Source organism: Panthera pardus, unplaced genomic scaffold (genome assembly GCF_024362965.1).
Source record: "Panthera pardus isolate Hobbes unplaced genomic scaffold, ASM2436296v1 HiC_scaffold_8, whole genome shotgun sequence".
NCBI classification, from domain to species: Eukaryota; Metazoa; Chordata; class Mammalia; order Carnivora; family Felidae; genus Panthera; species Panthera pardus.
In genome coordinates this window covers 39,554,227-39,626,315 of record NW_026527013.1, presented here as the reverse complement: position 1 = coordinate 39,626,315, position 72,089 = coordinate 39,554,227, and the positions used below count along the sequence as shown (strand labels likewise).

At 41.6% G+C, this 72,089-nt stretch overlaps 1 pseudogene; it reads left to right on the top strand.

The window, feature by feature from the left end:
- Positions 1-46,763: 46,763 nt before the first annotated feature.
- LOC109254514 (transcription factor BTF3-like) lies at positions 46,764-51,036 on the top strand (annotated as a pseudogene).
- Positions 51,037-72,089: the final 21,053 nt, after the last annotated feature.

The window sequence follows — 72,089 nt, the reverse complement described above, 5'->3', positions numbered from 1 at the left end:
AACATAGCAAAGAAGGCAAAATTTTTGACTAATTCAAGCACCCAAATTCCAAAGTAACTACTAAACACATTTGGCTGTATTTCCTTCTAGAACAGGATCACTTTGGTTTTAATTTTTTTTAACTTTTATTCATTTTTTTGAGAGACAGGGAGAGACAGAGTGTGAACAGGGGAGGGGTAGAGAGAGAGGGAGACACAGAATGCAGCAGGCTTCAGGCTGCAAGCTGTCAGCACAGAGCCCGACCAAGGGCTCAAGCCCAGGAACTATGAGATCATGACCTGAGCTGAAGTCAGATGCTTAACCGACTGAGACACCCACGTGCCCCAGAACAGAATCACTGTTTAACTAGAGTTCCCTGAGTAGTTGACACTTTTTAGTTCTTACTGATCTGGTAAAGTTGTTAAGGTTTTTTTGGAAGGAAGAAATTTTAGGCTTCTAAAAAAGCTATGATGGAGTAATGGGAAATACTCTTGGTAGGAAATCAGGTGACTTTGAGTCTGTTCTGCTGTCATCCCAACATCAGACCTCTACCAAGACATTTCACCTCACAGATTTCAGTTTATCCTTGCTTCTCCCACTTCACGTCTGTCTTTCTTTCTGAGTGATCCGTGATGCAGACTTTAGGTTCGTGTACCAGATAGAAAGAGCAGCCTCATATAAACTGTTTAGACAGCTCTTCCGATTGTAAAAGGCCAAATGTCTATAATAAATCCCTGATACTATGTGTCTTCTAAAGGTTCTGCTTCTCTGAGTGAGCTCTAAATGATATGGTCGGCAAGGTGTCCACCATATCCATGAAGTCCTCCCCCCTACAAACTTAGCACTGAAAGAGTCTTTTGTCATATGATCCCCATGTAAGTCTTATGATCATTCTCTGCTCCCTCTCTCCAAGAATGCAGACTCCCTGAGGGCGGGGTTGTTGAGGGAGCCCATAGCATTTATTAGTTTGCTAGAGCTGCCATAACAAAATAGCACAAACTAGGTTGTATAAAGCAACAGAAATCTATGCTGTTATAGTATTGGAGGCCGGAAGTCTGAAGTTAGGTGTTAGAGGACCTTCTTTGCCTCTTGTGGTTTCTGATAGCCTCTGATGTTCCTTAATTTGTGGCAGCATAAATGCAGACTCTGCCTCTGTCTTCACATGGCATTCTCCCTGTGTCTCTGTGTCTTCACATGGCATTTTCTCTGTGTCCCTCCCTCCTGTTATAAGGACACCAGCCATACTGGATTAAGAACCCATTTTACTTGAGTATGACCTCACCTTAACTAATTACATCTTCAGTGACCCTATATCCAAATAAGGTTATGTTCCTAGGTTCTGGGGGTTAGGACTTCACTATATCTTTTGGGGAGGACACAATTTAACCAAAGAAGTAGCTGCGATGGTTAGTATTTTGTGTTAACTCGGCAGCCCCATAGTGCTCAGATACTGGATCAAGTGTGTTATTTGGGATATTTCTGTGCATGTTGTTTTGGATGAGATTAACATTTAAATTGGTGACCTTTAAGCAAAACAGTTTTCCCTCCATAACATGCATGGGCCTCATCCAATCATTTGAAGGCCTGAATAGAACAAAGACTGTCCTCCCCCAGGGAAGAAGGAATTCTACCAGCAGACTCTCTTTGGACATGAACTACACTTCTTCCCTGCCACAATCATGTGAGCCAATTCCTTAAAACCAATTTGTCTCTCTCTCTGTCTATATATATATGTATGTATATATCCTGTTGGTTCTGTTTCTCTGAAGAATCCTAACAAATACAGTGGTTAAGAACATGAACCCTGAAATCCTACTTTTGAGGGTCAGCTGTCTCTTCTCCCACTTACTGACTTTATAACTTTGGGCACATGAACTTTATAGAGCCTCAGTTTCCTCATCTTTAGATTGGAGATGATATTAAGACCCACTTCACAGGGAGCTGTGGGGTTTAAGTGGAGTTACTCAGAATCATGCCTGGCCCATAATAAGCACTATGTGAAGCATTAGCTGCCCAGTCAGGGTTCTGTCTCTGGCATCTGAAGCCAGAAGTGCCTGTAATAGGAGATGAATAGACGTTTGTTATTGCATAGACCCCTCTAAGGCTCTTCATTAAGTTTTGGGCCAAATATGTTTAGTTCTAAAAACCTTAATCATCTCTAACTCCTGAGGCCTATGACATAGATAGTTCCCAATATTAGCAACTGATCCTGGAATGATACGTAATTTCAGGCACACTTAATAGGGTTACATGAACAATCCAAGCACCCATCTAATACCACAATTATAAATATGCCATGTACCCTGAATCTCTCTTCTCTCTCCCCCCTGTCCCCTTTCTGTGGACATGTGCCAGATTCTCCCCTTGTCTCTATTCTCCCCTCTCTCCTGCAGTGGTTAACAGAATATCTAAAATGGCAGCCTTACCCAGCACAGGTGGTTTCAGAATGGATTTAGATAGATCTTGTATCTAAAAACAAAAGGAGGCAAGATAGACTCCTTTTCCCCACAATACAGTTAACTGTGGTCACTGCAAGAGCTCAGAAGCACCATATTGGCCAGGGCTGAGTACCTATAATTCTACTCCATTAATATTCAGCAGTGAAAACTAAACCAATAAACTATTACCAAACCTTCTAATATCAATCTGAAGGTGAAAAGTTAGCCCTCCTAGCTGTATTTCCACAGAATGTGCCCTATGTGGTGATTCAGAGCTAATGAGAGCTTAAGAAGAAAACTGGAATTAGGAAGCAGTCAAACAATAAGGTGGCCCCCGTTCACATAAGTTATCTCCATGGGTGGCTTGCTTAGGAAGCCACATATGAGTTTCTAATTAAAGGGATATTAGAAGAATACGTCCATAAATTTCAGAGCCAGGCTTAATTTTCTTGTTTGAAAACTGCCAGGGAGGAGAGTGGATTGCAAATATATGAAATACGAGAAAATTAAGACTTAATGAATTCTAAGTTTATTCACTGAAGTATTTAACTATCCAAGCCATCAAGTGGGGATAATAAATTTGAGTGTGTCATAAGACTGGCCCACTTTAATTCACATTTGTAAAATGAGCTATAAATAAAGGGCTTGATTCAGTGCTTAATTTTTAGAGATACATTAACTCATAATGCCTGTGCCTACAAGATGCCAAGCCCTGGAGGGAAGGGGAGAAGCCTGAAATGATCAGGAGGGCGGTAACAGCCCTTGTGCTTGCACCAAAGGGCAGAGGACTGGCTTCTGGAGATTCAGCATCTGCCATCAGTACAGGTACCTCCTTTTTCGACACAGAGGTCAAGGTCAAACCTGAGTCAGGCACCTAGTGGGAAAGAGATGGCCCATTTGCCGGGGTAATTAAGGAGAGTTTAATAAAGAAAACCCAATTTAGAAAGATGAGGGCCAGGCTCAAGGAAATCAACAAAGCATGGTGAGGCACCTGGGGCTCTTTCCCCAACCCACCCCCACCCTCACACCTGGGGGTCCAAAGGAAGCTAAAAGACCCCTTCTGTTTCAGGGTCTCTCAATAACCCGCCCTTAGGGAATCAGCATTCTTGGGGGTACGAGGTGTAATCAGCAAACTCAGAAACAATGTATTTTCAGATATTCATAAGTCCAAAGATGGAAAATAAAGTAGAAAAGGAGGTAACCAGTGGGAAAGAGGTAGAAGAGACCTCCAGAGGAAGGTGGAAAAGGAACGCTTCCCGGAAGTGGTGACATTTGGTTATTTTCTAGCTATGATGGGCAATAATTGGGGAGCTTTAAGCAAGGAAGTAGAGCTATCTCATTTCAAGTGTCACTCTAGCTACTGCCAAGGGGACACACAAAAATAGAAGCAGCAAGACCTATTAAGGAGCGACTGTAGCTGCCCTGTGAGAGGTGCAGGTGGCTTGCCCCAGGGCGGGAGGATTGGGGGGAAAAAGGGTGGTGATGAGTCCAAGATCTATCCCATCTGCCTGCTTACTCTTCCACAGTTAGTGGACGAGGTGCCTCCTGGGCCTTGAGAAAGTCACTACCTGAGAATAAAAGTTGTTTTAAAAATTGGGGGTGGGGAGCATGGTATCCTAAATATTCTGCATACTGCATTTGTTTTTTTTGAAATCGGAAGAAAATAAAAATTTGTAAAACATCCACTGAAGGAAAGATTTGGTGGGCAGTTGGCTTACTACATAGAGAAGAAGAAAAATCTATATAGAGGGCTTTATAAGATAATAGGCTCACTGTGGAGTGGGGGATGGCTTTCCCAAAAAGTAATGGAATTTGTGGTTGTGTAATTAGAAAGGTGGTACCTAGAATATGGAGATTGATTCTTTGAGCTCTTTGAGGGAATGACTGTATCATATACATTTGTCTCCCATTCATAGGTACATACTGCCTGGTACCTAAAAGGCTTGGAATGTATGATATTGTGATATACTAAGAAGTATATATTTGGGGCACCTGGGTGGCTCAGCAGGTTGAGCATCCGACTTCAGCTCAGGTCATGATCTCACAGCTTGTGAGTTCGAGCCCCGTGTCAGGCTTTGTGCTGACAGCTCGGAGCCTGGAGCCTGCTTCAGATTCTGTGCCTTCCTCTCTCTCTGCCCTAACCCACTCGCATTCTGTCTCTGTCTCTCTCAAAAATAAATAAACATTAAAAAAAAAAGTGTATGTTTGGTCTTTGTCCCTGGTTTTTGATACAGTGCCCCTAAATCCTTTGGAATTTCCTAGGTGATTAGAGTGGTTTTTGTTCTAGTGAGGTGATTCTTGGTGGTTCCTGGATGGGGGCTAGTTACCAGAAAGTCCAAGCTATGATTAGAAGCTTGAAGTTTTCAGCCCCATTTTCCATCCTCAGGAAAGGAGAGAGGGGTTGAAATTGAATTACTAATCTGTCATGCTTATATGATGAAGCCTCCATAAAAATCCCTGAACTAGGAGCTTCAGGGAGCCCCAGCTCCATGGGGACAGAAGCACCTGTGACTAGTACCCTTCCGGACCTCACCTGATGTAACTCTTCATCTTGTAATTCATTTGTACTCTTTATAATAAACCAGTAAGCATAAGTAAAGTTTTTCCCTGACTTCCGTGAGCCATTATAGCAAATTTTTGATCCTAAGGAGGTGGTTGTAGGAATCCCTGATTCATGTAGCCAAATCGGACTGTAGTGTGGGTAACCTGAGGACCCACTACTTGTGACTGGTGTGTGAAGTGGGAGCAGTCTTGTGGAACTGAACGCTTAACCTATGGGGTCTGTGCTCCCTCCAGGTGATTAGTGTCAGGATTGAATTAAATCATAGGACACCCAGGTAGTATATGCAGAGAATTGGAAAGTTGTTTAGTATGGGAAGCCCACACATTTGGTGTCAGAAGTGGTATGAGTAGAGAAACAGTTTTCCGAGAGAAGAGAGAGAAGGAAAGGACTTTTTTTTTTTTTTCCCAAAACTTAGTTTCTTTTTTTTTTTTTTTTAATTTTTTTTTTCAACGTTTTTTATTTATTTTTGGGACAGAGAGAGACAGAGCATGAACGGGGGAGGGGCAGAGAGAGAGGGAGACACAGAATCGGAAACAGGCTCCAGGCTCCGAGCCATCAGCCCAGAGCCTGACGCGGGGCTCGAACTCACGGACCGCGAGATCGTGACCTGGCTGAAGTCGGACGCTTAACCGACTGCGCCACCCAGGCGCCCCCCAAAACTTAGTTTCTTAAATGCCTGTTCTTAATAATGAGGTTGAACATCTAATGCCTTAAGAGGCAATCTCTAACTGGGACAGTACATGACTTGGGAAATACTCAAGAGTCTTGTCACAAAAATTAGAGAATGTTTTTATGAATAGAACAGGATCCAAACAACCATTTCTGAACAAAAGACCCTGAGTCTTGTGACACTCAAAAGCATTTTGTCCACTTTGGGAAAAAGTGACCAGACTGACTGACCCAGAGGTTGGGTAAAATCTCCCTCAAACTAGTCTATGTTCTCCAAAAAAATATTCTAATCTTCATTCATTATTCTAGGTGAACTATCTCTGGGAAAGATGTGTTCTAGGTAAAGAGTACAAGAATTCCCGTTGCTGCAAAGATATATCCCCCCCCCCTTATAAGTTAATTTACATAGTTTTATTTATCAATCTCTTGAAGATGTAATAAGGAGGTGTGACCCCCCCCCCCCCCCGCCTCTTGCAAAGATGACCTATCACATGCATACTGACCACATGGAGTTTCTTTTCTTTTTAATGTTTATTTATCCATTTTGAGAGGGAGAAAGAGAGCATAGGCAGGGGAGGGGCAGAGAGAGGGAGAGAGACAACCCCAAGCAGGCTTCTCATAGTCAGCACAGAGCCCAATGTGGGGGTCAATCTCACGAACGTTGAGAGCAAAAAGTTGGATGCTTGACTGACTGAGCCACTTGACTGACTTCATTCCCCCACATGAAGTTTCTTGACCTGCGAAAACAAGAATGAAAATTTGAAGTATCAGAGTCCAGGGCCCCCCCACCTGTTAGGTACTTGTCTAGGTATCCCTTTGGCTTCTCACAGTCTGTTAGCTTACCTCCTGCAAAGTTTACACCTGCCGCTTGGTAGTGTGTTAATAGCATATATTAATAATAGCATTTTATACACAGCCTTCTTTCCATTTCTTAGCAGATTCTTTACCCATCAAAATTCAAAGCGCTGTGTACTAGTCTTTCTCTATTATCTGCAACGTTTTAGTTTATTTTTAATTGTGATGCCCAAGTTAGATTCTTTAATAGGAATTCTGATACAACTCCTGAACCAAATTACTGCTGGAACTATTGCTGAACCAGCTACTTAGATTGGTTGAGCCACTTTCACTTTGAAGAGACAGAAACCCAACTGAAAAGCAGCATAAGCTAAGTGATTCACATAACTGGAAATTCTAGGGGTGGTTACAGCTTCAGACCTGGCTGGAGCCAGAGGCTGAAATGATACCCTCGGAGCTCTTGCTTTCTCCCCACGACCTGAATGGGTTCTCTTCCTACAACCAGGGTTACAGATTTGTTCTGACCATTTAGCTAATGGAACTACATTTCCCCAAATTTACTTTCCTGCATAGTTCTGGGTTGATAGGAGCCACAGAGACATTTTGTATGAGATTTGCAAGTGGAGCCAGATGGCAGCCATATTTGTTTTTATGCTGGGAAGGCCAGTGCAGGCCGGGAGGTGCTGGCAGGGCTTGCTCATGTTGTCACTTATCTGTTCCCTCTCGTGTGGGGTTGGGCTCACAGCATCACCAACTTCTACCAGATCCTCCTTCACCCTGAGTCCTGGGCCAAGTGCATGTCCAGATGCATACTAAAGGAGGCCACCTTCCCCTCCAGCTTAATTCAATCATCTGAGTGGGTGGCTTGGAGATGGGAAGAGAGGAATGTGGGTCCTTGTCTCTCCACATGAACTCTTGCCCCTCCTACAGACTTCAGTTTATCCTTGCTTCCCCCACTTCGTGTCCATGTTTCCTTCTCAACAGGCTGTCCTGCAGAATTTGGGTTCCCACACAAGACACAGAAAGAGCAGCCTCACAGAGCGTTGAACAACTCTTACAACTGCAAGATGCTAAATCGCTTTAATAAATCCCCAGTGATATATATCTTCTACTGGTTCTGCTTTTCTGAGCAGACCTGGACAGCTATGGCGGGAAAGGTATCTGCCAGATGCATAAAATTCACAGTGTACAAGCTCGGTGCGAAGTGAATCTTTTACAGTATCTCCAACCAGATACTGAGGCAGCCTGATGCATGGATCCGTTCCTGCACCTACCATTGTGATTGGGGCACGTAGGAGGATGGGCAAAGCCAGAGACTCGTTCCCACCTGGCTAAAGAGAAGTAAGGCAGGAAGCCCCACTCAAAACATATAAAAAAAGATTATTGTTGGAGAAAAAGGAAGTGGGTCCCCAGAAGGAGGAGTGATAGGCAAAAGCAAACATTCACAATAACCTTCCTGCTTTCTTGTTTCAGGTGATAACTGTGTTTACTTGAACAAGGTGAAATGGGATATAATCAAGTTATGGGAAGCGGTTCCTATGCCCAGGCACTGAGCTTAGCGCTTCTCATATATTATCTCCTTTGAAGCCCTCCAATGACTGTAGGAGGAAACCGAAGTTCAGGGAGGTACAATAACTTCTCAGAGGTCCCACAGCTGGGGAACCTCCAGTTCAGCTAGAACTTGAACTCAGGGCTGTCTGCTTGCTCACTCAGCTTTTTTCCCCCCATTCTGCCCATGCATCTAAAAGTTGTTTTGAGTTTAATAATAAACATATTCTCACTGTTAGATTTGCCTAACCTTGGTGATCAGCTAGCTAAAAAACTTTTCTCCCTCACTGCAGAAGTCATTTATGCTGCCAGTGGAAAGTAGATGGATAGCTACAGTGTAACTCATTAGTGCTGGCAAGACAACTCCTACTTTAGAAACCTTAAGGGGGCTGGTGGTGGCAGGGGAGAGCTGGGGGGTTGGAGAAGAGTTTCCATTTGAACAATCTAGAAAGGTTAGGACATTTTTAGAGTGTGGCAAAGAGAGTTGCTGCTCTCTGAGAGCCTCTGTAACATTACTGTATTATCAGGTGTTTATAATGTGCAACTTTTTGTGACTGGAGAAAACTTCACATATAGTTAGCTCATTAATAGATTTTGAAATGAACTGGAGCACAGAGGTTTCAGTTCTAACTCTGTATATATTCTATAGCATAGAATTGAGTAAGGGTTTAGGGGAAAGTAGACAATTTGTATGTTTCATGAGGCGTGGAGAGTGGCCTTTGCTTCTTTGCACCAGTGATAGTTTCAGAAGAGTAAATCCCTTCCAAGGAACCGTAAGATCCTTTTCATAATGGAGGGGCAGAGGTGTTTATAACCTAAAGTTCTTTTCTACAGAACAAGGAATGTTAGTTGAGCACCTGAAAGGTGTTCAGGATTATTTAATGCATCAAATAGGTGTCTGACTATGATATGTCTCAGCTGGGGTTTGCAATTCTGTAAACCTGAAGCAATTGAACTGGAAAGTTCCAGACCAAAGATGCTAGGAGGTTATGAGGCTTTCCTCTCCCCTGCACATTTAGCTGGAGCAACCAAGTAAGCCCAGGCTGAAGCTGAGCTGCAACTCTTTGAGTGATAGAAACTCTCTGTGATCCTCTCACAGGTGTCTCTCTGATCAAGAACAAATTCTGCACGACTGTGGTCTTTTTCTGCCATGGTCATATGCTTTTCTAGGAATAGGAGCTCTGAGTTCTATTGCAAGGACTCTTACCAGGGTTTTGGAGCCCCTGACATCTTTTTCACATTTACTGGAGGGCAGGTTTCATTCAGAACATGCCGCGATTTGAGTTTAGGCAAATCAGATCTACACTATACTTGGCAAAAAAGAGAGAGAAAGAGCGCTTGGGAAATCCCATTTGACCGAATATTCTTTAACGCATGAGGGTAGAACAGAACAGCAGGTGGGAAACACAGCCCCAGCTCTTGCTCACCCACCTGTTCACTCACTGCACGATGTGGCCATGTTGGTTTAGGTCACCCCAGGAGCAGGCCTGAGGCAGGATCTGAATGCAAGGAGTTTATGTGCGGGATGATCCCAGGAAGCACTGACAGGGGAGTAGAGAAGTGGGTCAGAGAAAGGAAGGAAGCCAGTGAAGGGTGTGTTAGCATGCAACCATGTGAGTTAGTGGAGCTGAATCCCCCAATGATGTGGGGTGTCAGTGGAGAGCACCCTTGAAGAGTTTTATGTTTCTAACACTCATGGTTGAGGGCTACCCACTTGGTCTTTCTCTCTCTTTCTCTCTGTCTCCCGAGAGGGAGACTTCTGGCCTGCCATGGGCAAACAAGAGAGCTCTGGCTGCCAGAGAGAGCTCTTAGGCAAGAAAATGCAAATGGTGACACCAGGTGGCACGGTCTTCTGCACTGGTCAGGTGTGGGGTACACGGGTTGGCAATGGCAGTGACTGCTGCCACCTCTGTTTTGGGGGTAGGAGGGAAGCGTCCATCCTGAGCAGTCACCTCTTATGTGGCTCTCTGTCCAATCACTCACTCCTTTACTGCTGTGGACAGCGGCCAACTTGGCCCACGCCTTGTTTAAGAAACTCTGAGTTCTCTCCCAGGCTCACTGAGGACAGACAATTAATTATTCACTAACAGCTTAGTTCTGCTGATAACTGTCTCCTTGGCAACCTAAGGCCCAGTGTAACAGAAATGAAATACATTTAAAAATATATATATATATATGCATATATGTATATATATGTAAAATATGTAAAGGCTTTTCTATTTCATAGAAATGCCTTGAAGTTCAGTATGGTGTTTGAACAGTGATTAAACAGAATGGATTTTCCAGCACTGTCTGAGAAAGTCCTTATCACATCAGCCCGTTGTTGCTCTAGATCCATCTTGGTGATGTGTGTTTCTAGGAGACAGGCACGGATGCTTCATTCCAACTGAGGTGCCTGCTTCCCTTTATAGCAAATGACGCATTGCTACATGATGGCACCCAAAGAGTACTGCATTGCCAGGGACAAGCCTTGTCTGTTTTCAACCACTGTACTCATTTGCTGTGTGACCTTGGGCATGTCGCCTACCCTCTCTGGGCCTCACTGGCCTCATCTGCAAAAGCCATAACCTGGATGGTTGTTCTTACAGGTGTCTCTCTAATCTAAAACAAATTCTGCTTGACTGTGTCATCTTTTCTGCTTTGAGGTATACCTTTCTCTGGGAATATCAACATTGAGTTGCATTGCAAGGACTCTGGCTGTCTCACACTCTCACAAGGGTTTTGGAGGCTTTCACATCCTTTTGTGTTTACTGGAGGGGAATCATTCCTCCGCCTTCCCCTTAAGATCTCAACATGACAGCTAAGAAGTAAAGCCTCTGCCCACACTTCCTTTTGCTTCAGTGCAAAGAGCAAAGTTCCTCCTATCTCTGCCGCTCTTTCACTGTGCGGGCTGTGTGATTTGGACAAGTCATTTAACCTCACTGAACCTGTTTCCTAATCCGAGAGATAGAATAAAAAATTGTACTGACTTCTTTTTTTTTTTTTTTTATATTTATTTGTTTTTGAGAGAGAGAGAGAGAGAGAGAACGCGAGCGAGTGTGAGCAGGGGAGGGGCAGAGACACAAAACTCAAAGCAGGCTCCAGGCTCCACACTGTCAGTCCAGAGCCCAATGTGGGGCTTGAACTCATGAACTGTGAGATCATAACCTGAGTTGAAGTCACACGCTGAACCAACTGAGCCACCCAGGTGCCCCAATTGTACTGACTTCTTAGAGTTATTGGAAAGAGTTAAAGGAGGTAATCTCTGTAAAGCTACTCAGAAATGTTACTTTCAAAAGTAAGAAAAGGATTTCAGCTTCTCAGGGTTCTGTCTTCCCTGCCTCTCTTCTGCCTCTGTCACTGCCTCCCTGCACCTGCTCTCGGGAATTGCTCTCCTAGAATTCTGGGAGTTCTTCTTTTTATCTCCTCTAGTGATTCTTAAATCTCTGTGGTTCAGTTTTGTTGAGGACATGATTACAGTTCTGTTTGTTTGGGTTTTTTGTTTGTTTCTCATTACCAAAGGAAGACGTACTCACTGTAGAAAAGAAAAAGTGGGGAAAGATAGAAAGAAAGAAAGAAAGAAAGAAAGAAAGAAAGAAAGAGAAAGAAAGAAGAGAGAAAGCATAAAGAAATAAGGAGGTGGAGGGGACATAATCCCCCAGCCTGAAGACAACCATAGTTAACAGGCATATTTATGTGTTTACCATTTTTTTTTTTTTTTTGAGGGCAGGTAAGTACATGGCTAAGGCCACAGAGCATGAAGGTTTTTGTCCTGCCTCTTACAGTTATCATAGAACTGTTTTACTCAGGCATTAAAACTTCTTGATGATGGTCTATTATGGGTGTGTGTTGTAATTTACTTAACCTGTCACCTGTTGTGGGATATTTAAGGTATTTCTCTATTCTCACCATTAAAAATAACACACGTGAGTCAGTCATAAATCCCCCAGCTTACCCTCTTTTTATTTTTCTTTTTTTCTCTCTTGTTTTTAAGTTTAACCATTTATTTAGAGAGAGAGCAAGAGTGGGAGGGGCAGAGAGAGAATCCTGAGCAAGCTCTGTACTGTCAGCATAGAGCCCAATACGGGACTCAATCCCACAACCCTGGGATCATAACCTGAGCCAAAATCAAGTCAGACACTCACCTGATTGAGCCTCCCAGGCACCCCCAGCTCACCCTCTTTTTAAGCCCTATATCGCAGTCGTGCCACGGGCACTTTTATTAAGAAATCTTCCCTGGGGCACCTGGGTGTCTCAGTCAGTTGAATGTCTGACCCTTGATTTTGTCTCAGATCACAATCCCAGGGAGATGGGATCTAGTCCCTGGTCAGGTTCCATACTGAGTGTGGAGACTGCTTAAGATTCTCTCTCTCTCTCTCTCTCTCTCTCTCTCTCTCTCTCTCTCTCTCTCCTCCCCTGCTTGCACGCTTTCTCTCTCCAAAAAAGAAAAAGAAAAGAAGAAATCTCCCCAAAGTTCAGCATGGCTATAGATGCAAGCTACCCCCTCTCTCAGTGCCCTGAAGCAGGTTTACTTGGTTCCAGGTAAAGTCTCTTGCCCTTGTAGTGGATGGTCATAGCTTTTTCTGCTTACCAGTCCAGCAAGTACACTGCCCTTTTTTTGGAAGGACCCATATTCTACCTGAGCTAGAATTGAGCATGTGAGTCAGGCCTGGCCCATCCTAGTGTCCCACCCAACCAGCAGTGATGATTGGTTCAAGGAGTAGTGATAGAAACTAGTAAGGACCAATCAGAGTCCTACCTGGAAATAAACAATAGATGCTGTGAGATAAAGGACTACAGGCGGGGGCTGTGTCAGTGTTGAGCAGCGTGAAGGAAACCTTTTGAAATGGCAGCCTGAGAGAATAAGATGGCAGAGACAGCCAGTAAGGAAAAAGAAGGAGCTTGGGGACAGGGGGCACCAGTTCTGACCCTGAGGTCCTGTCTTAGATTTTGAGGACTGCTCCCAGATCCTTCCCAGCTGCCTAAGCCAGTGCCCTCTCTTTTTGCCTACACCGACCAGTGTGAGTTAGGATTGGGCTCCTTACCTAGATCCATCCCTCAAAATGGCTTCCCTAAATGTTGTTCAAGACTGTGATGTTTTCCAGGAGTGTTCAAGCTCAGGCATCTGTGGGACTTGGCAACAGCTGCCGGTTGCCCTTTCTGGGCTTCCCCAGGAAAAAAGGAAAAGGAACCTATGAAAATAAACCAGGAACCCCAGAAATCCTTCTGAATAACCCAAATGCCCCTGTTGACAATGCCTCATGATGACATGACCCTTCATTCAAGGTGAAGGTAAACGCCCCAGCCAAAGACAAGATCGGCCCAGGAAACATGAGCTTGATGTCTGCTTATCCCCATTTTTAAAGTGTGAGTTTCTCAACCTTTGCTTTTAGACTGCTGTTAACCTTTCTCGTCATTGGGTAAGAAGAAAATAAAGGGCTATTTTTGGTGGCATGATGCATAGGAAAATTCTCTGTAACTGTTTTCTAAACCTCTCCATTCAAAACGAGGCAATGCGGCTCTGAAAGGTTACTAAGAGTGTGAGAAACCAGCTTTGCGAGGACTGTGCTGACATCAAGAAATGTCTCACATGGGTGAAAAACTTCTGGGAAGTCATTTTTGTTTTTGTTTTACCAAGTGGCTTCATGAAACAAAGGCTCACTTAAACAGAAATCCCCTCAGCAGGATGTGTCTTATGTCTAGGAAGGGTAGGGGACCTCCTCAGACGTACTCTGCGTCAGAATCCCTGCGGGGGGTTGGAATGAAATTCAGCTTTTCTGGCCTCACCCACCCACCCACAGACTAGGCTCTCTGGGTGATTTCATAACAAGTTGTCCAGTCTGCACACCAGCCCCCTAGTGTGATTTGAAGCCCTCCAGGGGGCAGACTTCTTCTAATAAGACCCCGTTTACTGGCCAACTGCAGGAAGTCCCAAGTTAATTTTTATACTGCCTCCAAAAGCCCAACCTGTAGAGGTCTCAAGTGAACTCTTAGTATTTTTCTTTTAATGCAAATGTTTTAGAGCTGGAAAAGTATCTTTTGATTAGTTGTGAAGCCGTGAGATTAAACCCAAACTACTGTTGAGCCCCACCCATGGTGCTTTTCATACATTATGTCACTTAGTGCTGGTCTTACAAGGTTGTTATGATGATATTGTCCCCAATTGGCAGAGGAGGAGACTAATATTCATTGAGGATCAATGACTTGCCTAAAGTCTCAGAACTTAGTGGGTGACCTATCTCTGGTCTGAGTACAGGGACACCTGACTCCAAAGCCTTTTTCTTTCCAGATAGACAGCTGTTTCCTATAGTAGGAAGTACAGAATGGGTAACCTTTGCTGTGCAGGAATAGGAGGAAGAAGTTTCAGAGTAAAGGATGCTGCCTGGGTGGGCAGGCCTGGGAGGGTGTCGAAGGGAGGTGGCCCGGACAACTGGGCATGCCTTGAATTACACTGAGCAAGGGGCAGATGGAGAACAGTTAGGGCCAGGATCCCTGCCTTCACTTCTTGGCCCAGGGCCACAGACACCACTGTGAATTGGCCAAAGCCACACGTCTGGCTATTGTATCCAGATCCATAACAGTGCTGGTACCAGTGGGTGCCCAGTGATTGCCTGCTGTTGTTGGCAACAGAATAGCAATGTTTTACCATTTTATTGCCCTTCCTCCACTGGCACTCACACTAGACTCCCTTTTTCTTTTCTCTTAATCAAAGAGAGGTCCTGTTCATTAAACCCTCTGCCTGAGGCATCCTGATAGCTGGAATATTGCTCTCTTGGCTCCCAATGGCAATGACCCAAGAATGTCATATTTCTGGTTGAGTAGCTAGAAAGACCTATTTCTAATTTAGTATGATACCCTCTGTTGGGTTCCCTCAGAGGGTCTCTACCAGTCCATCTAGGGGCTCGATCCTTTCCACTGGTTCATCTGCCATTTCTGTTTCCTGCTGCCTGTTGAGCTGTCAACTTGACAGGTAGGATGAATCAGGACAGCCCCCTAATTCTGTGAGAGGGAAATACTCCTATTCAGTGCTTCCAGTTGCAGCATGTAAGAATCATTTTGGGGGGAGCTTCTGGATAAACAAACACAAAAAGTCTAGGTCTCTCACCTAAGGATTCCTATTCCCTCACTCTGGTGTGGAGTCCAGATAACTGTAGCTTTTGAGAAGCCCCCCAGGTGATTCTAATGTACAGTGAGAGTTGAGAATCACTACCCTAATTTACGAAATCCAATCTGCAGTCGTTGGTATAGGACCCAAAATGCTGGACTCAGTGACCTCAAACTCCCAAGTTTGGGTTCTGTGCTACTGCTCGGTAGCCATGCTACCAACGATCTCCTCAGCACCACTCTGAATGGAGATTGCTGCATGCAGGGGATGGGTGAACACTAAAGCTTGCCACCAAAGGTACCCCCCAAATCATTTTTATTGGCAATTTTTCTATATAACAGGCCCAGGTCCATAGAGTACAGATCCATAATGTAATCCTACCAAGTCGTATACTCATAAGTGAGTCAACTAGTCAAAACAGAAGGTACTCAATAGAAGTCTCCCTTCAACGCCTGCATCTCACCTTGTGCTGTTTGTTAATCAAGGGGTCAAAGTGGAAATTGGTTGGAGGATACTCAGGACCTGGTTCTCCAAAACGCTAATTTCCCTACCATGCCTGTAACCATCCTGCAGCAGTACCCCGGAATGACATAGATGCCCCGGGTGCTATGCAAGGTGTGGAGGATAGTTGTAGGAATGGCCCACACCTTTTTCCTGCCATCCTGTATTCATGCCCTCCTATAGACACCCCCCCCCCCCCAATGGCTCTGGGCTTGGCCCTGTGACCTGCTTTGGCCAAGGGGACTGTAACTAATCTGACACAAGTAGCACTTGTGCATTAGGTCTTGCTCTCTCTTTCTGTTCTTTGAAACACTGAAACCACCATGTGACGAAACCCAAGACAAGCTACCGAAGGATGAAAGGCCATGTAGTGGCTCTCCTCCCTCAGCAGAGAGTCCCTAGGTCACCTAACCTGCCAGTCACCAGTTGTGAGTAAGGCTATCCTAGACCAACCAACCCCAACCCACCTACCTGCCATCCTCTGAAGTCAGCCAGGACAGCCTAGACCAGAAGAGCCACCCAACTAATCCATAGAACTGCGAGAAATAATGTTTTGTCACTTTAAGCTACTAAGTTTGGGGATGGCTTATTATGCAGCAAAAACTGATACACTAGGCAAAGTCATAAATTCAGACTGCTCACTTCTTTGACCCTTAGCCCCAGTGTAGTTTCCTGGTGAACTAGTGCTGGCCAGCGAGGGGTGAATGAAAGTGCCAGTGGCTAGTTCTTAGAGTTGATACCCCTTAAATTTGTGTAGGTGCTTCCGTACCCTTTACACTTTTTGTTGTCTGGTGAGATGGCAACAATGGGGTGACCTTATTGGGATCAGAGATGGAAGCCATGTATTAAGACATGTAAGTCCTGCCAACCTGCCCTGCCTCCCTCAGGACTGATTGGTGAGAGAAAAGAAAACATATCCCATTTAGGCCAATGTGCTTTGGGCTCTTTTTGTTACAGCACCTTAGCCTACCCTAACTAATATACCCTGTTACTAGCTATGTAACTTTTAATTTTTATTTATTTATTTTGAGAGTAGAGAGAGAGAGAGAGAGAATGCATGCGTACATGCGAGGGGCAGAGAGGGGCGGGGGGAGAATTTCCAACAGAGGCAGGGGAGAGATCTCACAAAATCTGAGATCATGACCTGAGCGGAAATCAAGAGTCAGATGCTTAACCAACTGAGCCACTCAGGTGCTTCTAGCTATGCACCTTTGAAGCAACTTATAAACACTTCTCTGCTTCCTGTACCTCAAAGAACAGAGTTAATTATAATTCCTTCATAGTGTTGTTTCAGAGATGAAATGAGAGCACACTTATAAAGCACTTAATACTGCCTCACACAGTGGCCTCTTTCAGTGAATGGCAGCTCTCATGACATCCAGCACTGGTTTTGTTTGTCAAATGTTTGTAGATACCTGGCTAAACAGTGTGTCAGTTTTACCTCTAGACAATGGCTGGAAGATTGCTGTGGTTGATGGATGAGATTTTCTTTTACTAATTCTCTTATTCTATTGGGTATCCTTTGTCATGCATGGACCATGCCTAATTCTAGCTCTGGTAAATCCACAGGTCTGATTATCTATTGCTGTGTAACTAATTACCTCAAAATTTAGTGGCTTCAAGTGCCAGTTATTTTATTATTACCTCATGTTTCTGGGGGCGTTGCCTGGGCCCTTGAACTGGCTCACTCATGCAGTAGTAGGCAGCTGGTAGCTGGGCCTTGTATCATCCAGAGGGCTCCCTCTCTCATATGTCTGGGCTTGGATTCTTGCCAGTTGCTAAGAGTGGGACTGTGGATCGCAGTCCTACACATCTCCCTGTGGCTTGGACTTCCTCATAACCTGGAGGCTGTGTTCCGAAAGCCAGTGTACCTGAGAACCAGGCAGAATCTCTACTGCCTTTAGTGACTTAGCATCAAAAGTCACATGAGCATTTCATTTGTCATAGAAACCTTCCAGATTCAAAGGAGGAAACAGACACCATCTCTTAATAGGATGTCAAAGAGTTTGCAGACAATACTTTAAAACTGCCATATCTACCCAAGAAATTGAAGGCAGGCCACAAAGCGTAGAGAAGATAGAGAGACAGAGTATACAAAAACACCTAGTCACTAGTAGCCTAGATTCTGGGGTCCAGCTGCCTGGGTACAGATCCTAGCTTTCCCCATATCTGGCTGGGTGACTTGGGCAGGTTATCTCACTTGCATGCTTTTCAGTGAATTATTCTTAAAAATCTGGGTAATAATGGTATCATCCTCACAGTATTGGGTAGTGAGGGTTGAGTATAGCATACGTGCCTGACACATAGTATGAGGTCTGTGAATGTTAGCTGCTGCGATGAGATTTCCTTTTGGCAACCAGAAATGCATTTTCTAGTGGACTTCTGGCTCTTCCCCAATCAACTGAGAAGAAAACTCCACTCTTTGGACCTCACTGTAGTTACCCTCCCATGGCTTGGCACTCCAGGATTCTAGAAAGTATGGCTGCATTATCGTTTTAAGTCATGGTTACTGTAAGGATAGAAGAAATTACACAGACTTGTGAAATCTCAGGGCCATCTCTGAAACCATCTTCCTATTTCCCAAGAGCACCTTTTCTCTTCATTCACTTGACCTTCTGGCCTCAACCGACTTTTCCCAAATAGCTGTAGACGGTGGCATGGAGTATGATGACAAAACTCACCGTGAGCCAGAAATACAACTCACTCATAAATGTTTTACCAGGAGAAGGGGAGCAAGTGGAAGCCTCTTGAAATCATTCTGGAGGCAAACACTCATTCCCAGATGCAGTGCACAGCAGCTAAAAGCTGGCTGCCTTTCCCAAGGAAAGCCACAAGTTACTACATCTTGTTTTATTAATTTTTAATTAGACCACCAACCCCTGAATGTATTCTCCCAGTAAATAAATCTGCAACTGTACAAATAAAGCTAATATTTCTTTGACCACTCCTTGTAACAAATACTCAGACCCACACCACTCCTGAGGTAACCACCCTCATTTTTATCTGTATCTTTTCTGTGCCTTCATTTACATATGTGTAGAATCATTTGAAATACGTAGATTATTGTGTGTGTATATTAGTTATTTATTGCTATGCAACAAATTGTCCCAAACTTAGTAGTTAAAACAACAAATATTGTCTCCCAGTTTCTAGGTCAGGAATATGGGGAGGTGCTCAGCTGCGTACCTTAGTCTTGGGGTCCCCTATCAAGTGACAGTTAAGCTTGGCTCATCTGAAAACTGCATTTGGGGGGAGGGCCTACATCCAAGCCCAGCGACATGGCTGTTAGCAGGCCCATTCCCGTGTCATCAGGACTCCTCCCACCGAACTGCCTCATGATATAGGAGCTGAATTCCCCAAGGCCAGAAATCCAAGGGAGAATAAGAGAGAACACCCCAGATAGAAATCAGTCTTTTATAACTTAATCTCAAAAGTGGCATCCTGTTATTTCTCCCATATTCTGTTAAACAAGTCAATAAATCCAAGGGGAGGAGCTTTCTCCTAAAGGGGAGGAGATCACTGGGACCCATTTTAGAGGCTGCCTACCACTGTATGTTCACATAAAACATATTATACTGCAACTAATTTTCTACAACTTCCTCTTCTTAGTTAACAGTATGCCATGGAGATCTATCAATGTTAGCACATATAATCTCAGTGCTATTTCAATACAGCATAGTGTTCCATGACATAGATCAATGTTTCTCAGTTCTGGCCCATTTTTGTTTTTTGTTTTTTTTTTTTTTAACAATACTGATGTCCAGATTACAGATCCCATACCTGTCAATAGGGATTCTGTTGCTTCTGGGTTGAGGGTCAGCACAGGTCTTCTTAAAAGCTCCCCAAGTATTTTTCGGGTACAGAGTTGAGAATGACTGCTCTGGATGTACTACAATTCATTTATCCCCCTTTGTTAACCCATATTGATGGTCATTCAGGTTGTTACCTCTTTTTCTGCCATTACAAGCAATACTGCTAAGGAGTATCTCTGTTTCATGCCTCTGCACACCAAGTGGAATTTTAAGGAGGATATGTATTTTGTCTCCTGGATATGGCCAAATGACCCCCGGGGTTCCACTCCCACCAAAGTGTTCCTGTTTCCCCAAGCCTCACTAGCGCTTAATATTACCAAACCTTTGAATTTCAGCCAATTTAATTGTTGAAAAATGGCACTCATCATTTATACTTCACTACATCTTTAGAGCCATCTGTTTGCATTCATGGTGACAGTAGGGATCTTTTTTCTAAAGAACTGATTTTAGCTTCCTTACAAAGATAGGAGAAGGTCTGTGATGACCCTTGACTTTTTAGCCTACTCTCAAACGCTTTGACGTTTGAGATTGGAGCTCACTTATGATCTTCTTTCTGTGGCCATCTCTCTTTAGGTGTTGTAACTCCTTTACTGTTCCTACCAGAGACAGGAAGGAACATTTTTCTTCCCCTGGAAGCCAATGTGAATCAAATCACTCATCCTACACATGATTTTTGAGTGCTTGTTATGAGGCAAATACTGTGCTAGCTATCCCCTGACCTCAGGGAGCTCATATTCTTATAGGAAGAGACATTCAATAAGCAATTAATAGAACTCACAAGTCAATATCAAGCATGTTAGAGAGTGATAATTTCAATAAAAAAGACAAAGTAATTTAGAGTAACAGGGTTTGGAGAGTTTGAGAGCTGGAGGTAAGGGGGCAGAACATAGTATTGAATAGAGTCATGTTAGGAGTTTTCACTGAGAAGGTATTATGGGTTGGATTGTGTCCTCCCCAAAAAGATATGTTCAATTTCCAACCCCTGGTACCTCAGAATGAAACCTTATTTGAAAATAGTCTTTATAGAGGTAATCAAGTTAAAATGAGGTCATTAGGATGGACCTTTGTCCAGTATGACTGAAATCCTTCTAAAAGGGGGAAATTTGGACCCAGAGACTGATACACACTTGGCGGGGGGGGTGGGAAATGATAGGAAGAGACATGGGGAGAGGGTGGCTATCTATAAGCCAAGGGGCACCTGAGACTACCAGAACCTAGGAGAAAGACTTGGGATGTATTCTTCCATAGCACCTTCAGAGGAAACAGGGTGCTGCTAACCCCTTGGTTTTGAACTTTTGACCTGCAGAACTGTGAAATAATATATTTCTAGTGTTCAAAGCCACCCAGTTTTTTGTGCTTCGTTACAGCAGATCTAAGAAACTAACATAGAAAATGAGCTGAACAAAACCTTGAGGGAAATAAACCATGTGGACACACTTGCCTCTAACATTTTTGGGGCCCCAGCCAAGAGTTCAAATGGAAGCCTACGTACCATACGTCCAAAAATTTAGAAGTTATAAATGAAGCTAATACTCTGTTAAATAAGCAAGGTTCTATCTTCCTACCTTGAAATTTACTTTCATCATGACCAAAAGACTTTCCAGACTACTTGGAATTCTGCACCAAAACATGGCAGTACATGTAGAGCAAGCCCAGGCCCACAGCCCTCTCCCCTTCTCTTCCTGTCCAAATCTCACTGCACACAGGTGCCCATTGTGGTTAGAGGTACACACAGTGGCCAGCATGAACCTAAGGAAGAGGCTATATGGGCTCTGAATGTGGACTCCAGGGTCCAGGATACATGGTGTATGATCTCCAGGGGTTGCCGGCTCCATGTAGGTACCATTCCTTGTACTGCAGAATCCTGACTCCCTGGCAAGGAATACAGCCAGAGGAGGCCAGAGCAGGGTGCTTCAAACCAATGCTCCCCAGTGCATCTGGGAACCTGTGCCAGTCCAAAAACCATCTGTTTCCCATCTGTAAGGAGGTATGGAAGAAATTGAGAGTAAACCCTGAGAAATTGGCATAGCAGTTTCACTTGTTATAATATCCAAGTGTTTATGGGCATTGAAATTTGAGTTTCATGTAATTGTCATGTATCAAAAATATTATTCTTTTTTAAAATTTTTGTTCCCTAACCATTTAAAAATGTAAAAGTCATTCTTAGCTTGCAGACAGTGGAACAACCAAGGCCAGCTAGATTTGACCTAGAGGCCATGGTTCACCTAACTCTGATAGAGAAGATAGTGGGGAGGGGTGCTGGAGCTTTGTCCTTGAAGGTAGGGGGACGTGAAGCCCAGTGTAGGTGGCACAGACTGTTCATCTATGATAGCAGGAACAAGGAATGGAAACAGATAGGACTTCAGCCACTGAAATATTTTGGTTTACATCCCCTTTGAACCTTTAAAGCTGCTTGCTTTCAGTAAAGCACATACATTCTCCAAGCTGCAATGATTTCCATAAAACAGGTGCATATTTACTTCATAGACAGAAAATGTATACTCAGTATGTTTATTGTTCTTCTGTCTCTTAGCTCCAGTGATTAAATGATCACATTAAATGATGCAGTATTTGGTGTTGCTTCTTAATTTTTGAAAGAGAAATGCATCTTTTACCACCATGGGTTTTACTCTTTTTTTTGGACCTTATTCTCCCCCTGCTCCCACAACAAATCTGAGAATCGTCTTCTTGGGGGGAAAAATGCATGAATATATTCTCCAAACCATTTCAGTCAATTCACTGATGCTCCCACAGCCAAGGTTGGCCTCAAACCCCTAGTTAAGAAATCCTGATTTACAAGCTGACCAAGGTTCTGAGAGTTGTGTTTTTCTTTCATCATTGCCCTTGAGTTTTTTTGGAAGAAAAGAGCTACATGCATGCAAAATGATTATTATAATTACACACACTGTTATGCTGATTCCAAACAGCCTACCATGGGGTTCTATTCAGAAGACTAGAGAAAAGGGCGGAGAAGCTTCTAGGAAGAAGGGAGAGGGTGGGTATCACTCAACTCCATGCCTTTCAAAACCATTCTACTTGGGATCCACCCCATTCCTAGTCCTCTCTGTGACCTGGCTAATCTATCCTCCCATGAAAAGGAGAAATAGATAATGCTTTGTAGAAATACATTAGTTCTTTGATTATATATGCTTTGGGGGTCACACCATGAATAGTAACTTGCCATAGTAATAGATTTTATCCTTTCTACCATCAAGAAAGCTTTGTTTCCATTTGCCCAGCAATATCAGTATCTAATGCCCCAAGTGTAATTCTCCTAAACCTACTGCACAGCACTTACAAAATGTGCAGAATAAATACCAAGACCTAAGCCAGAAGAGAAAATATAAGAGGTGTTGCCTCAGACATTGAAAGTGAAAGAAAAGTCATATTCTAAAAACTTCTCATTTTCTTTCACGTATTTACATTAGCAGGCAAGACACTTTGTCAATTCTAATCCTTTCATAAAATTTAAGTTGGAATATTTCTTAATGGAATGTCACCACAGGAGGCCAGCTAAGGTCTTGGCTGGAAGACTTTCCTGGAATATTTTGTTTCCCTTGGAATTTACAGTACTGTCTGGTTGAATCTAATTTGACATTCTAACAATTGGAGCATTGTATTAGGCACAGTGAAGCAGAAAATTTACCCTATCCTACTCCCCATTCATCCTTCCTTTGCCCTTGTGAAAATTGCCCGCTGTTTTATCCCACTGAATCAAAGTGTTTGGGAGAAGACAAATGTCACATTTAATTCAGTCAACATTTCCATAAGAAGTAGGTTTTTAATACCTAGAATAAATCTTTCATTTATTCAACAAATAGTTTTATTTAGTGGTTGCTCTAAGGTTTGAAATATGCATTGTTGACTCATTACAGTGTGCCTTCAAATAACATTATACCACGTCACACACAGTGTGAGAAACTGACAAAAATATATTTGTTTCCCCCCATTCTTTTTGCTATTGTTGTCAGATATTTTAGTTACATACATGGTATAACATCCATTATATGTTGTTGTTATTTTTACTGTAAATGGTCAATTATGTTGTAAAGAAGTTAGAAATTATTTAGAAGTTAGACATTTATTTAATGGTACTTACCATTTAAAGTGTTCTTCATTTCTTGGTGTAGATTTTGATTTTCATTTGTTACTGTTTTTCTTCTCCTAAAGAACTTCCATTTTCGTGAGGTTCTGCTGGTGATGAATTTGGTTAGTGTTTGTTAGTCTGACGATGAGTTTATTTCTCCAGTTGTGAGGGATATTTTCACTGGACGTAGAATTCTAGGTAGACAGACTTTTTCCTTTCACACTTAAAAATGCCATCTCACTGTTTTTTGGTTCATGTTGTAGTTTTTTGATTTGTTTTGTTTTATATGAGAAGTCAATCACAATTTCTGAGTCTTCTGTATGTAACGTGTCTTTTTGCTTTGACTGCTTCTACCATTTTATTTTCATCATTGATTTCCAGCCAATTTCTCATAACATGTCTTAGTGTAGATTTCTTTTTCATTTATCCCACATCAGGTTGGTTGAGCCTCCTGAATTTCTGGGTTTATATTTTTCATCTAACTTGTAAAGATTTTGACTAAAATTTCTTTTTAAAATGTTTATTTATTTTGAGAGAGAGTAATCACGAGCAAGTGAGGGGCAGAGAGAGAGGGAGAGAGAGATTTCCAAGCAGGCTTTGCATTGTCAGCTGAGAACCTGATGTGAGGCTCAAACTCAGGAACTGTGACATCATGGCCTGAGCAGAAATCAAGAGTCAGGCGCTTAACCGACTGAGACACCTACGTGCCCCTTGGCTAACATTTCTTAAAAAAAATTTTTCTTTCTGTCCATTTCTCACTCTCCTCAACTTCAAGAACTTGAGAATATTTGTTAGACTTGATGTTATCCCATAGGTCATTAAAGCTCTGTTCTGTTACTTTTATTTCAGCTTTTCTTTCTCTGTCTGCTTCAGTTTCATTAGTTTGAATCCCTGATATTTTCTTCTGTAGTATCTCACCTTCTGTTAATGCCATTCAGTGAATTTCATGGTGAATACTGTGTTTTCCAGTTTTTAGATTTCATTTTGGTTCCTTTTTATCGTTTCCATTTCCCTATTTCCCTATTGAGACTCACAGTCTATTCTTTCATAATGTTTACATTTTCTTTTGATATCCTTGGCCACATTTATAATAGTAGTTTAGAAAGCTTTGTTTCCTAATTCTGTCACTTCTGTCTTTTCTGGTCTGTTTCAATTATTGACTGATGTTCTTCCTTCACATTTTCCTGTTTCTTCATGTATCTAATAATATGTTATTATGTGCTAGACATTGTGGATGATGCATTGTCAAATGTCTGGATTTTGTTGCCTTCCTTTAAATAACGTTGGGTTTTGTCTGGAAGGTAGTTAACTTCCTTATGGATCAGCCTGATCCTTTGAAGCTTTAAAAAATACTTGTTATGTTTGGTCTAGTATATTCTTAACTCTGGGTTGATAGCAACCCTTCCCCTAATGCATAGTCTTTCTTGTGTCAACTGAGTGCCCAGAATTATCAAAGTGGTCTCTCAATTACACATACAATCATCTCTGTCAATTTCCTTTGCCTCCCTTTGTGGATTCTTGTCCTGTGCACATGCCACTTGGTATTCAGTCAAAGATTCTGGGAGATTCCTATGCAGATTTCCACCCCTCTGGAGTTAAGTCCATGATATCTGCCTTAACTCCAGTCTCATCACATCTGCTCAATGAAATTGCCATTCTCTGCTTCAGTTTTCCCTCCCTTTGCCATGATGTGGAAAGAGCGTCAAAGCAAAAACAAAACAAAACAAAACCCAGGGCAACCAAAGGGTTCAACTCATGCATTTGAAGGCAAGTTTCCAACCACACTGTGTCATGCACATTAGACACATTATTTAAACATATTTTTTAATAAGCAGGCATAAAAGTGCTTGAACAAAACATTTTTGCAAGCTGCATGAGTTGTAGATCTCTGCCCTTTTAACTCCAGCTATTGTGGAAGATTCACATGAGCAGTTGGGATGCTAACCTAGATGCACCATCAAGAAATCAAATCTCCAGTATCATCTTACGAGAACATGCTCCAGTCTCCATTAGACTTTGCACTCTATTCATATAAGGACAGAGAACTATCTCTACAAGACTCTGGCTAAGACCTATATCTTGAATACCACTGATTTATCCAATGAGAACCCATTTATAGCATCTAATGTATTCATTTAAAACCCGTTATTTTGTCAGTGAAAACACATTTCTGATATTTGTTTTGTTAATGAGCAAAGACTGTTCTACTTATGGACTGTAAGTCCTTCTGGAATCTGGTCTTTATGATTCAAAGCAAGTGCCTCTGGTGTATACACTTCTCATTTGGGCAGCATTCTTCACCTAGCATGTAGCTTAAGCTAACACAGGCAAGATACTGCACTGTCTGTGTGAAAGTATTTAAACTTCCCATAAGTTTATCCACAATGAAGAAGTGGTATCAGGAGAATCTAAAATCTCTGCCCTTCTAGGATCATGAACTGTGGACAAAGGCAGAACAGAAGAATCTGGGAAATCTTCTCTCACAAGATAATCTGACTTTCAGGGCTATTTCTCCCTTCAAAATCAGATTTTTCATATTAGACTGGCATTACCTCAGTCTTTCTCCATCTGTCCTGAGCTGATGAGCGTAAATGTCTCAGGGCTACATGCTGGGGGAGTGGGGAGAGGCTTCCCCATTCTATGTGTCAGAGCAGGTTACAAGTCCAGCCCGGATGCAAGGGGTTTGGAAGTGAATTTGATTGGAAAAGACTTCATGGCCACATTTCAGCTACCACAAGATTAGTGCACTGAAGGCAAAGAACAGCACACTACAGAAGTGTCTGAGGGATTAGCAGAAGCTCATTGACTGAAGGCTTAACTCTACCCCCAAAAAGTGATGCATCTCAAGATGCATGTCAGGGATAAGGAGGTATTTACTAGAAGGGGGGTAGTGTTTAGACAGTAGGACCATCGCTTGCAAAGGCTTGGGCAGGCAGTACATTTCATAAACCTGAAGAATGCAAAGGAAGCCTTCCTGTGCCAAGGACACCAGTTGGAAATCTCATGGGATTGTGGAAGGATACTTCTTTGTCAGTAAGCATGGTGAAGTGAACACTGAACTGAGCCTTCAAGCCACAGGGGTCCCTCTCAGCTCAGTGACTCAGTAGTTGCATCCTCTAATGGGAAAATGGTAGAATAAAAGGGCCATGGAATCATCTAGTGCTGCGTTTCCCAGAAGGTTTTCTGAACACTGTCAATTAAGTGGTCCAATCGTTTGAAATGTTTGGGAAACACCAGTTCAGTGAGTTTATTACTGAACTCCTTGGAGATATGAATAAGCTAACATGTATTCAAGTCAGTGGTGTGCTGATAAATGCTTACCAACAAGCTGAGAAAAAACATAACCCTGATTTTGAGCATTTGTCAATGTCTGGAGTTTATACTCCCAGCATAACTATTTGAGGCTACCAGTGTGACCTCACTGAATACATAGCTGGTTTAGAGAAGTTTTGAAAACTTCACCATCAGCTCCAGCACACTCCTTGTGGGACTCTCAGAGATGGAGGGAATGAAGCTTTGCCCAAAACCTCATGGCCATGGCTGCATTCCTATAGGACATTTAAGGGATGAATACTCTTTAGATGCACTTTAGGAAATTCTAGTTTGGTTATTCTATAAATGGGGAAACTGACCAGCTAAATATCTTGACCAACAACTCAGATCCAAGCACAGATTAAGCTCTTCTGAGCTTCTATCCTGCAGCAAAACTCTTAATGTCCCTCTTTCATTCAGGTATCCTAGATTCACGACTGCCGTTTACTTGCCATGAACCATGTCATGGTCTCTGCTAAATGATTCCAGCTCATTGTGAGATGTGTAACATGATGTTACACATCATTGTCCCCATTTTACAGACGAGAGCACTGAAGTGCCGAGATATCAAATAACTCCACAAAATGAGGCAAAGGCATTGTTTGCTACCAGATACCTTGCTCTCAGTAAGACACCCTGGTACCGTATTGTTCCCTACCATGGCCAGATGTGATAGCACAAGAATAAGCCTTGTCATCTTCCTTTATCAGCAAGAAGAATGTCAGCTTGTGTGTGTCCCCTTTCTTGCTCTCATTCTTAAGCCAGAATATCTCCACAGACCAGCTTTGGACAATGGACATACCAACAGCCTGATCACTCCACCAGCATTTACTGGTGGGTGATATAATGGAGTGAATGTTTGTATGTTGAATCCCTAACCCCTAGTGGGATGGTGTTTGGATAGGAGCCTTTGGGAAGTAATTAGGTATAGATAAGGTCATGGGGTGGGGCCCTCATGATGGGATTAGTGCCCTTATGAGAAAAGTCACCAGAGAGCTCACTGCTTTCTCAGTGCACATATAAAGAGGAGGTCATATGAGCATTTGGTGAAATGGTGGCTGCCTACAAGTTAAGAGAAGAGGCATCAGAACGAAACCTACCTTTCCAGCACCTTGCTCTTGGACTTCCCTGTCTCTGTAAGTGTGAAAAATACAAGTCTGTTGCTTATGTCACCCAGTCTATGGTATTCTGTCTTAGCAGCATGAGCAAATTTAGCATCAAATTGTGAAATATTGAGCTCCAGGGCTGGAGCAAGAAGTGGGGGAGATAATTAGTTCAATGGTCATAGAATTCATGACCTTGCTTCTAGAAGTCCACATGGTAGTTATAGTTATAATAGCTTTCTACTTAAACTCTTTTACATCTATGATGCCATTTGATCCTCAAAGGACTCTATGAATGTTTTCTGTTTCAGAGAGGTCTGACTTTGTCCGGGGGTCACATAGCTCCAAGGTCAGGAGCACTGAATCATCATCTGCCCCTGTGTCTTTCCCAGTACATCAAGTTGATTTATGCTTAACTATTAGAGTATAGCTAAGCTATTAGTTCTCCCTGAATCAAAACGTGAGAGGCATTAGAGAGGCCTTCAAGATTTCAAAAAAATATGGTATACATATCTTCAAATACGAGTTCAAACACAAGGAGGAACATTCACTTACACGTCACTGTTGCAAGAACTCAGAACGAGGGCCAACTTGGTAATTAACACAATGAACCCTTACGTTGTGCTTCCTAGATGTTGGACACTTTTGGAAAGTTTGACATGTATTAACTCATTTAACCCTCACAATAATAACCCTAGGACATAGCTATTATGATGATGATGCCATTTTCCATATGAGCAAATGATAGTGTAGGGAGAAAAAGCTTAGTTCTGACTCCAGTTGTCTGTAACTGTAGATGACTGGGGAGGGATGTGTGTGTATAGAAGGTGGAGGTGAGAAGGGGGTGATTCCCAGTTACAAGGCATCGTGTTCTGCTTTCTGCTTCCTGCTTTCCCTCAGCATCATCACCATAGTGCCTCTTAGCTGCTCATTTGTACAAGCAACCCAATTTCTTCTTGAAACCCTCTCCATTCCTCGCTCTTTGAACTTAAGGCATTGAGAAATTCTGTTAAAATGCAAATCTTACCCTGGAGGGGAAACACATTCAACTACTATTTTCCATTTACACTTTTTCTGTGAATTCATTTTCTTGATTGGCTTTTGATTCATTGAAAAAGCCCACCCAGACTGCAGAACCAAGAGATTTTTTTATTTCTGTGTTTGTTTTCGGGGAATGGGAAGGTCAGGACAGGAGACTGTCCTGAGAAAGCATAACAGTGACTGACAGAGTTGACTCTGTCACCACCTAACATCACCACCATGCTAGGCACTGGACTCCTCCCTGTGACATTCTCAGCAGCCTTGCACTATAAGCTAAATATCATTACACCCATGTTGCCAATGGGAAAACTGAGGCTTGGGGACATTAAGTGATCACTTAAGGAATAAACTAGTTAATGCTGAGGAAGGATAGCCTAGCTATAGCATTGTAACTCTGAGGGCTCTGGCAAACTGGAAAACTCCAGAAAAGTGCTAAATATCTAGGGTGTGTCTGAGTGTGAAGCAAGAGGGGAGGCAGCTAGTTATTGTGAGAAGGGGACATTCAAAGGAGTATCAATAAAGAAGGGGCTCTGGCCACTCTCTCCCTTGTGCTCCACCTCCATACTCCATTTTGTGGTGGCCTCATGAGACCACAGGCCTTCCCCCCACCTCCTTCCCAAAGTCTCTGCAGCTTCCTTGGAGACAACTGCTTCAGCGGAGCCCCCACGGCTCATTGGGGGTCAGTTCCTGCCAGGAGGCCAGAACCACTTTCTGGTCCTGCCTCCCACGGCTTTCCTGGTCTAGGCCTATTTCTGTTTCCTGTGTCATTATGTCACCTTCGGCAGTGAAGGTACCTGAGCATGTAGACAGGCGTGAGGACTGCAGGCTATATAGGGAGGTGACGTTCTCTCAGAACCCCAGCAGGTTTGGGTCCTGGCTCTCCACCCTCTGAGGAGACCGTCCCTCCAGACTCTTCGCTACAATGAGCCCTGGGAGCCCTCTCTTGATCACCTGCCTTCTCAAAGCCAAGGAAGGATGGAAGTTCTGTCACTTCCTGCTTAGCGACTCCGAGCAGATTGCTCAGTGTCCTTGATTTCCACATGCATAAAATGTGGATGGTGAGAATATTTGCCTCATGGCCAGGAGGCTGTAAGGATTAAATGCATTAATCCTGGCCCAGGCCTGGCACATGGTAAATGCCCATCAACATCCTCTGCTCCTGGTGGCGATGTTATCATCTATAACTGAGGAGTTATATCAGTCACAGCAATTTTGGGCTATGTGCCATATTTTAACATATTTTTTGCTTTTCTTCACAGACACACAGACACACATGGACACGCACACAGACACACACACACACACACACACACACACACACACACACATACACACACACCACTTCGTGGCTATGAGCGTAGCAGCACAGGCAGACCCAGCATTTGGAACTCCATTCATCTCTTGGCTATGCCCAACTCACTGGCTGGCCTTGAGCAAGCTACCCCCTCTCCAGCCCTGCTGAGGTCCTGCAACTTAGGAAACTGCAGTGAGGTGTCACTCGTCACAGGCTGAAGGGCTTGGGCGAATCCAGATGGCAGACAGGTTCTTGGGGGTGCCACTGTGCTTTGAAAACATGGTAGTGTCACACTGAAGTCCAGATTTGTGGCTCCCTCAACACTTGTGGTGACAGCACCCCCAATTCCTTGGAGCCAGGAAGGATTTTGGAAGTTGTTCATTACTGCCTGGCCCCAGGAGGCACTTGACTTTGCAAACCTTTGAACCTACGAATTCTCAAGTCCGTTCCAGCTGGAAAATTCAGCAGTTGAAACCTCAGGTTTGTCTTGCAGGGCTGAGAAGGATCCCTGCTGCAGAGGGTTAAGTGGCTACTTTCAAAAGGACAAAGCAAGAGATGGCGATAAGATAAGGAGCTGTGTTTTCACCAGACACTCCTTGGAAAGAACAGGCTTTTGTTGTGATCCAGAGGATAAGAGCCTGAGCCTCGAATTCATCAGGCCATCCCTCCTCCCCTTAGCCAGGGCTCAGGGCCGCCAGGGATGTGTCTGCAGCTGCTGCCACCTGCTGGAGCCTGGAGCCTCTGCAGTCTGCCTGCAGGTGTTTGCACAGACATTTCCTCCAAGCCTGGAAACACAGCTCTTGTCCTGATGGATGCAGTGGCCTTCACCTTTGCAGTTGACTGGTATTTCTGGAGCACCCGCTGTGGGTCAAACACTATGCTTAGAACTTCCTTGCATTGTCTCATCTAATCCATTTCACTACAATGGAGGCCCACACAAGAGGAACTTTTGTCTCTTTTTCACAACCGTATCCCTAAGTGCCTACAAAATGAGTGGCCCACAGGAAGTACTTGGTAAATACCGATTGCATGAGAACAGCCATAAAGATAGATTGTGTTATTACTCTGGTTTTATAGAAGAGGAAGTTGTCACTTGGTGACACAAAAGCTCCAGGTATTGTGGATAAAGTGGTGAGGGAAGCTGGAAAGATTCTTGCCATAGGCAGAGTTCGTCTGTCACCTGGGGTGATTTTGTTTTTAAGTTTATGTATTTATTTTTGAGAGGGAGAGAGAGTGAGCAAGGGAGGGGCAGAGAGAGAAGGAGAGAGAATCCCAAGCAGGCTTCCCACTATCAGCATAGAGCGTAATGTGGGGCTCGAACCCACCAACAGTGAGATCAGGACCTGAGCTGAAGTCAGGAGTCGGAGGCTTAACTGACTGAGCCACCCAGCCTCCCCTGTTGCCTGGGGTGATTTTGAAGGCACAAAGTCAGGCAGCGCTAGGCTCAGGCAGCAAGGGTTCTTGGGGTGCCACTGTGCTTTGAAAAAGTCAGGGCTGCAAGCCATCAGGGAAGCAAGCCAAATCAAAATGTTGCCGTGGGCCCTGGTGACCTTGAGGCACAACCAGGGCTCTGGCCAGGGCAAGAGACCCCTGACAGATGTTTTGTGCTTTTTTTTTTTTAAGCAATTTTAGGTTTACAGAATAACTGATTAGAAAGTACAGAGTTCCCATCTATCCTCTCACACCCCAACCCCTTCCCCCAGTTATTATTAACTCTTCTGCCCCATTATCAACATTTTGCATTAGTGTGGTACATCTGTTATGGTTGAGGGGGTCAATATTGATACATAGCATTAGCTGAAGTCCACAGTAGTTTATGTTAGGGTTCCCTCTTGGTGTCTTACATTCTAAGTGCTCTGACAAATGTATAATGACATGTTTCCATGTTTGCAGTGTCATCCAGAAAGGTTTCACTGCCCTAAGAATCCTCGGTGCTCCGGGGCGCCTGGGTGGCGCAGTCCGTTGAGTGTCTGACTTCAGCCAGGTCACGATCTCGCGGTCCGTGAGTTCGAGCCCCGCGTCGGGCTCTGGGCTGATGGCTCGGAGCCTGGAGCCTGTTTCCGATTCTGTGTCTCCCTCTCTCTCTGCCCCTCCCCCGTTCATGCTCTGTCTCTCTCTGTCCCAAAAATAAATAAAAAACGTTGGAAAAAAAAATTAAAAAAAAAAAAAAGAATCCTCACTGCTCCACCCGTTCCTGCCTTCCTCTGACTCCCTGATCATCTTTACTGTCTCCATAATTTTGCCTTGTCCAGAATGTTATGTAGTTAGGGACTTATAGTATGTAGCTTTTTCAAATTGACTCTTTCACCAAGGATTATGCATTTAAGATTCCTCTGTGTCTTTTCAAGGCTCGATGGCTCTTCTTATCACTGCATAAAATTCCATTGAATGGATGTACCACAGTTTGTCTCTCCATTCACCTATTGATGGGCATTATTGATGCTTCCAAGTTTTGGCAGTTGTGACTAAAGCTGCTATAAACATTAGTGTACGTGTTTTGTATGAACGTAAGTTTTCAACAAATTGGTAAATACCAAGGAGTGCAGTTGCTGACTCATATGGCAAGTTTTGTAAGAAATCTTTCAAAGTGGCTGTCCCCGTTTTGTACTTTTGAGCATTGCTGTTCGTGACAGGCATGCTGGCCTGCATTTTCCCCTTCTTGGTGTTGGCAAGACTTCGAGAAGACAGGCCTACATCTCCTCCCTTCCTGTCTGCATCCACCTCCCTTGCTGAGCCAAACCCACTTCCTCTGCTGAAAGGTAAAGAGAACAGAGGACCTTCTTTTTCATCCTACAAAGAGGGACACATTTCAGACAAGGTGTGATAGTGTAGCTGCTCTGGTCGCTTGAAATCCCCAAGCCATTCCCTTGGGCAGGAGGCAGATAGACTGGGCATACCTCTCTGGAAGGTCAACCTGTGGCTTTGGGTTCAAAATTCTTGGCATGAGCACAGCCATGTGAGCTGAAGAAGACAGTTGCCGTTTTGATGTGTGGAGCTTTGAGGCCTCTGTTCATGAAACTCTCATGAAACTAGTGCCTTGAACAACCAACTCCTGCTCACTTTCCGCTCTTTCTAAAATGTAGGCAAGTCAGATAGCTGTTTGGTTCACATCATCTCAAAACTTAAAGTAATTGGAATGTTTTGGAAATAATAGAACTGTATGCAAGCTAGGAGTTTATTTCACTTTTCCTGTCTCTTATTAAGAAAGTCATGGAAAGTTAGATGCAGCCTTTCAGAGTTACTTTAAAAACAAATTTGAGGGGCACCTGGGTGGCACAGTCGGTTAAGCGTCCAACTTCGGCTCAGGTCATGATCTCACGGTTCATGGGTTCAAGCCCCACATTGGGCTCTGTGCTGACAGATTCTGTGTCTGCTTCAGATTCTGTGTCTCCCTTTTTCTCTGCCCCTCCCTGGCTGTGCTCTGTCTCTCTCTGTCTCTCAAAAATGAATAAACGTTAAAAAAAAAAATTGAAACTAAGTTAGGCTAACATCAAACTGTAAGTGTAGGAAAGAGAGGGAGTTTTTTTAAATCATGTTTTTGACATTATTTCCCAGAATTCAAAATTCCATGTTTGGTTACTTCTATGCAATTGCATCTCCCTTCCTGGCCAGACCAACCCAACCAACAACAACAACCAAACTCTTAATCTTCCATCAGTAACTTGGAGCAAGTCATTTAATCATGGATTCATTTTTTAAGGCTCATGCTCTTTGGTGACTGCCTAGGAAAACTCAAGGAATCTCATTTGAACTGCCTTAATCTGTAAGGAGGAAAAAAAAGCTTTAGTTCTGCTGGTAGGAGAGGGTTTATTTATGTGTCTCAATTTACCAGCCTAAGCACTGCAAATATAAACTCTCTGAAGGAAAATTTTGTCCTAATTACTTAACTGAATCCAGAAGCATCTGCTTTGATTTACGGTAAGTCCAGTTGGGTCTTAATCAGGCATTTTACAGCATGCTGAGGTAACTTAACAACTAGTACCTTTTTTGCTCCAACCAAGTATTTTTCAAAGGGTAGGGATAGGGTGAGGTCCAGAATAAACAATGTTAACAAATTCTCCAGATGATTCTTATAAAGACTGAAGTTTGAGAATCATTGCTCAAGGCAATACTTACTTCTTTTTAATTTTATTTTCCCTTTCAGCTTTACCTACGAATAACACATTCTGGAGAAGTTTTGTATTCCTGATATGTTTGATTGTCTCACTGGAAACATTTTTACTTTGTAAGTTTCTTAAAATTTTACTTTCTAAATGAAATTATAGTAAAATTGGCTTTTTGTGTGGGTCTACACATCTGTGAGTTTTAACACATGTATTGATTCACGTAACTACCACACCACACTCAGGACACAAAACAGTTCCGTCACCCGAGAAAACTCCCTCATGATATCCTTTTGTAGGCACACCCTTCCCCCAACCCGTGTCCCTGGCAACAACTGATCTGCTCTCCATCACCAGCATTTTATCTTTTCCAGAAAGTTATATAAATGGAATCTTACAGTATATAGTATATAATCTTTTGAGACTGGCTTCTTTCACTCGGCATAATGTCTTTGAGATTCATCCAAGCTGTTGCTTATATCCATAGTCCATTTCCTTTTATTGCTGAGCAGAATTCCATTGTATGAATGTAACCCACTTTGTTTGTTTCCCCATTGGAGAGCATTTGGCTGTTTCCAGTTTTGGGCAATCATGAGTCAAGCTGCTATAAACATAAGTGTATAGGCTTTTGCATAAATATAAGTTTTCATGTATCTAGGGTAATACCTAGGAGGATCCAGGAGTCAACTAGTAGGCACATTTTTCACTTTATGAGAAACTACCTCCCTGTTTGCTCCAAGGGCTGTACCATATTGTAGTCCCCCACCAGCAATGTGTAAGAGTTCTAGTTGCAATTTGTCTTCGCCGGTACTTGACATTGTCAGTTATCTTTTTTTTTTTCAACCCTTTCTAATAGGTGGTTAGTAGCATTTCATCGTGTTTTTTTATTTTTTATTTAAAAAATTTTTTAATGTTTATTTTTTTTGAAGAGAGAAAGCGCTATGAGCGGGAGAGGGCCAGAAAGAGGGAGACACAGGCTCATGATGTTTTCAATTTGCATTTCCCTAATGGCTAAGGATGTTGAACATCTTGTTATGTGCTTTTTTTGTCATGCGTATTTCCTCTGTCTGTTCAAATCTTTTGCTCATTTAAAAACTGGATTGTTTGTTCTCTTACTGTTGAGTTTTGTGAGTTCTTAATATATTCTGGATACAAGTCTTTGGTATGTGGTATGTAAATATTTTCTCCTACTTTGTAGCTTGCCTTTTCATTATTTTAACAGTGTCTTTCCTGGAACAAATTATTAATTCTGATGAAGCCCAATGTATTCTTTTTCTGTTATGAATCATAAAGGTTTTCGCCTATGTTTTCTTCTAAAAGTTTGATAATTTTCTGTCTTAAGTTTAAATATATGATTTTGTGTGGCACCTGAGTGCCTCAGTTGGTTGACTGTCTGACCCTTGATTTCGGCTCACATCATGATCTCATGGTTATGGGATCAAGCCCTCCATCAGGCTACATACATGCTGAGTGTGGACCCTGCTTAAGATTCTCTCTCTCTCTCTCTCTCTCTCTCTCTCTCTCTCTCTCTCTCTCTCTTTCCCCCTCTGCCCTTTTCCCCTGTTCACATGCTTTCTCTTTCTTAAAAAAGAATCATAGATATGTAATTTCATTTGAGTTAATTTTGGTATAAGACATGAGATTTATATTGGAAATCATTTTTTCACATATGAAGTCCAAATGTTTCAACACCATTTATTAAGAAAACAATCTTCTATTGAATTGCCTCTGCACTTTTAGCACAGACTCAATTGATAAATTTAGTGCAGGGAAACTTTCTAGAGTAATGGATATGGAAATATTTTTTATTGGGTGTGTATTATGTGTGTTTATGACTTGGTCATTCTCTTCAGTTTGCACACTTCAGGTCTATGCATTTCATTGTATTTGAATTAAACTTCAATTAAAATGGCATCATTTGGCTGGCCATAGCATCAGGTCTATTTTCAGAGTCTCCTCTGTCCCATTGATCTACATTTTTTTTTGCCAATACTATCCTATCTTGATCCCAATTACTGAAGCTTTATAGAAAAGTTAAAATTGAAAAGTGTGATTTCTCCAACTCTGTTCTTCTTTTTCAAAATCATTTTGGCTATTTTTGTTCCTTTGCATTTTTATATCCGTTTGGGATCAACTTATATCTCTACAAAAAATCCTGTTGGGAATTTGATTGAGATTATGTTAAATGTATAAATAAATTTGGGGAGATTTGACATCTTTACTTGTTATTTGCCAGCCTATGAACATGGTATGTCTTTGCATTTATTGAGGTCCTCTTTGATTTCTTTCATCAACATTTTGTAGTTTTCAGCACACAGATCCTTTGCATGTTTTATTGGATTTATATTTAAGTATTTCCACTTTTGAGCTCTTTTATTCTATATTTCAATTTTTTTAATGTTTCTTTATTTTTGAGAGAGAGAGAGAGAGAGAGAGAGAGAGAGAGAGAGAGAATGAACAGGGGAGGGGCAGAGAGAGAGGGAGACACAGAATCTGAAGCAGGCTCCAAGCTCTGAGCTGTCAGCACAGAGCCCAATGTGGGGCTCGAACCCATGAACCATGAGATCATGACCTGAGCCGAAGTCAGATGCTTAACCTACTAAGCCACCTAGGCACCCCTGAGCTACTTTAAATAGCATTTAGAAATATTTGATTTCCAATTCCTTTTTGCTGTTACATAGAAATATAATCCTTTTTTAACATTTATGTAGTAAATTCATCTTGTCTTTATTTCTTCTTTTCCAAATTGGATGACTTTTATTTGTTTATTTTCCTGTTTTTGTTTTTTGTTTTTTATTTACTTGCACTGGATAGTTTACTTGCACCATTCCAGTATGGTGTCAAATAGGAAGGGAAGTAGAGGAAGTCCGCCTTGTTCCCATTCTTCGGAGGAAAGTATTCAATCTTTTATCATTAAGTGTAATGTTTCCTGTAGATTTTTCTTTTTTTTTTTTAACGTTTATTTATTTTCGGGACAGAGAGAGACAGAGCATAAACGGGGGAGGGGCAGAGAGAGAGAGGGAGACACAGAATTGGAAGAAGGCTCCAGGCTCTGAGCCATCAGCCCAGAGCCTGACGCGGGGCTCGAACTCACGGACCGCGAGATCATGACCTGAGCTGAAGTCAGATACTTAACCGACTGAGCCACCCAGGTGCCCCTCCTCTAGATTTTTCAATGATGTCCCTTATTGGGCTGACAAAAGTCCCTTCTTTTTGTAGTTTGCTGAGAGTTTTTAATTATGAATGAACATTGAATTTTGTGAAATGCTTGTACTGTATTAATTGGTATGATCATGTACTTTTTCTTTTTTTGACAATGAATAATACATTGATTTTCAAATATTGAACTAACCTGGCATAACTCAAGATAAAGCCCATTATGGTCTGAGAGCATACTTTGGACATATGTATTCTGTTTTTATGATTGTATCTCTTTGTATAGTAATTTTAATGATTGCTGTAGAGTTTACAATATATATAACTTTTCACTTTTAAGTATCTTAGCATTTCAGGTTGAATATAGAAACCTTACCAGTAGATATGGTTTTTTTGTTATGATATGTTTTTTGTTATTTACATACAGTGAACACTCCATCAGACAGTGTTATAATTTTTGCTTTCAACTATCAACCATACTTTAAGAAACTCATGGGAGAAAAGTCCCGTTATGTTTACACAGAAATTTACTATTTCCATTTCTCTTTCCTCATTCTTGATGTTCCAGGTTTCCTTCAGATATAATTTGCCTCTGTCTGAAGAAACTACTTGGAAATTCCTTTAGAACAGGTCTGCTAGAAATGAATTCTCTTAGTTTTTTTTTTTTTTTTCACCTGAGAATGTCCTTATTTCACCTTGTTCCCAAGGCTGTTTCCAGTAGAATAGAATTCTGACTTGACATTTGTTTTCCTTCTGCACTTTAAGTATATTGTTATACTTCATTCCAGACTCTGGTTTCTCATGAGTATTCTGCAACCACTTCTACTCTTGTTCTCCTATAGGATAACTATCGGTAGTGTGTCCATTGTTCTCTGTTTGCTTTCAACATTTTTTCTTTTTCTTTAGTTTTCAGGAGTTTTATTATTATGTGTGTGTGGAGGGGGGATTTGTTTAGATTTATGTTATTTGAGGTTTTCTGAGCTTCTTGACTGCAGATTTCTGCCTTTTGCTACATTCAGGAAGTTTTCAGGTTGTTATTCTTCAGATATGTTTTCTTCATTCTTTCCCACTTCTCAGACATAATGATGGGCATGTTAGACCTTCTGGGATTGTCCACAGGTTCCTTAGGATCTGTTTATTTTTCTATCTTTTTTCTCTCTCTTGTTCAACTTATATACTGTCTCCTAATCTATCTTCATGTTCGCTGACTTCTCTGTCATTTCCATTCTGCTGATGAACTCAGCCAGTGAGTTTGTTTCGGTTATTGTATTTCCCAGTCCTAAAAATTTTTATTTGGTTGGTTCTTTGTATCTTCTTTTCTCTTTCTGAGACTTTCTATTTTTCCATTTATTTCAGGAGTGCCCAGGATTCCTGTTGGAATGTTGGAACATTTCTTTAACAGCTGCTTTAAAGCCTTTTTTCAAATATTTCTAACCTCTGTGTTATCTCAGCATTGGCATCTTTTCCCATGTGAGTTGAAATTTCCCTGATTCTCTGCATTCAGAGTAATTTTGGTTTGTATCCTGGACATTTTAAATATTATGAGACTCTGAATCTTACTTAAATCCTATGAAGAGTGTTGATGTTTTTGTTTTAGCAGTTAATCAACCCAGTTGGGTTCGGTCCTCAATTTCCAACCAGTTTTTTGTGGGTTGTGGTTTCAAGGTCAGTTCGGTTTTCAAATCCTTTTGCAGTGCTATTTAGATCTGTTCCAGATGTTCACCACCCAAGGCTCAGCCTGGGACTTGGGTATAGTCTGTTCCATAGCTCAGTTCCAAAGTCTCTGTATGTTGGTTAGGTCACAATCAGGAATGCATAGCTCAGAGGTTAGCCTAGGAGTCCATGAGCAACTTTCTCCTCTCTCTTGGCTGTCTCTGACACTTTTCAGCTCCCTGAACACCTCTTTTTGCTGATTTGAACAGAAAACTGGGGTTTTATTTACCCCACTCTGGCATGCACAACCCCTAGCTGTGCTCACATCTGGAGCCAAGTTTTAGGGTAAGAAAGCCACAGGAGTTTGCCTTATCTCTGGGGACCACAGGGCCTCCTGTTGGAGAGGAAGTTCCCTTCCTCAGAGTTTTAGGCTCCTGGAGGCCTCCAGTGCTGCCTCTGACAGCAGCACCATTAGTATGCCAAGACTGCTTGTGGGATGAGGTACAGGAGAATAGAAAAAAGACAAGAAGGAATGAGAAAAAGAAAATAAGTCATTTCCTCCCCCCTTTCTAAGTATCAGGAAACCTCTTTCCCTGTCTTCAAGCCAGAACTAAAGGGCTTTTCCTAGAGCTCTCTCTGTTCACTCCCAGGTTTTAGACTGTGCTGAGTTCAGGCCAGTAGACACTAGAAAGAGAAAAAGAGTAAACTCCGGTTTGATGGTTCTTCAAATTCTGGTCTTCTTTTCCAGCCCACTTGCTACTGCTTCCTTTTCAGAGTCCTCAAATGGCTGATTGATGCAATCTCTCCAGGTTGTATAGCTGCATTCAGTGAAAAAGTGTATTAACTATATTTTCCTATTCTTTATGTTCTGGTATCTAGGGTCTTGCTAATTGGGGAGGGACTACCCCTCTCAGGACTAGCTAATTCTTTTTTTTTTTTTTTCAATATATGAAATTTATTGTCAAATTGGTTTCCATACAACACCCAGTGCTCATCCCAAAAGGTGTCCTCCTCAATACCCATCACCCACCCTCCTCTCCCTCCCACCCCCCATCAACCCTCAGTTTGTTCTCAGTTTTTAACAGTCTCTTATGCTTTGGCTCTCTCCCACTCTAACCTCTTTTTTTTTCCTTCCCCTCCCCCATGGGTTTCTGTTAAGTTTCTCAGGATCCACATAAGAGTGAAACCATATGGTATCTGTCTTTCTCTGTATGGCTTATTTCACTTAGCATCACACTCTCCAGTTCCATCCACGTTGCTACAAAGGGCCATATTTCTTTCTTTTTTTTTTCTTTTTTTTTTTTTCTTTTTTATTTTATTTTTTTATTTTTTAATATATGAAATTTACTGTCAAATTGGTTTCCATACAACACCCAGTGCTCATCCCAAAAGGTGCCCTCCTCAATACCCATCACCCACCCTGCCCTCCCTCCCACCCTGCCCTCCCTCCCACCCCCCATCAACCCTCAGTTTGTTCTCAGTTTTTAACAGTCTCTAATGCTTTGGCTCTCTCCCACTCTAACCTCTTTTTTCCCCTCCCCCATGGGTTTCTGTTAAGTTTCTCAGGATCCACATAAGAGTGAAACCATATGGTATCTGTCTTTCTCTGTATGGCTTATTTCACTTAGCATCACACTCTCCAGTTCCATCCATGTTGCTACAAAAGGCCATATTTCATTTTTTCTCATTGCCACGTAGTATTCCATTGTGTATATAAACCACAATTTCTTTATCCATTCATCAGTTGATGGACATTTAGGCTCTTTCCATAATTTGGCTATTGTTGAGAGTGCCACCACAAACATTGGGGTACAGGTGCCCCTATGCATCAGCACTCCTGTATCCCTTGGATAAATTCCTAGCAGTGCTATTGCTGGGTCATAGGGTAGGTCTATTTTTAATTTTCTGAGGAACCTCCACACTGCTTTCCAGAGCAGCTGCACCAATTTGCATTCCCACCAACAGTGCAAGAGGGTTCCTGTTTCTCCACATCCTCTCCAGCATCTATAGTCTCCTGATTTCTTCATTTTGGCCACTCTGACTGGCGTGAAGTGGTATCTGAGTGTGGTTTTGATTTGTATTTCCCTGATAAGGAGCGACGTTTGAACATCTTTTCATGGCCATCCGGATGTCTTCTTTAGAGAAGTGTCTATTCATGTTTTCTGCCCATTTCTTCACTGGGTTATTTGTTTTTCGGGTGTGGAGTTTGATGAGCTCTTTATAGATTTTGGATACTAGCCCTTTGTCCGATGTGTCATTTGCAAATATCTTTTCCCATTCCGTTGGTTGCCTTTTAGTTTTGTTGGTTGTTTCCTTTGCTGTGCAGAAGCTTTTTATCTTCATAAGGTCCCAGTAATTCACTTTTGCTTTTAATTCCCTTGCCTTTGGGGATGTGCCGAGTAAGAGATTGCTACGGCTGAGGTCAGAGAGGTCTTTTCCTGCTTTCTCCTCTAAGGTTTTGATGGTTTCCTGTCTCACACTCAGGTCCTTTATCCATTTTGAGTTTATTTTTGTGAATGGTGTGAGAAAGTGGTCTAGTTTCAACCTTCTGCATGTTGCTGTCCAGTTCTCCCAGCACCATTTGTTAAAGAGACTGTCTTTTTTCCATTGGATGTTCTTTCCTGCTTTGTCAAAGATGAGTTGGCCATACGTTTGTGGGTCTAGTTCTGGGGTTTCTATTCTATTCCATTGGTCTATGTGTCTGTTTTTATGCCAATACCATGCTGTCTTGATGATGACAACTTTGTAGTAGAGGCTAAAGTCTGGGATTGTGATGCCTCCTGCTTTGGTCTTCTTCTTCAAAATTACTTTGGCTATTCGGGGCCTTTTGTGGTTCCATATGAATTTTAGGATTGCTTGTTCTAGTTTCGAGAAGAATGCTGGTGCAATTTTGATTGGGATTGCATTGAATGTGTAGATAGCTTTGGGTAGTATTGACATTTTGACAATATTTATTCTTCCAATCCATGAGCAGGGAATGTCTTTCCATTTCTTTATATCTTCTTCAATTACCTGCATAAGCTTTCTATAGTTTTCAGCATACAGATCTTTTACATCTTTGGTTAGATTTATTCCTAGGTATTTTATGCTTCTTGGTGCAATTGTGAATGGGATCAGTTTCTTCATTTGTCTTTCTGTTGCTTCATTGTTAGTGTATAAGAATGCAAATGATTTCTGCACGTTGATTTTGTATCCTGCAACTTTGCTGAATTCATGTATCAGTTCTAGCAGACTTTTGGTGGAGTCTATCGGATTTTCCATGTATAATATCATGTCATCTGCAAAAAGCGAAAGCTTGACTTCATCTTTGCCAATTTTGATGCCTTTGATTTCCTTTTGTTGTCTGATTGCTGATGCTAGAACTTCCAGCACTATATTAAACAGCAGCGGTGACTGTGGGCATCCCTGTCGTGTTCCTGATCTCAGGGAAAAAGCTCTCAGTTTTTCCCCGTTGAGGATGATGTTAGCTGTGGGCTTTTCATAAATGGCTTTTATGATCTTTAAGTATGTTCCTTCTATCCCGACTTTCTCAAGGGTTTTTATTAAGAAAGGGTGCTGGATTTTGTCAAAGGCCTTTTCTGCATCGATTGACAGGATCATATGGTTCTTCTCTTTTTTTTTGTTAATGTGATGTATCACGTTGATCGATTTGTGAATGTTGAACCAGCCCTGCATCCCAGGAATGAATCCCACTTGATCATGGTGAATAATTCTTTTTATATGCTGTTGAATTCGATTTGCTAGTATCTTATTAAGAATTTTTGCATCCATATTCATCAGGGATATTGGCCTGTAGTTCTCTTTTTTTACTGGGTCTCTGTCTGGTTTAGGAATCAAAGTAATACTGGCTTCATAGAATGAGTCTGGAAGTTTTCCTTCCCTTTCTATTTCTTGGAATAGCTTGAGAAGGATAGGTATTATCTCTGCTTTAAATGTCTGGTAGAACTCCCCTGGGAAGCCATCTGGTCCTGGACTCTTATTTGTTGGGAGATTTTTGATAACCGATTAAATTTCTTCGCTGGTTATGGGTCTGTTCAAGCTTTCTATTTCCTCCTGATTGAGTTTTGGAAGAGTGTGGGTGTTTAGAAATTTGTCCATTTCTTCCAGGTTGTCCAATTTGCTGGCATATAATTTTTCATAGTATTCCCTGATAATTGTTTGTATCTCTGAGGGATTGGTTGTAATAATTCCATTTTCATTCATGATTTTATCTATTTGGGTCATCTCCCTTTTCTTTTTGAGAAGCCTGGCTAGAGGTTTGTCAATTTTGTTTATTTTTTCAAAAAACCAACTCTTGGTTTCGTTGATCTGCTCTACAGTTTTTTTAGATTCTATATTGTTTATTTCTGCTCTGATCTTTATTATTTCTCTTCTTCTGCTGGGTTTAGGCTGCCTTTGCTGTTCTGCTTCTATTTCCTTTAGGTGTGCTGTTAGATTTTGTATTTGGGATTTTTCTTGTTTCTTGAGATAGGCCTGGATTGCAATGTATTTTCCTCTCAGGACTGCCTTCGCTGCATCCCAAAGCGTTTGGATTGTTGTATTTTCATTTTCGTTTGTTTCCATATATGTTTTAATTTCTTCTCTAATTGCCTGGTTGACCCACTCATTCGTTAGTAGGGTGTTCTTTAACCTCCATGCTTTTGGAGGTTTTCCAGACTTTTTCCTGTGGTTGATTTCAAGCTTCATAGCATTGTGGTCTGAAAGTATGCATGGTATAATTTCAATTCTTGTAAACTTATGAAGGGCTGTTTTGTGACCCAGTATATGATCTATCTTGGAGAATGTTCCATGTGCACTCGAGAAGAAAGTATATTCTGTTGCTTTGGGATGCAGAGTTCTAAATATATCTGTCAAGTCCATCCGATCCAATGTATCATTCAGGGCCCTTGTTTCTTTATTGACTGTGTGTCTAGATGATCTATCCATTTCTGTAAGTGGGGTGTTAAAGTCCCCTGCAATGACCACATTCTTATCAATAAGGTTGCTTATGTTTATGAGTAATTGTTTTATATATCTGGGGGCTCGGGTATTTGGCACATAGACATTTATAATAGTTAGCTCTTCCTGGTGGATAGACCCTGTGATTATTATATAATGCCCTTCTTCATCTCTTGTTACAGCCTTTAATTTAAAGTCTAGTTTGTCTGATATAAGTATGGCTACTCCAGCTTTCTTTTGGCTTCCAGGAGCATGATAAATAGTTCTCCATCCCCTCACTCTCAATCTAAAGGTGTCCTCAGATCTAAAATGAGTATCTTGTAGACAGCAAATAGATGGGTCTTGTTTTTTTATCCATTCTGATACCCTATGTCTTTTGGTTGGCGCATTTAATCCATTTACATTCAGTGTTATTATAGAAAGATATGGGTTTAGAGTCATTGTGATGTCTGTATGTTTTATGCTTGTAGTGATGTCTCTGGTACTTTGTCTCACAGGATCCCCCTTAGGATCTCTTGTAGGGCTGGTTTCGTGGTGACAAATTCCTTCAGTTTTTGTTTGTTTGGGAAGACCTTTATCTCTCCTTCTATTCTAAATGACAGACTTGCTGGATAAAGGATTCTCGGCTGCATATTTTTTCTGTTTAGCACACTGTAGATATCGTGCCAAGCCTTTCTGGCCTGCCAAGTTTCAAAGGAGAGATCAGTCACGAGTCTTATAGGTCTCCCTTTATATGTGAGGGCACGTTTATCCCTTGCTGCTTTCAGAATTTTCTCTTTATCCTTGTATTTTGCCAGTTTCACTATGATATGTCGTGCAGAAGATCGATTCAAGTTACGTCTGAAGGGAGTTCTCTGTGCCTCTTGGATTTCAATGCCTTTTTCCTTCCCCAGTTCAGGGAAGTTCTCAGCTATAATTTGTTCAAGTACCCCTTCAGCACCCTTCCCTCTCTCTTCCTCCTCTGGGATACCAATTATGCGTATATTATTTTTTTTTAGTGTATCACTTAGTTCTCTAATTTTCCCCTCATACTCCTGGATTTTTTTATCTCTCTTTCTTTCAGCTTCCTCTTTCTCCATAACTTTATCTTCTAGTTCACCTATTCTCTCCTCTGCCTCTTCAAGCCGAGCCATCGTGGATTCCATTTTGTTTTGCAATTCGTTTAAAGCGTTTTTCAACTCCTCGTGACTGTTCCTTAGTCCCTCGATCTTTGTGGCAAGAGATTCTCTGCTGTCCTGTATACTGTTTTCAAGCCCAGCGATTAATTTTATGACTATTATTCTAAATTCACTTTCTGTTATATTATTTAAATCCTTTTTGATCAGTTCATTAGCTGTTGTTATTTCCTGGAGATTCTTCTGAGGGGAATTCTTCCGTTTGGTCATTTTGGAGAGTCCCTGGCGTGGTGAGGACCTGCAGTGCACTTCCCCTGTGCTGTGGTGTATAACTGGAGTTAGTGGGCGGGGCCGCAGTCCGACCCGATGTCTGCCCCCAGCCCACTGCTGGGGCCACAGTCAGACTGGTGTGTGCCTTCTCTTCCCCTCTCCTAGGGGCGGGATTCACTGTGGGGTGGCGTGTCCCGTCTGGGCTACTTGCACACTGCCAGGCTTGTGTTGCTGGGGATCTGGCGTATTAGCTGGGGTGGGTAGGCAAGGTGCACGGGGGCTGGAGGGGCAGGCTTAGCTCGCTTCTCCTTAGGTGATCCACTTCAGGAGGAGCCCTGTGGCAGCGGGAGGGAGTCAGATCCGCTGCCGGAGGTTTGGCTCCGCAGAAGCACAGAGTTGGGTGTTTGCGCTGAGCGAGCAAGTTCCCTGGCAGGAACTGGTTCCCTTTGGGATTTTGGCTGGGGGATGGGCGGGGGAGATGGCGCTGGCGCCTTTGTTCCCCGCCAAGCTGAGCTCTGCCGTCCGGGGGCTCAGCAGCTCTCCCTCCCTTTGTCCTCCAGCCTTCCCGCTTTCCGAGCAGAGCTGTTAACTTATGACCTCCCAGACGCTAAGTCGCGCTTGCTGTCGGAACACAGTCCGTCCGGCCCCTCCGCTTTTGCCAGCCAGACTCGGGGGCTCTGCTTGGCCGGCGAGCCGCCCCTCCGCCCCGGCTCCCTCCCGCCAGTCCGTGGAGCGCGCACCGCCTTGCCGCCCTTCCTACCCTCTTCCGTGGGCCTCTAGTCTGCGCTTGACTCCGGAGACTCCCTTCTGCTAATCCTCTGGCGGTTTTCTGGGTTCTTTAGGCAGGTGTAGGTGGAATCTAAGTGATCTGCAGGACGCGCTGTGAGCCCCGTGTCCTCCTACGCCGCCATCTTCCGGAACCCCCAGGACTAGCTAATTCTTAGAGATTTTCAACAGTTCACCTGGGGGCACACTTTTCATATGCAAATTAAAGAGTCCAAACCCCATACCCCCAACCACCTCCTTTACTGAAGTCTAACGCTTTGGGCTACCGGATCCACCTTCTGTAAATCACCCCAGAGCCAGACACCAGACACTCAGGACAGCGCCTATACCCTAGAGCCTCCTGAAATTTTTCAAACTAGCGAATTCCATGCCTGCTTACCTTGACTCTCGTGTTCCTTCCCACAGAAACTAGAGTAAATCTTCTTGCCCAGTTTTCCCTGCTGCCTCTGCCTCTGCCTCTGCCTCCGCCTCCTGACCATCCCAGGTGCTTCCCCATGTGGCCCCTCATGGAATAGTATGACCCTTCTCTTGGAAACTGTGAGTAAAAATCTCTCATGTCAATAACGGTCATCTCCTAATCTGTTGGCCTCACCATAACTAAATAATAATGAAACCTACATTTAAAAACAGAAGGACAGGTTAGAATGTGCGTATTTCATCTCACATGGAACACTCTTTATTTATAGACATAATCAGCCACAACTTTTTTCAGTTATAAATCAGAGAAATTGGCTCTCCCAAAAGATGGACTTTTTATGCCTTGAGTAACTGAAAAGTTCAGTTTATTTGTTTTTCCTTGTCTGTACTTTCTCATTTTAAAAATTTTATCTATCTATCTATCTATCTATCTATCTATCTATCTAAGTAATGTCTACACCCAACATGGGGCTTGAACTCACAACGCCGAGATCAAGAGTTGCATGTTCTTTCTGACTGAGCCAGCCAGGCGCCCCTGTCCTGGCGCCCCTTCTCCTTTTTAAAACAACAAGTCTGTTTTAGTGTTATAGGGGTCATGCTTCTCTGTGTAGTATCCCTTCCCCTTCCTACTGTGAATTTCCTTTAAGGAACCACTCCTGAGCTACTGCCAGCCTGTATGGTTTGGGTGTGAGTCACCATGGCATCATCCCCCACTGCACAGAGGTCACAGATCTAGTCTGCCCAGTGACATATTCCAATGTCCTGACCATAGCTGTCAGTTCAGAAATTAAAGCCAAGCCCAAGACTTTGCATGAAACTATTGAGAAAGAGCATCTCTGTTTCTGCTGGTGTTACTTAGTGAATGGAATGTAAATCTGAAGTTGCCTCTTCCCACTGTTTTTAAAGAGGTTACCAAATGGTAAAAAAACAACCAAGAAGAAAGCAGAGCTGTGTGTTGGTAAACAGATTTTTGGTAATATTGATATGGGTCCACCACTGCTGAAGACCTTCCTCTTCCCATGGCACTTTAGTTACACAAATTAGTGAATTCCTATTTTGCTTGAGCCAGTCTGTGTTCGTTTTCTGTCACTTGCAGCCCAAATGTCCTGACTAATGTATAAATGAGCCCTTTGTCTATTATAGTTTGTTGTGGCCTGAATCTTGAGTTGATTATCTTTAATCAACAGCACATGGAAATTTTTATTGGAGTCATTTGTTGAAATCCATTGGAAGGAATTGTAACTTGCTGGGTGAATTTTATCTGTCCATACCCTCTTCTTAGTTGTTTTTGTCAATGAGACTTGGTCTGTGTTGCTTAGAGTGCTGATGAGTTTGAGTTTTCCCCAGAAGCAGACCCTGGGTAGATTTGAAAGCCAATAGTTTATTTCAAAGGCAATCCCAAGAGTATCAGCAGGGGATTGAGGGAATAAAAGTGGAAAGAGAAGAATGCATTATTACAAAGGTTTCTGGGGCTCATCCCTGCCTGGGAATTCTAAAGAACATTGTAGAATAAGCTCTAAAAATACCAACTCAGAGTATATGGAACCAGAGGGTATTTATCCTCCAACTCATATCCATCATTGGCTGAGGTCTGTTTCCAGGGCTTTAATTCTCCCAGCATGTCTGGCCTGCCCTGCTCAGGAGCTGAGAGCAAGTCTTTAGGTGGAGAGTTGTAGATACCTGTAATAGAATGTGCTAGGCATGTGTGTGAGGGACCCAAGGTTCAGAGGGATGTGGGAGGCGCACAGCCAACCTCTGCCACCAGAACTATGAGTGTTCTTGTTTTCCATTTCTTTGCTTCTAGCTTAGCCTCTGAAGGTGTATTGATTGCATGTGTATTGATTCATATGTAATGACTCTTCACAAACACAGTAGCTTTAAAACTTATCAGCTTCCTCCATGTTTGGGACGATGAAATTGAAGTCAAAAGTGTGGTGTTCTCTAGGCTATTTCAGTCATTCATTCATTCATTTCTACAACAAATGCTTTGGGACGACAGAAATCAATAAGCAAAAGTCTCTGTTCTTGCCAAGCTCAGAAACTGATGGCAAGCAGATAGAAATGTAATTACTGGTGGAATGAAATCATACTTGCTTTCATAGAGGTGAGTAAAAACTGCTATGAGAACACACAAAGAAGGCTGTGTTTTTATCTTGAAAGATGAGGAAGGATACTTATTCTCCTTGTTATTGCTATGTAGCAAACCACCCCAAACTTGTGGCATAAAATAGCACCCATTTCTTTATGCTTCTGCTTTGGTGGGTCAGTAATTTGAAAGGGAGTGTAGAGGAGTTAGTGTGTCTTCACATTATGGTGTCTGGAGCTTGGCTACAAAGGCTTGAAAGCTGGAGGCAACACACTGGGTAGGGTGTGGAACCATCTGAAGGCTTCTGGCAGTTGATGTTGATGTTTGCAGAGACTACAGAGAGGTTGCCAACTGGTACATCTACACTTGGCCTCTCCATGGGGCTCCGTGGTATCCTTATAGCATGGTGGCGAGATCGAAAAGCAAGTGCCCCAAGACAACCTGTCAGAAGCTGCATTGCCTTTTAGGGCCAACCTCCGGAAGTCATGTAGTGTCACCTCCACTGTGATCACAAGCCTTCCCAAACCCACTAGGAGAGATCTTAGACCCATCTCTCAATGGGTGGAGTCTCAGTCATATTACATAACAAGCAGCATTTGGGAAGGGAAAGATTGGTGCATCCACTTTGGGTAAACACTGTCTACCACAGTATTGAAGGGATAAAATCATTTTGTCCATCTGCTATTTAGTAATATATTTTCTGAGCCACATTATTTTCTGAGAAGTACCATTTTAAATTATTTACGTTGCCTAAATCAGATTGCCTCATAAAGATATGAAGAGAGGGATTTATTATTTAATGCATTTGTCACTGCTCCATTGCCCGCACAGACTTCCTCCCTCGTCCATATTTTGAGAACCAATGCCATAGAACCTGGACACAGTGGTGAAGAGGGCACCAAAATTACCAGACCAGACTCTTTTTAGAGGTCAGGCAAGGGCAAAGACTGTAAATATTCTTATCTTAGTACTAAGTTGTTTATGGACATACAAACCCATATACCTGCTAAGTTCATTTCTTTTTTTTTTTTTTTTTTTGGTCTTTTAATAGTGTTATTTAAATTCTAGTTAGTTAACATAGAGTACAATATTGGTTTCAGGAGTAGAATTCAGTAATTCATCACTTATATACAACATCCAGTGCTCATCATAACAAACACCCTCCTTAATAACCATCATCCATTTAGTCCATCCCCTGCCCACCTCCTTCCATCACCCCTCAGTTTGTTGTTCTACATTGTTAAGAGTCTCTAATGGTTTGGGGTGCCTGGGTGGCTCAGTCAGTTAAACATCTGACTTCAGCTCAGGTCATGATCTCATGGTTTGTGAGTTCGAGCCCCGCTTTGGGCTCTGTGCTGACAGGTCACAGACACGAGCCTGCTTCAGATTCTGTGTCTCCCTCTCTCTCTCTGCCTTTCCCTTTCTCATGCTCGCTTGCTCTCTCTCTCTCTCTCTCTCTCTCTCTCTTCCCCTCTCCCTCCCTCCCTCTCTCAAGAATAAATAAACATTAAAAAAATTTTAGCTCCCTCTAGCTGCCATCTTTGTGTCCCAGCGTGTGTGTGCCTAATCTCAGCTGGTCCACCCAAGATCCCCTGAGCACCAACCCTAGTCCCCCATGCACGGTCCCATTTCCACTCCAACCAGGTGAAAGAAACTATCACGAACCAGGAGAAACTCGCCAAACTTGCAAGCACAAGTGCAGGCTGGTGGGAAAGGAACTGCCCACGGAAAGAAGAAAGTGGTTCATAAAACAGCTACGGCAGATGATAAAAAACTTCATTTCTCCTTAAAGAAGTTAGGGGTAAACAATATCTCTGGTGTTGAAGAAGCAAATGTGTTCACAAACCAAGGAACAGTGACCCACTTTAACAACCGTAAAGTTCAGGCATCCCTGGCAGCGAACAGGCCATGCTGAGACAAAGCAGCTGACAGAAATGCTACCCGGTATCTTAAACCACCTTGGTGCAGACGGTCTGACTAGTTTAAGAAGACTGGCGGAAGCTCTGCCCAATCTGTGGATGGAAAGGCACCACTAGCTACCAGAGAGGACGATGATGATGAAGTTCCAGATCTTGTGGAGAATTTTGATGAAGCTTCCAAGAATGAAGCCAACTGAATTGAGTCAACTTCTGAAGAAGATAAAACTTGAAGAAGTTACAGGGAGCTGGTATTTTATATTATGACTGCGTTTTAAAAATTTTCTTCATGGGTCTGATAAAATCTAGATCTCTGATATTTTTAAGCCCACGCCCCTTGGACACTGCAGCTCTTTTCAGTTTTTGCTTATACAAATTCATTCTTTGCAGCTAATTAAGCTGAAGAAGGCTGGGAATAAAGTTTGAAACAAGGTTAATAAAGTTCTTTGCCTAGTTAAAAAATTTTTTTCAAGAGTCTCTTATGGTTTGTTTCCTTCTCTCTTCTTTCTTCCCCCACCATATGTTCATCTATTTTGTTTCTTAAATTCCACATATGAGTGAAATCATATGATACGTCTTTCACTGACTGTTTTCGCTTAGCATAATACACTCTAGCTCCCTCCACCTCACTGCAAATGGCAAGATTTAATTCTTTTTTGATAGCTGAGTAATATTCCATTGTGATTACACATACCACATCTTCTTTATCTCTTCATCAGTTGGTGGACATTTGGGCTCTTTCCATAATTGACTATTGTTGATAGTGCTGCTATAAACATCAGGGTGCATGTACCCCTTCAAATCTGTATTTTTGTGTCCTTTTGGGTAAATACCTAGTATTGCAATTGCTAGATCATAGGGTAGTTCTATTTTTTAACCTTTTGAGGAAACTCCATACTGTTCTCCAGAGTGGCTGCACCAGTTTGCATTCCCACCAACAGGGCAAGAGGGCTCCCCTTTCTCTGCATCCTCACCAACATCTGTTGTTTCTTTTGTTGTTAATTTCAGCCATTCTGACAGGTGTGAGTTGATACCTCATTGTAGTTTTGATCTGCATTTCTCTGATGATGAGTGATGTTTAGCATTTTTTCAGGTATCTGTTAGCTGTCTGGATGTCTTCTTTGGAAAACTGGCTATTCATGTCTTCAGCCCATTTCTTAACTGGATTATTTGTTTTCTGAGTGTTGAGCTTAATATCTTTATAGATTTTGGATACTAACCCTTTAATATCTGATATATCATTTACAAATATCTTCTCCCATTCTTTCAGTTGCCTTTTAGTTTTATTGATTGTTCACTTTGCAGAAACTTTTTATCTTCATGAAGTCCCAGTAGTTCATTTTTGTTTTTGTTACCCTTGCCTCTGGCCTGGTGACATGTCTAGCAAGAAGTTGCTCTGGCTGAGGTCCAAGAGGTTGCTACTTGTGTTCTCCTCTAGGATTTTGATGGTTTCCTGTCTCAAATTTAGGTCTTTCATCCATTTTGAATTTATTTTTGTGTATGGTGTAAGAAAGTGATCCAGTTTCTTTCTTCTGCATGTTGCTGTCCAGTTTTCCCAGTACCATTTGTTGAAAAGACTGCCTTTTTTCTATTGGATATTCTTTCCTGCTTTGTTGAGGATTAGTTGGCCATGTAATTGTGGGTCCATTTCCAGGTCTGCTGTGTTCCATTGATCTATGTGTCTGTTTTTTGTGCCAGTACCATACTGTCTTGATGTCTATAGCTTTGTAATATAGCTTGAAGTCCAGAATCATGATGCCTCCAGCTTTTCTTTTCTTTTTCGGGATTGCCTTGGCTATTTGGGATCTTTTGTGGTTCCATACAGATTTTAGGATTATTCCTTCTACCTCTGTGAAAAATGCTGGTGGTATTTTGATAGGAATTGCATTAAATATGTAGATTGCTTTGGGTAGTGTAGACATTTTAACAATGTTTGTTCTTCCAATCCATGAGCATGGAATGTTTTCCATTTCTTTGTGTCCTCTTCAGTTTCCTTCATAAATGTTCTACAGTTTGTTTTAATAAGTTTATTTATTTATTTTGAGAGAGACAGAGACAGCATGAGTGGGAGAGTGTCAGAGAGAGAGGAAACAGAGAATACCAAGCAGACTCCATGCTGTCAGCACAGAGCCCAACCCTGGGCTTGAACTCACAAACCCGTGAGATCATGACCTGAGCTGAAACCGAGAATTGGACGCTTAACCAACTGAGCTACCCAGGTGCCCCAAGTATTCTCTAGTTTTCAGAGTACACATCTTTTACCTCTTTGGTTAGGTTTATTCCTAAGTATCTTATGGTTTGGGACGCAATTGAAAATGTGATCCATTTCTTGATTTCTTTTTTTGCTGCTTCATTATTGGTGTATAGAAATTGAACAGATTGCTTGATTTTATATCCTGGGACTTTGGTGAAAACATGTATTAGTTCTAGCTATTTTTTGATTGAGTATTTTGGGTTTTCTACATAGAATATCATGTCATCTGAAAATAGTGAAAGTGGACTTCTCCCTTGCTGATTTGGATGTCTTTTATTTCTTTCTTTTCTTTTCTTTTTTTCTTTTTTTGTTTTTTTTTTGTCTGATTGCTAAGGCTGAGACTGTGAGTACTATGTTAAATAGTAGTGGTGAGAGTGGACCTCACTGTCTTGTTCCTGTTTTGTTCCTACTGTCTTGTTCCTGACAGTAGAGGAAAAGCTCTGAGTTTTTCCCCATTGAGGATGATATTAGCTGTGGGTCTTTTGTATATAGCTTTTATGATGTTGAGTTATGTTCTGTCTATCCTCATTTTGTTGAGGGTTTTTATCAAGAATGAACACTGTATTTTGTCAAATGCTTTTTCTGCATCTACTGAGAGGATCATATGGTTCTTATTTTTTATTTTATTAATGTGGTGATTTGCAAATATCGAACCACCCTTGCAACCCAGGAATAAATCCCACTTGATCATGATGAATAATTCTTTTAATGTACTGTTGGATTCCATTTGCTAGTATCTTGTTGAGAATTTTTGCATCCATGTTCATCAGGCATATTGGCCTGTAATTCTCCTTTTTAGTGGGGTTTTTGTCTGGTTTTGGAATCAAGGTAATGCTAGCCTCATAAGGAGTTTGGAAGTTTTCTTTCCCTTTCTATTCTTTGGAACAATTTGAGAAGACTAGGTATTAACTCTTCCTCTGGGAAGGGGCACCTAGGTGACTCAGTCCGTTAAGCATCCGACTTTTGATTTTGGCTCAGGTCATGATCTCCTAGTTTGTGAGATTGAGTGCAGAGCCTGCTTGGGATTCTCTCTCTCCTTCTCTCTTTCTGCCCTTCCCCATCTTGTGTTCTCTCCCCCCTCCCCTGTCTCTTCCTCTCTCCCTCTCTCCCTCCCCCTCCCTCCCTCCCTCCCTCTCTCTTTTAAACTTAAATTAAAAAAAAAATAAGAATTCGTCTGGGAAGCCATCTGGCTCTGGACTTCTGTTTGTTGGAAGATTTTTGGTTACTGATTCAGTTTCTTTACTGGTTATGGGTCTGTTCAAATTTTTTACTTCTTCCTGTTTCAGTTTTGGTAGTTTGTATCTTTCTAGGAATTTGTCCATGTCTTCCAGATTGCCCAGTTCCTTGGCATAAAATTTTTCTTAGTATTCTCTTATGATTTCTGTGGTGTTGGTTGTGATCTCTCCTCTTTCGTTTGTGATTTTATTTATTTGGGTCCTTTCTCCTTTCTTTTTTGTGAGTCTCACTGGGGAGGGGAGGTTATCAATATTATTAATTCTTCCAAAGAACCAAGTTTTAGTTTTGTTGATTTGTTCTACTGGGTTTGTTGTTGTTGTTGTTGTTGTTGTTTCTATATTGTTTATTTCTGCTGTAAACTTTATTATATCTGTTCTCCTGCTGGGTTTAGGCTTTATTTGCTGTTCCTTTTCTAGTTCCTTTGTAGGTGTAAAGTTAGGTTGTGTATTTGACACTTTTCTTGCTTCCTGAGGTAGACCTATATTGAAATATATTTTCCTTTTATGACTGCCTTTGTTGCATCTCAAAGGTTTGGGCTATCATGTTTTCATTTTCATTTGCTTTCATGTACTTTTAATTTCTTCTTTAATTTCCTGGTTAACCCATTCATTCTTTAGTAGGATATTCTTCAACCTCCATGTATTTGTGGTCTTTGCAAGTTTTTTCTTTTAGTTGACTTGAAGTTGCATAGCGTTGTGGTCTGAAAACATGCATGGAATGATCTTGATCTCTTTGTACTGTTGAGGGCTGATTTGTGATGCAGTATGTGATCATTCTGAAAATGTCCCATGTGCACTCAAAAAAAGTGTGTATTCTGCTGCTTTAGGGTGAAATGTTCTAAATATATCTGTTAAGTCTATCTGGTTCAGTGTTTCATTCAAACCCATTGTTTCCTTGTTGATTTTCTGTTTATATGATCTGTCCATTGCTGTAAGTGGGGTGTTAAAGTCTTCTATTATTGTATTATCATCAATGAGTTTATGTTTTTTATTAATTGATTTATATATTTGGGTGTTGCAAGTCAGGGGCATAAATATTTACAATTGTTAGGATCTTCTTCATTGATAGACCCCTTAATTATGATGTAATGCCCTCCTTCATCTCTTGTTATAGCCTTTGTTTTATAATCTAGTTTGTTTGATATAAGTATGGCTACTCTGGATTTCTTTTGGCATCTATTAGCATGATAAATGGTTCTCCATCCCCTCATTTTCAATCAGCAAGTGACTTTAGACACTTTAAACACTTAAATAAGTGTCTTGTGGGCAACATATTGATGGGTCTTGGTTTTTAATTCCTTCCGATACCCTGTGTCTTTTGATTAGAGCATTTAGTCCATTTACATTTAGAGTGATTGTCGTAAAATATGAATTTAGTGCTATTGTGTCACCTGTAAAGTTGGTGTTTCTGGTGATGTTCTCTGTTCCTTTCTAGTCTTTTTTCCCCACTCAAAGTGTCCTCTTCAGGGATGCCTGGGTGGCTTAGTTGGTTGGGCATCCCAGTTCAGCTCAGGTCATGATGTCATGATTTGTGGGTTCGAGTCCTGCATTGGGCTCTGTGCTGGAGGCTTGGAGCCTGGGGCCTGCTTCGGATTCTGTGTCTCTGCTCCTCCCCCACTCACACTCTTTATTTCTCTGTCTCTCAAAAAATAAGTAAACTTTTAAAAAATGTCAATAAAGAATCCCCTTTAATATTTCTTGCAGAGCTCTTTTAGTGGTCATGAACTCCTTTAGTTTTTCTTTGTTTGGGAAACTCTTTATCTCTCCTTCTATATTGTATGATAGCCTTGCTGGATAAAGTAGTTTTGGCTGCATATTTTTCCCATTCAGCACATTGGATATATCCTGACATTCACTTCTGACCTGCCAAGTTTTTGTGGATAGATCTGCTGTGAACCTTATTGGTCTTCCCTTGGAGGGTAAGGACTTTTTCCCTTGCTGATTTCCAGATTCTTTGCTTGTCTGTGTATTTTGTGAATTTGACTATGATATGTCTTGATGATGGCTGGCTTTTGCTGAATTTAATGGGAGTTCTCTGTGCTTCTTGGATTTCAGTGTGTGTCCTTCCCCAGATTAGGGAAGTTTTCAGCTATAATTTGCTCACATAATCCTTCTGTACCTTTTCTTTCTCTTCATCTTCTGGGACTCCTATGATATGGAAGTTAGCATGTTTTAAGAAGTCACGGAATTGCCTAACTGCCTTCTTGATCCAATACCTTTCTTTTCCTCTTCTTTATAGCTTCATTATTTTCTATGATTTTATCTTCTATAACACTAATTCATTCTTCTCCTTTGTCCATCCTTGCTCTTATGGCATTCATTTGGGTTTGCATCTTGGTTATAGCATTTTCAATTCCTGCCTGACTAGATTTTGGCTCTTTTATCTCTGCAGTAAGGGATTCTCTAGTATCTTCTATGATTTTTTTCAAACCCAGCTAGTATACTTATAATTGTTGTTATAAATTCTAATTCAGATATTTTATTTATATCCATATTGATTAAATCCCTGGCTGTTACTTCTATTTCCTGTTCTTTCTTTTGAGGTGAATTTCTTCACCTTGTCATTTTTTGTCCAGGAAAAAGAAAAACAAAAGTGAGATCCTAGGTTGTTTTGGTCTGCTTGTTAAAAGCAGCTAGATCCAAAAAATTAAAATATATATATATATATATAAATTTTTTAACAAAAAAATAATTTAAAAAAATAAAGGAAAGGATAGCTAAATCCTATTTCCCCTAGAGCTGAAGCTTTACAGCACTTTATGATTAGTAGACGTGGTACAGGCAAGGAATTTATGCTGGTCTTCTGGGTAAAGTGCCTGTTGTGCTTATTCTCAGGTCCACTTGCCCTAGTAGAGATGCACCTACAGGGCACAGAGAGGGGGTAGGGAGCAGGGTTTGGTGTGACTCCTGTCTCCAGTTGGTGGCATTGTTTAGCTCTCTGAGGTTGGTCAATGCTAACTGGTGGGAGGCAAACTGGCAGCACTCTGCTCTCTTGCCTCCAGAGCAGAGAGCTCACACCTGCCTCTCTTCAGGAAGCCTTCACAGGAGAGCATTCACCTGCCTTGTGTCCCCGGCTTCTGCCAGATTCCCCCCTTCACCTTCTCTGTGTCTGAGCTGTCCACCTACCAGGTTGCATAGTACTCCTGTGTTTTATCTCAGGTGCATAGCTGGGTTTCTAAACTCCAAATTTTAGGGACTCCCTTAGCATGACCCACGCTGGTCCTCTATGGGAGCGTCTCACCACACTTTTGCTGTTTGCCATTTTGTCCCAGGAAAGCCATCTCATGAGCACACAGCAATTTGGAGTTTATGGCTAAGCAGATCATAAAGCTGGCACCAAGGCTCCGTGCCTTCAGCCAGCATCCCCACTCTTATGCCTGGGAACAGTGCACCTGTTTGTGCCACCCGTTCTTCTGTCAGGGGAAAGGCCTTGCCACCACTCCCAACTGCACTCCACCCCAGGTTTCTCCAGGTAAGACCAAGGGGATCCTCAAACCATCCTGTCTGCTCCTGGGTCTCCGCCCTCCTTGCCCCCAGGAGCACTGTTAAGCCAGATATGACCCTGGTGGTAGTGGACTTCTAAAACTTCAGATTTTGCACTGCACTGATTATAATACCTTGCAGTAGTCTCCACAATCAGGACTCCCTCCCCTCTGCAGCACCCAAAGTTCTCTCTCTCCCAAATTAACTCTTCACAGCTCCTACCTTCCACAAGCTGGTTATTTTTCTACTTATAGATATGCAGTTTTGTTCTTTCAGTCCTCAGATCGATTTCTTGGGTATTCAGAATGATTTGATATTTATCTAGCTGTGTTTGAGGGAGGAGGCAAGCTTAGGGTTGCCCCTACTCCTCTGCCATCTTAACTCCTCCCCCTCAACTAACCCATTTCTTTTGTAGTAGAATCTAATTCTCAAAAATGTTAAAAAAAATCTTGAATTTATTTAGTGTGTGGGATGATTACCCCCCAGAATAAGATTCTAATTTATGCTCCTTTTTGAATGATCGTGCTGAGTGTCTGTGCTGAAATGATCTCTTTTGTCCATTAGTTGGACTTTTTTTCAAAGCTGTAATTTAATACTTTTCATTTTTTAAAATCATATTTAGAACATCTTCACAATAGACAATTTGTAATTAAGGTAGACAATACATAGAGACATTTCGACTCTTAGCTGAATGAAGTAGCTAGGAGGCAGTCTTGTACTACAGTCTGATAATTTGTGGATTGAATCCCAAATGTGCTACCTACTGCTCTATGATCTGGGGCAAGTTATTCAACTTCTTGGAGTCTTGGTTTCTTAATCTGTAAAATGGGGGTCATGATACCTACTTTTTAGTATTGCATCACAGATGAAATAAGACAATTAAAGAGCCTAGTACCTAGGAGATAATAAATTGAATATTGGAGGATTCTAAGAGAAACACAGCCACTATATGCTCCCTTGGTTCTCTCTGGAGTTAGAGAGCAGATCAGTAACCATATAATCAACCTTCATATTTTCCCCTCATTTCCTGCCTGCAAGGGCTGAGAAAAATGCATAAAACGAGCTGAGGCTGAAGGCCTTCATGTTACTTACGTGTGGCTGTGTGTGCGTAGGTGTGGGTGTGGCTGCCAGAACTGTGGCTGGGAAGAACATTTCCTTTATCAACCATTTCCTCTCCCCTCACCTTGTCTCTTCTCTATTTCCATTTCATAAGACTACATAGCTTCACAGACATTTCTTGATTATTTCCCAGTGACACGTATTCACTGAAGAGGAGGCAGAGCCTCATGGGGGAAATGCAGCTCAAGTCTAAAGCACTGACTTGGCGAGGACCTCCAGCTCTCTGAGCAGCCTCCCTCCCCTTTCCTCACAGTTTAATTTAGAGCCAGCCTGTGGTGTCGCTCCCTGGCCCCCATGGAGCTGTCAGGAAGGGCAGAGCCAGAATCTGCCCTGCCTGTAATTAAAGGTCTGGTCTTCCACCCCCTCCCCAACCATGTTGCGTTGAGACACCAGGTTCACTTAACACTCCTGGAAATGGCAAGAAAATCAATGTCTTGCTTGATATTCTTCTTGCTTGCTTTTCTTTCCTTTTATTTTTAAGTTAGAAAGTCAGGAAGTCACCCTGAAATCACTGAAAATGTCAACCAGAGAGCTGCCCATTTCATTTGGCCCCTGTGTGGGTTTTTTTCCCTCTTAATTATTATATCGATGACATTCCACCTTTCAAATTAAATCCCTTTCCTCATTATCTGGGGTTGCCATTATTACTGTGTGAGTTGAAATGGATTTCATGACAACTCTGAAAAACCAGGGTTGGCTAAATTTAGCTTTAATTAGGCATCATCGTAGCCCCGTGATTATTTCCTCATTTCATTCGGATTCTAACTGGAGTGCTGAGCGAGGGTTTGGCATGGCTTTTGTGCAGTTTTCACAGAATTATCCCCCACATTTCTTGTGATCATGGTAATTGTTTTCTGCCACAAATGGTTTTTGCAGATAGAGCTTTAGTCCCCTTTTATAACCCAGAGTTTATTAGAAATAGTCAAGCTATGTTCCACAGCTGGCAGCTTGTGCGAGGAAAACCCCAAACAAAATATCAGGATGTTTCTGCCTAATGTTGACCCTCGTGAAATACCCCCAGTGGTAACTAGACACTGGCTATTTCACTTCAGGTGTACCTATCACCACTGAATGGAGGGATTGCCACAAACGATGTGCAAAGTGGAATTTTTCAGATCTTGCCTGGTCCTTCCCTTGCCTAGAGACATTCAAGCATCCCGGTTAAGAGGAGGTTCTTCATGAAGCCAGAATGCCAGGTTCAAATCTCAGCTTCACTTTTTTTTTTTTTTAAGTTGATTTATTTATTTCGAGAGGGAGAATGAGAGAAAGTGGGGGAGGGGCAGAGAGAGAGGAAGAGAGAATCCCAAGCAGGCTCTGCACTGTCAGTGCAGAGCCCAACGCAGGGCTCGAAGTCACAAACGGTGAGATCATGACCTGAGCCAAGACAAGAGTCAGACACTTAGCCGACTGAGCCATCCAGACGCCCCTCAGCTTGACTTTCTAGTGGCCCTTTGACTTTAGGGAATTTCTTTGAGTCTTAGTTGCTGCACATGTCAAACTGAAATGTGGTAGTACTGCTTCATAGTGTGATTTTGAGAACTAAGTAAGTTAACATACATAAAACAATTAGAACAGCGTATCACACATAACTGCCTGTTGCTGCCGCCGCTTCTCTTACTACAGGGCCCTCAGAAAACAGCATCATACCACAGTTATGTTAGCAGATAGCAGTAAGGCAGGCATAGGCTGGGACTGAGGGGCAAAATTTCATTCCCTGCTGAGGAAATCACGGGAACTAGTCAGATTTTAATCTGTAGTGGACATCTATTGATTTTGTCTGCCAGAAATATATACCCTTTCCTGGATTTTCCTCTAAGGAATGTATGAGTCAGGTTCTAGTTGGCACAACACAAACCATGCCAGGTATTTCAAACAGAGGGAATTGTATTCCAGCAAGGAGTTATGCAGTTGGGAGGGATGGGAAGCCAGACGGGATGGTGAAGCTGCCCAGTGGTTAGCAACAGCAGGCTATCTCTACTCTAATACACAGAGCTAGGAGGCCAAGGGAGGGGGGCAGAGTCCAGGGCCATCTGTTGGAAGCTAGAACAATGGTGGGCCTGACCAGCCAGAGCTGAACCATGAAGGGAGGAGCCCCAGGGGAGACACAGCCATTGTCTGTGATACCCCTTGAAGTAGAGGGAAAGGGATAAACACCTTGGCTCCTCTCTCTTCCTACCCTCTAATCTTCTGTCAGTGCCTCCAATTAGCAGAGTCTACCTGAGAGCCAGAGGCAAAGCCATCAAGCAGCGAGAGTTCTCTGTGATCAGAGTAGCAAATAGGCAAATGTCTGGCCCAGAAATGACCTCTCTTCCAACCACCCACTCATACCGTCCTGATGCAGCAGACCTCGACCTTTGGCTCCAAGGGTGGGCATGTGACCTAGTCCTGGCCGATCAGCGTTTTCCCCTCCTCTGGCTATAGTGCCCCGAGTTGGTCCAATGAGAGTGAACCCTGGAATCTGGGGGAAAGAGGAAGCTGCTTTCTGATAAGGTTCCCAGGCATGTGGAATGTAAAGATAGAGTTGCTAACGGCCATGTTGCTACCATAGAAAAAAGAATGGCTTAGAATGAAGCTGGCATAAAGGGAAGCAGAACAAGGAGGAGAGAAAGATTACCAGCAACTATGTCTGAATACCTGGATTCAGCCATTGCTGTGCCTGGACCTCTCAGACGTATCAGCCATAATCTCTATGCTTCCTTCTTTTTTTTTTTTTTTTATAAGGTTGTTTCTGCCACTTTGAGCCAAATGTGTTATAAATAATATACAACAGACCTAAGACACACCTGGGGTACCAGGAGATGGCTACAATAAAAACTTGTGAACACTGGGGTGCCTGGCTGGCTCAGTCAGAAGAGCATGGGACTCTTGATCTGGGGGTCATGGGTTCAAGCCCCACATGGGGTACTGAGATTACTTAATAAAAAAAAAATTTTAAGCAACCCCCCCCCAAAAAAAAACAAAAAACAAAACAAAACAAAACTTGTGAACACTGACTAAGAGAGAAGTCTGTCTATCTGTGGAGTCAGTCATGGGGTTGGACATTTTTGTATAAGTCAGAAACCCAGAGATCTGAAGAAGTCTCCCCATCAGGGTCTGACATTCTACTTCTCATGCAGGATCTAGTTATAATAAACTTCTTACAAATTCCTCAGCTGCATTTTTTTCTCCTTTATCTCCAGGCTGTCACACTTGTTACTCCTTCAATATTGAGAACTCTTTCTTACTTTCATCCTTAAAAATTATTTTTCTTGTGAAGCCTTTTATGTGTCAGATACTGTGTTAATGAACTTATGTATATAGGAATTTATATATATGTATACATACATATGTATAGGATCTATATATGAACATGCATAAGTGTATTCATATGAATACATATATACATTTCCTATTTAATCTTTACCTTTGAAGACAGTAATTTATGAGCTAAGAACTGTTATTATTTCTATTTGCCTTTTTAAAGTGTGGAAACTGAGGCAGAGTTGGGTTAATAACTTTGCCTAGGACTTGAACCTGGGCATCAGATCCCATATCCCACCATTGTAACCATGAAGCCTCCTTCTTCTCTGAGCATACTTATTTATCCATCTGGTGTCAGCTCAGATCTGTGCTTCAGTTAGATTTTGTCCTGTTGCTGTGTATTCCATGAGCCCCCTGTTCTTCCTCCTCATAGTTGTCAACAGTATTGCCCACCACACCGTGGGCCACTTGCCACGACAGGTTGTATCTTGCATCTTCCCTGAGCTCTGTGCTATCCTCAGTTCCTAGCACATCACAGACTCTCAGTGACCATTTCCGTAACTAAGGGAATAATGAGTGTTGAACCACCGCTGTTGATTTGAAGGAATCCTGCCTTTCATTGAGGATTAACCTGAAAATTTGGTGAGAAGTGACCATTAGGATCAAGGAATTGTCAAGTAGTATTCCATTGTATACATACACCACAACTTCTTTATCCATTCATCAGTTGATGGACATTTAGGCTCTTCCCATAATTTGGCTATTGTTGAAAGTGCTGCTATAAACATTGGGGTACAAGTGCCCCTATGCATCAGCATACTACTTGGCAATGAGAAAGAATGAAATATGGCCTTTTGTAGCAACGTGGATGGAACTGGAGAGTATTATGCTAAATGAAATAAGTCACACAGAGAAGGACAGATACTATATGTTTTCACTCTTATGTGGATCCTGAGAAACTTAACAGAAGACCATGGGGAAGGGGAAGGGGGAAAACAAAAGGTTAGAGAGGGAGGGAGGCAAACCATAAGAGACTCTTAAAAACTGAGGATGAACTGAGGGTTGATGTGGGTAGGAGGAAGGGGAAAGTGGGTGATGGGCATTGAGGAGGGCACCTGTTGGGATGAGCACTGGGTGTTGTATGGAAATCAATTTGAGGGCCGCCTGGGTGGCTCAGTTGGTTAACCGCCCGACTTCGGCTCAGGTCATGATCTCACAGTTTGTGGGTACAAGCCCTGCGTTGGGCTCTGTGCTGACAGCTCAGAGCCTGGAGCCTGCTTCTGATTCTGTGCCTCATTCTGTCTCTGCTCTTCCCCCACTTGTGCTCTGTCTCTCAAAAATAAAATAAAAATGTAAAAAAAAATTAAAAAAAAAAAAGGAAACCAATTTGACAATAAATTTCATGTACAAAAAAAAAAAAAAGGATCAAGGAATTGGCCTGTTAAGGAGCCAAGGACTACTGTAGTGAAGGAATCAGATACAGCTTGATTCAGCTTGAGTCTGAGGAATGGGAGATTCCAGGCCTGGTAGCCAGATAAGGAGAGACTGTTGGGCAAGGGGAGTCTTGCTATCCTCCCAGATCACACCATGTGTATCTTCCCTGCTTATCCCACAACAAAGATTGTCTCTTTACCTTCTCCAGGAGGGTGTAAGCTTTCAAGAGAAGGATTTCTGTCTCTCAGCTCTATTTCCTGGCCCTCGACCTGGGGCTGGGCACCCTGTGGACCCTTCCTGGATGCTACTTGGTTAGTCATTGATGGAATGTTCACTCCCAAGTCTACCTTCATCACTGTCCCAGGCTGAGCTGTGATGGACAAGGCTCATGCTAAATCCTCAGTGGCTGTCTGCTCTATGCAGCCTTAGTGGAAGTGCCAGCTATTTGAGAGACCAGCGCAGTGACATTTCACAAATTCCTCATGCTTCCTTATTATTTCTGGTAATGTTATCTACTGGCAGATATTGCTCTTCATTACTCAGAATATGTGATGATTAGCTTAAATGTATCCCTGTAGGCATTGTAGGCATATTCACTCATTTGATCGTGTATTCATCACTCAGCAAATATTTTTTTTTAATTTTTTTTTTAACGTTTTATTTATTTTTGAGACAGGGAGAGACAGAGCATGAACAGGGGAGGGTCAGAGAGAGGGAGACACAGAATCTGAAACAGGCTTCCAGGCTCTGAGCGGTCAGCACAGAGCCCGACGCGGGGCTCGAACTCCCGGACCGCGAGATCATGACCTGAGCCGAAGTCGGCCACTTAACCGACTGAGCCACCCATGCGCCCCATCACTCAGCAAATATTTACTGAGCACGTAAATGTATCCAAGTACAAGGAGACACATGGTAGGTTCATGGCTGTTGGTAATGGGGCAAGGGGAGGGATAAAACAACCTAAATCCTGCTCTCAAAGAGCTGAGTTGACAGTACAGTAGCTACTATTTCTAAGGCACCTACTGTGTTCCAGACATATGCTAAATATTGTTTGATTTATTCTTTTTTTAATGTTTATTTATTTTTGAGACAGAGAGTGCAAGTGGGGCAAGGACAGAGAGAGAGGGGAACAGAGGATCGGGGCGGGGCTCAAACTCATGGAGCACAAGATCATGACCTGAGCCAAAGTCAGACACTTAACCCACTGAACCACCCAGGCACCCTTGTTTGATTTATTCTTCACCATCGCCATAAAATGTGGATAATGGATGGAGAAACTAGGGATCTATATGTTAAAGCTACTTGCTCATGATCACATAGCTGGTAAGAAGCAGAATGGGGATTCTTTCCCCCATTTCTGAGAAACCAAAGCCTCATTCTTACCTCTATGCTATACTGCCTCCAAAATAAGGACGAATAGAAGATGGGCTGTGACCTTTATTTCAAAGTGCCATAGAAGACCGGGGGTGACCACTTTCAGCCATGGAACTGCTGACCACTTCTGGAATGTGGAAGCCATCCATGTGGGTCTCTCTACCTTTCCCTTAATCTGGATGGAAATGGAAAATTCAGTGGAATCTTAGGTATCTGTGAACCCCAACATGAAATCACCAGGTATTTGGAACCAACTTTCCATTTCTATAAGATGGCCCATGTGTGGCACACACAGCCTTTGGGGTTTTTCCATTTTGCCTTGCTTGGCCCTAAACATCTGTGTAGCTGTGCTCCATATGGAATGTGTTCTGGGAAGAGGCACAGGTTAACCCTTTTTGTTTGTTTTAAAGTTAGAAACTAGGGGCGCTTGGTTGGCTTAGTCATTTCAGTGTTCAACTTCAGCTCAGGTCACGATCTCATAATTTGTGATTCAAGCCCCACATCAGGCTCTCTGCTGTTAGCAAAGAGCCTGCTTTAGATCCTGTATCTCCCTCTCTCTCTCTGCCCCTCCCCTACTCTGTCTCAAAAATAAATAAACATAAAAATATGTTAATAAACATTAAAAAATAATAATAATGTTAGAAACTGTAACTCTTAGGACTTCAAACTGTATGTTATATAAGGTAGAGATTATCCTGGGAGCGAAGACACCTTTGTTCTGGGAGGTCCCCTCTGGTGGGCACTGCTAATCAAGGCTAGTGAGCCAATACGTGAATCTGGGAAGTCACCCAAAGGCAGACTATCCAGCCTGTCCATGTTCTGTTGAGTCCTGTAAAGTGAGAGCACATCAGAGATGTGTGAGAGAATTTCTCTCCTCCTAAAGCTAGATTGAAGCTATCCTATATCTGAAAAAATTTATCTGAGCTGTTTATGTGTTCCTCATAAAGATTGTGAATGTTGGTCAAGACAAGTTACCTTCACACCAGGTTAGAAGAAAAACTGTATTTGGCTTAGGAGAGAGCTACCTAGTGAGTGTTGGTTTCACACACAGAGTGAACAGCCCCAGCTGGAGAATTTGGGCCAGTCCACTTCAGTGACCCAGTTCTGGCCATTGGGTAGGACCGAAGTATGTGTTGGACGTGATGGGCTTCCCTTCAAATAAGTGGATGTTACCACTGTTGATCTTCCTGGGAACTTAACAGGCACTCTGAGAACTATATTAGGCTCTAGCATTCTTTTCTCCCCTTTCATTGAGACCTTGACTCCTGGGTGGGTGGCTTCAGTTGATTCCTGACCTATGGGGGTCTCCTAGGAAGCAGTAAAATCCCTGAGAATGAGTTTAGGACCAACCGTCTCTGGAAGTAATGAATCTTGGAGCAGATGTGAATTATCCTTTGTGGAATATTTCTGTGATTTCCAAGTCTTTAGTAAATTCTCATTAGAAGAGAAAAAGTAGAAGTTTCAGGTATAATTGCTGGCATCCTCCAGGTTTTACATTCTTTGATTTACTAGCTCTGTGCCTGTCAGCTTACTTAATGTCTCTAAGCCTGTGATTCTTTATTTGTAAAGTGGGTAACAATTATACCTAACATATAGTATTAGTGCATGCTAGCTGAAAATGTGTCAGAGTAAATCAGATTCTCCCTGCGATGTTGGTATCTCCATGGCTAATTTCCCAGATGCAGGTTGGCTGTAAACTGAAGACAATTATCATTAGACTTTCAAAGCAACACACTTAGACTTTTTGTTAAAAAACAACAACAACAACAACAACAACTTTCCCCAGAGAAGCTCCAATTAGATGTTGATAGGATAGGCTATTTTCATTTTTTTCTTTTTCTTTTTTTAGCAAGGATTTTGAAAAGCATTAATGCCTGCTAATGAGATCATCATGACAAAGGTACTATAAAGAAATGCGGTAAAAATGAACCTATAACGATAACATCACTTTGGTGAAACTTATTTATTATTAAGCATATTTAAAAAGAAAAATGGATAGCAATTTAATTCAATTTATAACACTTTAATGGAATAACTTTCATAATGGGAAGGAATGCATATTTTGAAACAAGCTGTTCATGTTTGTCTACGAGGGGGAAATTCCATTGCTTCGGGAGCCAGAAAAAGCTGAACAGTATTTCCCCTCAACAAACAAGGCATTGTCCTGGAAATCTGGTCTTCCTTATCCCCCCCCAGGTTTGATTGTTCAGCTACTCTGTTTCTACGGGCAGTTTTCAAAGGAATCAACAGGAAGAATTCTGCAAAGTGAAATTGGGCATTTGATTATAAAATCTGGTGTGAAGGCATTACAGTGTGCTATTGGGAGAATATCAGAACAGCTCATAACTTCATGAGCCATTAATGAAGTTTAGATTCTCAACACACAGGTGTATTTCTTGACTAAGCACAATGTTACAGGTGATTTTTCTGGCTGCTTGCGGTTATGTGCCTATACTCTTATTTTTTTGAAAAAAAAATATATGCTTTCTACGTTTCTCCATTACTTCAGTAACACTGTAAGAAACTTCTAAGACACATGAATTCATATTTTGAAGAAATAAAAATGTAAAAAACTATGTTAATTTAATTTTTTCTTTGCTTTTTGGTTTCTTTTTAGTTCAATTTATTTAAACTAAAAAATAACATGAAAATAGTTCACCCATTTCTCCCATCCTTCCCCCTCCTCCCCCACCACCTCTGGTAATCGCCAAGCTGTTCTCTGTATCTGTGAGCTTAGTTTTATATATATAGTTTACACACACACACACACACACACACACACACACACACACACACATATATGTATGTATATATTTAGACTCCACGTATAAAAGAGGTCATATAGTATTTGCTTTCTTTGTCTGACTTATTTCACTTGGCATAATGCACTTGAGGTCTATCCATGTTGTCACAAATGGCAAGATTTCATTCTTTTTCTTGGCTGAGTAACATTCCATTGTATAAATATATACTACATCTTCTTTATCCATTCATCCATTGCTGGTTATTATGTCATTTCCATATCTTGGCTATTGTAAACAACGCCTCAGTGAATATATATCTTACTGAATTAATGTTTTCATTTTCTTCAGGTAAGTACCCAGAAGTGGAATTGCTGGACCATGTGATTGTTCTCTTTTTAATTTTTTCAGGAACCTCCATACTGTTTTCCACAGTGGCTGCCCCAATTTACATTCCCATCAACCATGCACAAGGGTTCCCTGTTCTTACATCCTCATCAATGCTTGTTATTTTGTGTCTTTTTGATGATGGCCACATGAACCAGTGTGAGTTGATAGCTCATTATGGTTTTGATTTGTATTTCTCTGAAGATGAGTGAAATTGAGCATCTTTTCATGTACCTGTTGACCATCTGTCTGTCTTCTTTGAGAAAATATCTATTCAGATCTGCCCAATTTTTAATCACATTGTTTTTTTGCTATTGAGTTATATGAGTGTTTAAATGTATTTTGGATATTAGCACCTTATCAGATATATGATTTGCAAATACATTCTCTCGTCAGTAGGTTGCCTTTTCATTTTGTTGGTGGTTTCCTTTGCTATGCAGAAGCTTTTTAGTTTGACATAGTCCCCTTGTTTAGTTTTGTGGTTGTTGTCTTTGCTTTCGTGTCAGCTTCAAAAAAATTTTCAAGACCTGTGTCAAGGAGCTTATAACCTAGGAGTTTTATGGTTTCAAGTCTTAAGTTCAAGTCTTTACTTGAAGTAATTTTTGTGTATGGTGTAAGACAGTGGTCCAGTTTCCTTCTTTTGCATATGGCTGTCCAATTTTCCCAGTGCCATTTATTGAAGAGACTGTTCTTTCCTAATTGTAACTTCTTGCCTTTTTTTTGTCATACATTGATTGACCATGTATTCATCGATTTATTTCTGGGCTCCATATTCATATGGAGTTATCTATAGCTCTATTATACCCTACTGTTTTAATTACATATTCTTGTAATATCATTTGAAATCAGGGAGCGTGATGCCTCCATCTTCATTCTTCTTTCTCAAAAGTGCTTTGGTTATTCAGGGTATTTTGTGGGTCCATACGAATTTGCAAATTTTTTGTTCTATTTCTGTGAAAAATGCCATTGGAATTTTGATAGCAATTGCACTGAATCTGTATATTGCTTTGGGTAGTATGGACAGCTCACCAATATTAATTCTTCCAATTCATGATCATGGAATATCTTCCCATTTATTTGTGTCTTCTTAAGCTTCTTTAGTTAATGTCTTGTAGTTTTCAATATGTATATATTTTATCTCTTTAATTAAATTTATTCCTAGATTATTAAATGTGAGGCCTGAAACCATAAAAATCCTAGAAGAGAACGCAGGCAGTAACCTCTTTGACGTCAACTGTGGCAATTTCTTCCTAGATGCCTCTGCTGAGGCAAGGGAAACAAAATTAAAAAAAAAAATCTAATGGGACTACATGAAAATAAAAAGCTTCTGTACAGTAAAGGAAACTATCAGCAAAACAAAAAGCAACCTACTAAATAGAAGATATTTGCAAATGATATATCTGATAAGGGGTTAGTATCCAAAATATATTAAGAACTTATATAACTCAACCCCCCCCAAAATGAATAATCCAATTTAAAAATGGGCAAAATACATAAATAGACATTCTTCCAAAGAAGACATACAGATCGCCAGCAGACACATTAAAAGAAGCTCAACATCACTCATCATTCAAAATTACAATGATATATCACCTCACATGTGTCAGAATGGCTAAAATGAAAAACACAAGAGGAGCACCTGGGTAGCTCAGTCATTTGAGCGTCCAGTGCTTCATTTCAGCTCAAGTCATGATCTCACGGTTGGCGGGATTGAGCCCCATATCACTGACTGCGCAGAGCCTGCTTGGGATTCTCCCTCTCGTTCTTTCTCTCTGCCCCTCCCCCATTTGTGCTCTCTGTCAAAATAAAGTAAAAAGAAAAAGAAAAACATAAGAAACAACAGGTGTTGATGAGGATGTGGAGAAAGGGGAACCCTCTTGTGCTGTTGGTGGAAATGCAAACTAGTATAGCTACTCTGGAAAACAGTATGGAGGCTCCTCAAAAAGTTAAAGATAGAATTACCCTACAGTCTAGCAATTGTTCTACCAGATATTTACCCAAAGAATACAAAAATACCAATTTGAAAGGATATAAGCATCCTGATGTTTATAGCAGTATTATCAACAATAGCAAAGTTATGGAAACAGCCCAAGTGTCCAACAATTGGTGAATGAATAAAAAGGATGTAGTATGTATGTTTGTATGTTATGTATGTGTGTGTGTATATATATACGGACACACAATGAATATTACTTAACCTTAAAAATGAATGAAATCTCACCATTTGCAACGACATGGATGGAGCTAGAAAATATTATGCTAAGTAATAGAAGTCAGTCAGAGAAAGACAAATACCATGTTTTTTCACTCATACGTGGAGTTTAAGAAGCAAGACAAATGTACAAAGGAGGAAAAAAGGAGAGAGAGGCAAACCAAGAAAACAGACTCAACTATAGAGAACAAACTGATGGCTACCAGAGGAGATGTGGATGGGGGGATGGGTTAAATAGGTGATGGGGATTAAGGAGTGCACTTTTTGTGGTGATCACCAGATGTTGAATCGTTGTATTGTGCACATGAAACTAATATTACACTGTATGTTAACTAACTGCAATTTAAATAAAACCTCAAAAATTTTATTCCTAGGTGTTTTATATTTTTAATGCAATTGCAAATGGGATTGTTTTCTTAATCTCTCTGATAGTTTATTAGTAGTATGTAGAAACACACGAATTTTTGTGTATTGATTTTGTATCCTGCAGCTTTATTTATTCATGTATTAGTTCTAATAATTTTTTGGCAGAGTTTTTTGGGTTTAGTCTTTTTATATATAATATCATGTCATCTACAAATAGTGACAGTTTTACTTCCTCCTTACCAAATCAGTTGCCTTTTATTTCTATTTCTTGCCTAATTTCTCCAGCTGGGGCTGCCAATGCTATGTTGAGTAAAAGTGGTGAGAGTGGGTGTCCTTGTCTTGTTTGTTGTTTTAAAGGAAATGCTGTCAGCTTTCATCGAGTATGTTAGCTGTGGGCTTGCTGTAAGTGGCCTTTATTATGTTGAGATACATTCCCTGTATACTCAATTTGTTGAGAATTATTTTATTATAAATGGATGTTGAATTTTGTCACATGCTTTTTCTGCATATGTTGAAATGATCGTATCATTTTTATTTTTCATTTTGTTCATGTAGTGTATCACATTGACTGATTTATGGATGTTGGACCATTCTTGCATCTGTAGAGTAAATCCCACTTGATCATGGTGTATGATCCTTTTAATGTATTATTGAATTTCGTTTGCTACTATTTTGTTGAAGATTTCTGTATCTGTGTTCATCAAGGATATTGGCCTATAATTTTCTTTTCTTGTGGTATTTTTGACTGGTTTTTGGTATCAGGATACTGCTAGCATCATAAAATGAGTTTGGAAGCATACCTTCCTTTTTTTTTATTTTTTAAAAGAGTTTGAGAAGGATTGTTTTAATTGTTTTTTGAATGTTTGGTAGAATTCACCAATGATGTCATCTGGTCCTGGACTTCAGTTTGTTGGGAGGTTTTTAATCACTGATTCAACCTCCTTACTGGTAATCGATCTCTTCAGATTTTCTATTTCATCATGATGCAGCTTGGGGAGGTTATATGTTTCTAGTAATTCATCCATTTCTTTGTGTTGCCCAGTTTGTTAGCATATACCTGTTCATAATAGTCTCTAGTGATCCTTTGTATTGTAACATTTTCTCTTTCATATCTGATTTTAGATGAGTCTCCTCTCTTCTTACCTTGGTCAATCTACCTAAAGGTTTGTCAATTTTGTCTCTTCAGAGAGCCAGCTCTTGTTTCATTGATCCTTTCTATCATCTTTTCGGTCCCTATTTCATTCATTTCTGCTCTAATTTTTATTTTCTTTATTCTACTAACTTTTGGCTTCATTTGTTCTTCTTTTTTTATTTTTTTTTTTATTATTTTTTTTTTTTTTAGTTCCTTGAGGTGCAAAGTTAGGTTGTTTATTTGAGACTCTTCTTATTTTCTTGAGATAGGCATTTATTGCTATGAATGTCTCTCTTAAAACTGCTTTTGCTGCCTCCTATAAATTTTGGGATGTTACATTTCTATTTTCATTTATCTCAAGGTATTTTTTTATTGCTCTTATTTTATTCTTTGATCTACTGGTTCTTCATTAGCATGCTGTGTAATTTCCTAAGTGCCTCTACTTT